Source organism: Sceloporus occidentalis, unplaced genomic scaffold (genome assembly GCF_023333645.1).
Source record: "Sceloporus occidentalis isolate IW3139 unplaced genomic scaffold, rSceOcc1.0.p SCAF_51, whole genome shotgun sequence".
Lineage (NCBI taxonomy): Eukaryota > Metazoa > Chordata > Lepidosauria > Squamata > Phrynosomatidae > Sceloporus > Sceloporus occidentalis.
In genome coordinates this window covers 5,585,464-5,657,552 of record NW_028317031.1, presented here as the reverse complement: position 1 = coordinate 5,657,552, position 72,089 = coordinate 5,585,464, and the positions used below count along the sequence as shown (strand labels likewise).

General features: G+C 39.6%; 4 protein-coding genes across 4 annotated transcripts; 2 read left to right on the top strand and 2 right to left on the bottom strand.

Moving 5' to 3' along the window:
* Positions 1–12,778: 12,778 nt before the first annotated feature.
* On the bottom strand, positions 12,779–16,706 carry LOC149288512 (T-cell acute lymphocytic leukemia protein 1-like). Its single transcript, XM_089491806.1, has 3 exons — positions 16,120–16,706; positions 13,806–13,900; positions 12,779–13,197 (listed from the first exon to the last, which is right to left on the bottom strand). The coding sequence occupies exons 1-3, from the start codon at positions 16,704–16,706 to the stop codon at positions 12,779–12,781; spliced, it is 1,101 nt and encodes a 366-aa protein (XP_089347932.1).
* Positions 16,707–26,960: 10,254 nt separating this feature from the next.
* Positions 26,961–38,028, bottom strand: LOC149288511 (SCL-interrupting locus protein homolog). The gene is made up of 15 exons (XM_089491673.1): positions 37,925–38,028; positions 37,228–37,340; positions 36,383–36,567; positions 35,271–35,518; positions 34,630–34,713; positions 33,436–33,522; positions 32,841–32,988; positions 32,629–32,738; positions 32,311–32,425; positions 30,449–31,414; positions 30,215–30,365; positions 29,083–29,302; positions 28,369–28,537; positions 28,014–28,255; positions 26,961–27,771 (listed from the first exon to the last, which is right to left on the bottom strand). The coding sequence occupies exons 1-15, from the start codon at positions 38,026–38,028 to the stop codon at positions 26,961–26,963; spliced, it is 3,753 nt and encodes a 1,250-aa protein (XP_089347799.1).
* A 1,143-nt stretch (positions 38,029–39,171) lies between these two features.
* LOC149288510 (UMP-CMP kinase-like) lies at positions 39,172–49,559 on the top strand. Its single transcript, XM_089491724.1, is given in 8 exon segments — positions 39,172–39,184; positions 43,640–43,716; positions 45,716–45,740; positions 45,743–45,861; positions 47,385–47,537; positions 48,267–48,343; positions 48,785–48,881; positions 49,518–49,559. Coding segments are annotated over 7 exon segments (588 nt in total). The 5' UTR covers positions 39,172–39,184; positions 43,640–43,641.
* Positions 49,560–70,484: 20,925 nt separating this feature from the next.
* Positions 70,485–71,711, top strand: LOC149288509 (forkhead box protein E4-like). Its single transcript, XM_089491818.1, has one exon. The coding sequence runs from the start codon at positions 70,485–70,487 to the stop codon at positions 71,709–71,711; it is 1,227 nt and encodes a 408-aa protein (XP_089347944.1).
* The last annotated feature ends 378 nt before the right edge of the window (positions 71,712–72,089 follow it).

The window sequence follows — 72,089 nt, the reverse complement described above, 5'->3', positions numbered from 1 at the left end:
GATGGTTTGTTGTTTAGATCGTAAGCTTGTTTGAGCAGGGTCCACCTTTCCTTTAGTTTCTGTACGTTCAGATGCACTACTTATTAATGCTATTATTGTTTCTTGTTTTATATAGCGCCATCATATTCCACAGCCCTGTACATTGGGTAAACAGGACATAACAAGTAATACTGGTATATAATATGACAGTTTGATTACAGAAGCAACAGGCGCTGAGGACCCTGCTCAAATGAGCTTACAATCTAGGGTGTATTACACAAGAGGTAAAAGTGCCGCTAGGGATGGACCAGCTACACTAGTATTGCAGGAGAGGGACTAGGGAAGGTGAGCTAAAGGAATATGTTTCCATATTGTACTGAGCTGCAGAATATGGTGGCACTATTTAATAATAATACTATTATTATTATTATTATTTTATTATAATTTGTATTATTATTATTATTAATTATAATAAAAATAACAATAATAATAATACATAAAATGATAATACTTGTGCAACTATTATTTTCTTGGAAAGAACATCTGCAAAATTATTCTTAAAACAAAATTAAAGGAAAAAAGTGTAATGTTTCCCTGTTATTGTATTTTTCCTTTAGGTTTTTTCGTAGTCAGATTTATGTATTCCAGCTCTGGCCACCATTAAAGGCATAGCTGGGGTATTTTATACAAATGTATTTTCATTTCCGTAAAGATTGCATTTTAGTTCTACTGTCAGCCCGTGTGGGACCCAAAGTGTTTTTTACCGAATCGGCAGCAGAATAATAGATGTTATTATTAGAACATCTAATGTATCTGTGTTAAAGTGAAAAGGGTAAAGACCTTCATTAACATTTTACTGATGTAAGTGCTAGGATCGGGAACATGCCTAGTGGAATGTTTAACTTTGACGCTACCCTAGGCCTTACCTAGGGCAGCACCGCCAGCCTCCACACCACGTTTCTTACTGCTGAGTGCATACTCATACCCATACGCATACACATACCCACGCTTACACTTACATATTAACTACAATGGCATTTATTGAGTTTCACTTAGAAAATGAAAGTTGAAATTCCTAGATTGAAAGGTTTGAACAATACTGCACGGCTAATGCATTAGTAGAAAATAAACATACATATGCGTATTCCTAACTTTTTGATATTTAAGATAAATGCTATACAAACTCCTAGTAATAAAAAAATGAATCCTATACAAATAATCCCCAACCCACTAACAGACAGCAAACAGAAGTGTGTTACAGTGGCAGGGTTAAAGGGTTAGTGCTTTGGTTTTATCATACAGTATCTATATGTGTTTGGATTGTTTATAGACAGCATGGCCGTCTTCTGCTGACATGTATCGTGTAAAGAAACAGGGGCCTTTTTCTTTCCGCTCACGGTATATTTAGAACTTTCTGTTTCCGATCTGTCATTTTGAAGGGACCTTGTTCTTTGTATAAATGTATGATGTGTTTATCGATACATGAAACTCAATAAAAAGAGAATTTACAAATATATGAAATTGCATAAATACACAATAATTTGAAATTATTCTAGCCTTGGTGCCCGAATAATTATAATTTTAATAAAGACAGGAGGCGAGTATTTTGCATATCTTCCTTTACTCTCACCAACAGCAGCAAAGAAAGAGTTAATAACACAAGTGAAAACAACCAATAGAAACAGTACACAGGTGGTATATAAACCCCTTAACTATCTTCCTCTTTCGTCCGCTGTGAACCGGAACTGAAGAACGCAGCAAACCGTCTAGCAATGTAAAACCGAACCCAACACCCGAACTGGAACCAAAGTCAAGAGCAAGGCGACAATGCACTCCAACTGGGAAACAGAACCGCTGACACGGAGATGGTATGAAGCTGAAACAAAGAGAGAGACATAACAGAACCAAATTCGTCACAAACATGGTAACACACAGTAGAACGAGTCATCACAAATTAGCAAACGCAACGGAGCAGACAAAACCCCCCAAAAAACAAATTCAAACCTGGCCTACTTACCCAGAGTGTACACCTAACCATCGGGAGGGCAGGGAGGGAAAATACTCGCCTCCTGTCTTTATTAAAATTATAATTATTCGGGCACCAAGGCTAGAATAATTTCAAATTTTAAGGCAAGACAGGAGGCTTCCTATTTTGCATTTTTAACGCCGGAAACCAACGCCATTGCCCCTGAAGAAACCGGGCGAAATAAAATGCCCGAAAGGTGGAGGCACGGGACCAATCTGCTGCTCGCAGAATATCCACTAAAGCTCCACCAGCCCGAAGGGCACAGGAGGCCGCAGCTCCCCTGACGGAAAGAGCACCGATGCTCTTGTAGGAGAAGAAAACAGCCTTGAAAGGTTTCACAAAGGAGAGGAGTTGAGATGTCAAGACCGGACGGATCGACGTCGTGCGTGACAGATAAGTCCTGACACACCTGGCGACACATATTTGGGTCGCCTAGAAAAAACGGCTAGGATACAGATGAGAACAAATCAGGGAAGAATAGAGAGACAGCATGAGCATCCAAAGCGCTAACATCCAAAACCCTGCAAAATGATGAGACAACAGAAGGGTAAGTTTCGCCGACAACTGTCGGAGGGAGAGCGAATCGTTGTCTGGCCATCCCGAAGGAAATCTAGCACGACAGTTACTTCCTACAGAGAACCGTAGCGTGGCGCTGGAGGACGGGATAAACGAATACCACGCAAAAGGTGGCAGACTAAGGGAGCCAAGGGGATCCATGTGCCGTCCCAAACTCCAAGGAGCCCAGCCTCGCCAAGCTGTCCGGTATGACATACTGGTACCTGGAGCCTAAGATTTGCAGAGCAAGGACTGAGCCGCCTCCAATAGGCCCAAGACTGTTCGGGGTCCCCTGAAATCGTCCATACCACCAGGAGGAGATGTCTTTCCAGGATGTGCGGATGAACCTGGACCTCCGGGCCCATCAGGGGATAGTACAGAGATGGGATCTCCAGAGGATCCTGGGCAGATACCCGCAGCAGGGCTGGAAACCACGGCTGAGCATGCCACCGGGGGGGGGGGCAGGTCACCAGAACCAAAGACCCCCCGTCCCAACACAGGTGATGGATGACCCTCGAAATGACCGTCAGGCGATTCGTCCTGGATGCAAATAGGTCCAGGTGCAAGACCTGACTGAGAAGTCTCCAGTCGCTCGCATCCCGCCAGTGTCTGGAGAACCTGTCCGCCAAGAGAACCTCGGCACCCGGGAGGTATCCTGCCTGCAGAGTATGCTGCACGCAAGGCAAAAGTCGAAAAACGTCCTTTGTTACCTCTGAGGTACTTGGACCGAGAACCCCTAAGCGGTTGATATACCGAACCGCCGACATGTTGTCTAAGAAGCCTAAGAAGAGAAAGCGGCTTGGGACCAGGTCAGATTTGAGAGAATTGACTAGAAACCCTAGTTGGTGAAGGATCTGCACCACGAAAGCGGTCTGGACGAGCAGGGTCTCCCGGCAGCTAGAGAAGAGCAGAATGCCTAGATAGACTATACACCTGATACCCCTGGACCTGAAGAGAGCCATAACCGGCTTCAGGAGCTTTGTAAGGCACCAAGGGGCTGAACTTAGGCCGAAGGGAAGGGCCTTGAACTGCCATACCTGCCTGCCCCAGCGAAACCGAAGAAATCGCCCGGAATCTGGGTGAATCGGGACGGAGAGAAAGCGTCCGAGAGGTCTAACCGTGTAAACCAATCGCCTTCCAACATAAGGTCTCAGAAGAGACGGATCCCTTCCATTTTGAAGTGGCGATAAACGAAAGCATTGAGAGCCCGTAGATTGATCACTGGGCAGAAGTCCCCGGTGCATTAGCGTACTAGGAAAAAGGAGCTGAGGAAACCGATTGATCCTTTTGCCCACTGGATAGCCCCCTTGTCGAGTAAGGTGCGGAGTTCTGCTTCCATTAAGGCCTGATCTGTAATGCCCTCCGAGATGTGGGCGGTCAGCGTACCTGAAAGGGGGGAGAGCTGAAAAACTATCTGGAAAACCTGTACCGTTAAGGGGATCCAAGGGTCCGACGAAATCCACACCCAGTCGTGGAAAAAGATGATATATGGCCCGTAACCCAGGGAAGGGAAAGAAGGACAAGAAACATTCGGGCTCACCGAAAACGGAGCGTCCCCTGGGAAATCCGGAAGTGCCTCTACTGTCTCCGCGTGGGTTGAAGGCCCTCTGTTGGAACGGAGTCCTGTAGGACATCTAGTTCTGAGGGAAGTACCGGGAGCCTTAGGATGAACGGCTGGTGGCCCGGCGGTCGACCAGCCCTCCCAGAAAAACGAGGGCCAGTCTGAAAGACCTTCCTCATTGACAGTTTGGCCTTATTCCATGATGTCATCTAGGATACGTGGCGGTTTGATTCCTTGACAAACGTGTCTCCAAACAGTAAGCGGCTGCACCTAGGTCTTTAGGGCCCCATTCCGCCAACCTGGGATCCATGAGGAGTAGCCTTTGCGACGTACAGAAGAGATTGAAACTGTTGCATTTCCCAACAGGCATACCACACAAAGTGCCCAATCTCAGATAGTCTTGGGATAAAGGGGTGTCTCCTATAGAACTGCTCTGTCTGCCAGGGATAGGATTTGGGTGACTGCTCCCAAGTTCTGCTGGGGATCGTCTAGGTGGGGCTCATCCACCAAATACTCACGGACGAAGCGCGAGTCGAAATCTCTGGGCGAGACCAGATTTGCTGAAGCCTCTGATTCACTAGATGAATCCGCGTGCCATACGCCCACTATAGATAATGGGTCATGCAAAGGAGTGTCAGAGGGTTTTGGGCGTTTGGCAGGTACCTTTGCCGACTGAAACACTACTGCCCTTCCAAGGCCGTTTGGAGCCGGACGCCTCTCCTTCAGATTTCTCGGATTCTGACTCCGACGGTATTGCCTCTGGTCTGGAGGGAGCAGGAGGCTGCCCTTGGGGCAAATTGGCAGACGTTTTAGAGAAAAAGGATTCCACTGAGTTAGAAAACTTTGCCCCTAACCAGGCCATAAAGGCATCCTGGGATGGCACAGTATCCTGAGAGATGATGTCTGTATAAGGTAGGTGATGAGAACAGAGGCGCAGCCCGTATATTGTGCACGGCCACAGGGACGCAGCCCTTATATTGTGCACGGCCACAGCGACGCAGCCCTTATATTGTGCACGGCCACAGGGACGCAGCCCTTATATTGTGCACGGCCACAGGGACGCAGCCCTTATATTGTGCACGGCCACAGGGACGCAGCCCTTATATTGTGCACGGCCACAGCGACGCAGCCCTTATATTGTGCACGGCCACAGGGACGCAGCCCTTATATTGTGCACGGCCACAGGGACGCAGCCCTTATATTGTGCACGGCCACAGGGACTCAGCCCTCATATTGTGCACGGCCACAGGGACTCAGCCCTCATATTGTGCACGGCCACAGGGACTCAGCCCTCATATTGTGCACGGCCACAGGGACTCAGCCCTCATATTGTGCAAGGCCACAGGGACTCAGCCCTCATATTGTGCAAGGCCACAGGGACTCAGCCTGTATATAAATGTGCAAAACCACATGGACTCAGCCTGTATATAAATGTGCAAAACCACATGGACTCAGCCTGTATATAAATGTGCAAAACCACATGGACTCAGCCTGTATATAATGTGCAAAACCAGAAAATTCCCAACAAATATTGAAAATAATGCAGGGCTCACCCTGTAACCACTCCAGTGAGGCACAGAGAACTCATAGAAAAAAGGGGTCCCAGATAGGGAAGAGAGACGGGGAAAAAATCCCCCCAAAATGCACAGATGCAAAGAAATAATGAATATAAATAATGAAAGACAAGTAAAAAATCTACATATACACACATATATATATATATATATATATATATCAAAAATCTATACTGTATATAAATGTGCATACCCACCTAATTATCTAGAATTAGGTGAAAAAAGCAATATGTAATGAATAATAAACGGATATTATTCAATAAATCAGCAATAACTGTAGATAGGAAGAGGACTGACCTGCAACTTTGGCGAGCAGCAAAGAAAGAGGAAGAGGAAGATAGTTAAGGGGTTTATATACCACCTGTGTACTGTTTCTATTGGTTGTTTTCACTTGTGTTATTAACTCTTTCTTTGCTGCTGTTGGTGAGAGTAAAGGAAGATATGCAAAATAGGAAGCCTCCTGTCTTGCCTTAAAATTATGTAAAAATACATTCTAATATAACATGGGGGGGGGGGGGGGTACTGGAGAGACTAAGGGAGACAATTTGTCTAAGACAAGGAAAAGAAGGAGCTCCAGATCTGGCTTGAGGACCTCCCAGGTATATTATAGTATAAATTCCAAACTGGTATTTATATCAATTTACCATTTTTTAAGAAACCTATAGAAATGGATCTTGATATAGGTGCTGCCTTGTCACAATGTTTAAGTATTGGGCTTCTATATAAACCACAACCAACTTGAGTCAACCTCAGATGTAATCAGCAATATTAAAACCATTAGTATACATTGTGGCTGTAACATATAAAGACAAAATGTTGCCATTATATGTTCAGGACAAAAAGGTCCCTTTTTGTTAGAGCAAGAATGAATACCCTGACAGCACTCTTTACTGCCCACCAGAAACAAAACCATCCTAATGAGAAGCAAGTCTTGGGTCTTCTCACCCAATCCCTGGAAAAAATATATAAAAAGTGAATACGGAAAGACATTGTTTGCTGGAGTTCTTTGCTCTGTCTCTGTTAATTTGCATTTATGATGATATGCAAATGATGGAACAATAGGAAATGTCACCAAGTATACAATTCTTACTGGATAGGGAAAGACAATAGTTTAGTGGTTGATAATGTCACTGTGCCAACAGAATGCTGGTTCCTGTCCAGAGGAGCTATTCCCTTGTAGACGGTCTAGAAGAAGAGGACTAATCCCAATCTCCTCCTAGCCCACCTGTCTCTTCAACACCCACATTTACCCCAAATTGCCCCAAGCCCACCCTTATTATAACACCACCACTACCACCATTTCCCCAGGTCTGTTTCAATGTCTTGACGTATATGGGCCATGTCTGAAAATGCCATTGCACTCTGCCCCATTCCTACTACCATATGTAAATATTTTTGATCATGAAATAACATGTTACAGCAGAGAAAGGTTGGTTGTTTGTGATGGTTTTGCTTACATTGGATTATTATTGAGCAAAATTATTTACAGGTAAAATATCATTTAAATGAGAGCAATGCACATTCATAAATAAAGATAGAATAAATATCTCAAAGAAAACCCAGCGAATAAGGGTTAATTTTGCCAGCACCTAAGGAGTGTCCAACCCATAACTAAGCAAGTTAGATCTCTAGTAACTCTGGAGTCTAACGCCAGTAATCCTTCACCAGTCTTGTACACTGGCAAAAAAAAATAAAAATAAAAAATAATAATAATAATAATAATAATAATAATAATAATAATAAATAATAATATATAGATATATATATTATATGTATAATGGTATTACTATGTTTCATGAATAAATTTTTACATTTTATTAAACTTTCAAAATCATTTTGTAAGAAAACGCATCTAAAAAAAATAATGCATATTTATATAGTTAAAAAAATAATAATAAAAAAAGGACTGTTGGTGAATTACAACCTGCTGCAATGTACCTGTTGTTAGACTAAAATCCCCATCAGTAGCTGGTTAAATGCGAAGGGAACTCTAGCCTAATCCACAGGCTTCTCACCATTAATCTTTGATGTGAGGAAGTGCTTGTCTCTGGGGTACAGTCACGGCCCCTCGAATCTCTTTCTGATTTCTGAAGAAGAAAAAAAAAATAAGCTTCATGAATAAACTGTCTTTATCTCACATTTCCAGTTCTTCCATTATCAGCGCATGTGAAAAAGCAATGGGTTCTACTCACTGGGCTCATATGCATAGCGATGTTTATAGGGTCTTCTCGGAGCCCAGCATGCAATCAGCAGGGCATTTCCCCAGAGCCCTGTTAGCTTCTCCACCCATTGTTCACAATGGAGAATATATGGAGGCTTTAGAGATAACTAGCCGGTCTTCCTTGTACTCATGGGAGGACAAACATATTGATTACAGTCAGGCAGATATAAACAGCATTTTCCCACTAGCTTCCATGTATATTAATGAAGTTTCAAGGGTGGTATTCCCACCATTAGTAAAAAGGCTGGGAATGTACATAGTCCCTGCATTTCACAATTTTCCTGCCATTAGATCCTGAAATCAATCAATCATACAATAAATCAAACTGTGCTAAAGATTTTTTTTTTTTGGGGGGGGTGTAATTCTGCCTTCTTCAAGAATAGAATACTTGATTTAGATGACAAAAAAGATAGAAATAAATATTTTTCTGACAAATGTAGAAAATTAGCTGTAAGTATGCTGTAATTTAAAAAAAATTATGTTTTCTTTCAAAATTCATATTTGAATGGCATGTATGGCAAACAACACACTCATGAATAAAATCTGTTAATATTAATAATATTGGTAAGTGGGAGTGGCTTGTGTTATAATGGGTGTGGTTTCAACTGGGGTTGAGCTCCATATTCTATTATGAATATGGAGATCAATATATGGAGTATATATATGGCGAATATGGAGACTATTATTTCATGAGGTTTTTTTTTATATATATATTTAAATTTTGAAAAAAGTGAAAAATATACTTCGGAATCTATTAAAAAAATCATGGCTCCTAACTGGGGTTTTGGATTCTTTCAAACACACAAAAAAAGGGTAAATTGAAATATCTCTGCAGTCAGGGAGTTCTTTACTTTTTTTGCAAAATCTTCCCCAGGAATATGCACTCTCTGAAATGATATCACATCCCACAGGCCTGGACTGGCAATCTGGCACACCGGACAAATGCCCGGTGGGCCGTTGGCCGATGGTTATCCATGCTCATCGATCTGTCACTCCAGCAAACATGCAGGTTGTAATTGGTCATGGAATTTCTGGATTGAGACATATTTCCTATAAATATGGGCTGATGCTTCTGCCCATCTAACCTGCCTGCAGGAGAAGCATAATCCTAGGATTGGGCCAGAAAATATGTAGAAGCTTGGAAAATCATTGGGAAATTGCCTTTGGTGCCCTGTGGCCTTTTCCGACTAGGCTGAACATAGCCCCTGTCAATTATTAAAGCATATAAAAAAATGTATGAATAACCTAGACATAATACAGAATAATATTATACCACATATTTTCCAGATAATGATGCTTTAATCATAAACATAAACCCATTTTAATTGAAGCTTGAGGTGCCAGTGTTTTTTTAACCATGTAAAGGAGGCTACCAAAAATGTGCTCCCACACATGACCCACAATGGAAACCGAGCCCTGAAATCTGAGACAGCAGCCCCCCATAGGGATATGCTACCCCCTCCTTCCTTCAAACCTGCAAGGGGGGGGGCAGATCTTCTTGGTCCACCTCAAGAGTGCTATGAGGGAGACCACTGAAGACTTCAAGTAGAGATGGGGCCCAAAGGACACCACCATCTCCCCCACCAAAAATCTGAATCTTCTAGGATTCGGCTTCACTGTGCCATTTCCAGTAACCATATCAATTATCTTAATCTATAGTGCCAGTGTTACTATGTTGTAAACTAAAATTCAAAAATTCATACAAAACAGCCCAAACTGTGAGCGGAGTGCCATTATATATATAAAAAATCCTGAATAAACAAGGGGGGGTAAAAAAATAAAATGCAGTGGATGGTTCAACGTGCGCTTGTGTACTCGCCTACGGCCCACACAATGCTGTGCCAGAGTGCACCTGGAACACACTGTGGAGGGCGCCCAGGCTTGGACGTTCCATAAGCACCATGGGCTTTATATTGACGTGGCCCCTCACAGATACTAACTTGACCCCAGCCAAGATGGAGTGCAACTGAATATCCTAAAATTTAACACCAAAGCTGGATACATTTAAATGTGAGACATACACAACCACCTAGGTTGCCTTGTTGTGAATCCCCCTTTGAATAAAAGCAAACCTCTTGTTTCTTCAAGTCACGATGAATGGATCCCAGGTGGTCCCCACTTTGTGACTGACGGTGACTGGAGTGTAAATATTTTACCATGTTGATAAACGGAGCTCATGCTTTCTGTAGAATCATCATAGAGAAAATTGGTTTTATAAAAACAAATAAACTAAACTAAAAAAAAAACTTACTAACCAGCTTAAACTCAAGGACTCAGCCTTATTGCCTTTAAATTAAGAGACACAGACAGAAAAGTAGCATTTCGTAGAAGTTTTATTTATGAATGTCTTCAATATAACATTATATAACAAACCAAAATGTGTTTGCTAAATCGCACATTGACTGTATCGCCTAAAAAGGCTTTACAATGTTACCGCTTCCTCTGCTAGAATGAGGAGAGGAAAGGGTTAAATGGGTACCAGGCCTGGTTACTTACTTCCTGCAGAAAATGCAGAAAACAGACTCAAGACTTAACTCTATAACATTACAACATTTATGGAAAGTGCCGTCATTTACACCAAAACATAGCGCAAGCAAAAAAATAATAATTATAATAATAAAAAAAAAAAGAGGGTTAATCAAAAATATATGTACCTTTCCAATCACAAGTGACAACAGTCAGACATACCGCAGATGATTTGCAAATACAAGGCAACGATTATTACAGAAAATGCATAAAGGTCGATGTAATGTACCTTTTATGGCAGAATCAAGCACTATATGTGAGATATTTTGGACCCTACTGCGTAAGAAATAAACAAGGCTGATAGATCCGCTATATTGTCTGCTCCAGTGTGATTAATCAAAGAAATAGAAATAGAAAACAAAAAGAACAATCAGTAGCAGCACCTTAAGAAAATTTGGTGAATCCCAATGGTGGGTATATATATATATATATATATATATATATATATATATAAACATACACCATTTATAAATCTGGTTGATTTTTACATATTAGGTTTAGACAAAGGGGTGATATGTTTCCCAAAACTAGTTTGGGTCTATATAATTTTGCCAATTTTTACCTTAAATAATTTCGAATTTCTGAAAAATGATACATTTGCCAGAAAGTCAAAAAGCCACAAAGCAAAGCCACAAGTCACAGAAAAGGCTACATTCACAAAGCACACGTATAATGTTTCGAGCATATCTTTTGCTTCTATTTTTTGTTCGCTTTGACTATTTAAGGGCGTAGGGAAACTGTTAGAATAAAAAAACTAGTTACACCTTACAAGTGTAAATGTGGTGCCGGTTTCTCTTAGACGTCTATGACAACAGGTACAGAGGTTTCGGGGGTTTCTTGTGGTGCATTTCCTTCCCTACAGTTCTAAGGAACTTTAAACCACATAAATCAGTGTTTTTCTTTAACTCTACTCTGATTCAAAACTCTAGACAGATGTCCATCCAAGCAGGTGCATATTTGTAAAAAAAAAAAATTACAAATGTATATTATATTACCAAAAAATACAGAAAGGCACCTGGGTTTTGATTAAAGGGTTTGGTAGGCACTGATATGTGGTGTAGTTGGCAGGGAGCTTTTAACGTCAGAACATATATGCACCAGCTCCTTCTTCATGTTGGGCCTTGGGCTTGGCTCATCTCCGTATATTAGCTGTCCAGCCATCGTGAAACCCTGCCTTTGGCTTGGATTTGGATCTGCCCATGCCTCGGCCGATCTGCTTGTACTTGGGCAATCTGGTAGTGTGGTGACGCCACCAAATGCTTCGGGCCCTGCTGCTAGGATTGTATCGTTTAAACTACAACATAGTGTTGTGGGTTTCAATTGGACCTCTTTGGGCAGATCCTCAGGAGCTGCAGAGTCCTTGGTAGATTTACCCAGTGGTAAAAATGTTGCAAAAGAAGAATCCAGTGCCAATTTTCTTGCCTATTGTGGCCCCAGAAAATGGCCTAAGTAATGGACCTTCCATTGTAACGTCTGACCGCTTGTCAAATATACCCCACATTCTATCTCCTTGGCAAGTAATACAGGACAATATCACTGTCTACATCACATCCTACCTGCAGGACCATTACTGTGTGCTTATTCTTTTCAGGTCAGCATACCGATAGTATCCATTTGTTAATGGTTGAAGCCTTTGATGCCAACATTGGCACATCCACAAAGATCTGACAGTTATAAACGTCACATAAGATATGTGGATTTTCTGTAAAGCAAAAGAAAAATAATGCATACCTTTCTGCCCTAGACAAAGTATTTGTATTCTATATCAAAAACACAAAGACAGCCTTTGTTACCATAAAGCCTTGAATTATAAAAACCAATACATTAAAAATCAGGGATTGGATGCACTGTTCTTGTTGCAAATGGTTGATTGCATGGCAAACGTTCACTCTTATAAATAATACTGACATCAACAAATCTGATACAAATGTATGTATACTGTACCTTTTTAATATTAGGTACCACGTAAAAATAAATCCATATTAAATTCTCACGGGTTCTGAAATCCCACCTGAGGCTTTGTTACCAAAGCTGTATATCCATACATATACTTAATATACCATGGCAGTCATGATGGCGTTGGTCCCGAGACGCCTATAGCTTACAAATTGCTACAAGAAATCTCAAAATTGGGATACGAGTGGGATGGAATATATCTATGAAACAGATAAAAACAAACTCTTATACAGTCTGTTGCAATAGAGGATTTGTATCACTGGATTTGTCTTTGTTCAAATAGAGTACCAACAGGATACATCTCCTCTAAAATCCCACAGTTGTGCAACCAACGAGGGTTATAGTCAGTAGCCAAGCAGAGAAGCCGAACCAATGAGTTGTCATCGTTGCCCATTGCTTTCTACAGATAGCATGGACTGATGAAGATTTCGGTTATGCTTGGAGTCCAGTGTATCATGGTCTTCTGAGAAACTGTCAGGGCTGGGTGCCCCATCCATAGAACTTCCACAGCTGGAGTTTGGAGACAGCATGTCCTGAAGAAGGTCTTGTTGGACCATTCCGTTATCTTTATTCACCTTGCTCCGTTGGTTACCTTCTTCTTCTTGGTCATCAAGAAGTTTGGCTAGGAAGTTGATGTATTTCATGGCCAGGCGGAGAATTTCATTCTTGCTGAGTTTTTTATCTGGTGGGTGAGTTGGAATAAGCTTGCGCAGCTCAGCAAAAGCCCCATTAACATTTTGTTGTCTCCATCTCTCCCGGCTGTTTGTGAAAATGCGGCGGACGACCTTTGTATGAGGACCTCCTGTGGAGAACAAGCAGTTGACATTTACACAATAATTTCTGGATATGGAATGCATTAAGAAGCATATTTGTACTGTAGTAACAAAGCCTACCAATATATCATATGGTCCACTTGGCATTGTAAAAAAGCAAACAGCCCGCTGATTTGTGGCCACCTCTGTTATTTGGTATAGTTTCTATGTATTGATTAGACACAGGCAAAACCTAACCTAAGCCTTATAGACTTTGATTTTGGTAAATGACACATAATTGTACTGCTCTGAAATAGACAATAGCAATTAATGAAACACAAAAATAACATAAAAATAATTTTACTGTGAGTGTCTCTGTAGCGTTGTATTGAGATTGCTTTAATTTGCTTTAATTAGTTCATTGCTTATCAAGATTTTCCCTGTAAACAATAAAAGGCCATATGCTTTGCACTCATGTACAGTCAATCTGCGAAACTCCAGCTGCTGTGGAATACAACTCCTATGATGCTCAGTCAAGGTTATTTATTTCAACATTAAACATGGCTCGTGACCCCAATAGTTGCCCCATTTTTCCAACCAAATCTTCCCTAATCAAGACATTTAAATAAGCCTCACATTGTGGTTTAGTATTTACCTTCTGTCACTTCAACTTCATATGGACCTGTGCGTCTTTTTACTCTGGAATTATTGTTGAACATTGGAAATGTTTCTGGATCACCGAAGTAGCCACTGTAAGATAATAATAAATAATTATAATAAACCAATTTGATGCAGCTATGACATTTGAACATTAAATTCTAAATAATAATAATAATAATAATAATAATAAATCATGTTGAGAATTGTGGATTTTCTTTTAAATTCCATAAACTCTATAACCCTTGTATAAAATATATGTACACCTTTTGTGCTAGAATTATGCAATGCAAAGTAAGGTACATTTAAAATATCAAATTAAGTGTCAGCCATATTTACCATATAATTAACACATTGGGGGAAATTTGCATAAATATATTTCAGGCTACTGTATTCACAAAATCACATTCTATAGTGAACATAAAGAAAGACTGTGATGCAAATACAGATGCAAAAGGGTGAAAAAAGATCGAGTTCAAATAGGATGAGTAACACATTGCAAAGCACTGAAAGGGTTAAGAGAATACGCACACCTAACAGGCAGGCAGGGGAATAACTATAACTAACGGATAAAGAAAGGCGATTTAATACACATTTGAAACATTTTTCTTGGCTTCTTGTTAGATTATAGCATGTAGATCCCAGTTAACCCTTTACTAGAGTCTTTCGTTGAAGTTTATACTTTTTATTTGGCCAATATAAAACCTAATATATAACAACCTTTCATGACCTCGGAGGTCTCTTCTTCAGATGAAAGAATCCAAATTCAGATCAAATATCTTTTCTATAAACTGTGCATTGATCTATGGTCCTTATTTTCTAATTTTAGAATTGTGTCTGGAACTGCATTTTTTACGGTCCCCATTATTTGTTGAATGTGATATGTTTTATTAATAATATTTGTATCTGTTCTGCAACATTTCTGCAGTAATTAAATTGGACCAGAACAAACAAAACAAATCCAACGAAAAAGGGACGGGAAAAAAATATAATTTTGAAGAGAATTACCGGTAATACTAAAATTAAAATGATATCACAGATGAATGGCATTGTGGCTGCTTGTATTGGTAAATGATGGGATGATTAATGAGTTAAAAGGAAGAAACAGTTACCCCCAGTGTGGCATAAAACAGAAAAAATAGTAGCCTGATTATATTAAACATTAGCCGGTCCATTAGGCATATGTGATAATAAAGCAGGTCTGTATAGGGGAGTCAGGCTGGCATTGTAAATCTATATGTTATGACTATAAGGGGTCTCTGGTGTTGTATAGGGACCCGGTGATGGCATGTATATATTCTCTGGATATAGTGAAAGAGGATGATGTCTCCAAGGAAGCAATAAGAGGATGCATTAAAGGAAAGCAAGGAAAGGGAAGCACAGGTCAGGAAATGGGCAACAGACACAGAGGAAGCAGGAGACAAAATCCACATGGCAGTGAATAAAATGCAGTGTAATATAATGAGGATATAGAGAAAAGGTGACAAATGGTTCATTTACATTCTGCTTAAAATTGCCAACATTTAGAAAAAAAATAAGTATTTTGCTCTGCAAATGTATTCAAAAATAGTAATATTACAAAACTGTATACTAATTTTAATAAATATTTGTCTTTCAATCCATCAGGAGATCCCAGCTCCTAAAACACGCAATCAACAAAATAATCGATATAATTTATAGGTGATCAATAGGTCTACAAATATAAAAACATATCTATGTGAGAAGGAGCTGAATTGTTCCGCAAGGTGGATGCTAACAATGTGCTGCAGAGTGACGTCATATGAAAGTGATGCCCAGGGTTGTTCTGTGAAATGGGTGACGTTATCTGCACTGTATGATAGGTTGCTAAGGGGGTATTGTCATGGACTGACTTGAAATTATTAGCAAAAGGTGCATTATTTGGGATGAAATGATTTAAAATAGATGAGAAATTTGGTGACCTGGGCTGAGATGCTTTGAAATCCTAGAAGCGTCAGTGGCAATGGTCTACACCTTTGTTCAAGTAAAGCATACCTGTGATAGGGGTATAGAGAAATATTCTACATAAAATTGTTTCAGCTCAGTATATAAAATCCACAAAAAGGAGAGAGAGCATCAGGAGGGGCAAGATTCTACATGATGATGTGATTGCTCTGGGATAGAATGAGATCATTCTGCATGATGATAAAGTATGGGTGGGATATGATGAAATGTTCTGCATGGTGATGAGGTTTCGGTGACAGGTGCACGGTGGGTTTGTATAGGTGGGTTTGTACTGCAATGTTGTGGGGAGGTTGGACCTGATGAGATGGTTCTGGGAAGTTGGTACCCACCTGTTGCCCGGTGTCAGGGGTTGGCTCAGCCCATAGAGCATGGTTCTACCAGCCGCCTGCAGGGGGAGGGTTGCCGGGGGGCTCAGTTGCACCATCCGGACTTCGGCAGCTTGTTCTACAAGTGGTCCGGTCACTGGAAGAGGGATCGGGGGTCTGCACAGCTCGGTGGTGGCAGTGAGGGGTGGTCCGGACACTGACAGGGGGGCTCTGCAGAGTTCGGTGGCTGGAGTCAGGGGGGCTCTGCAGAGTTCGCTGGCTGGAGTCAGGGGGGCTCTGCACAGCTCGGTGGCTGGAGTCAGGGGGGCTCTGCACACTTCGGGGGCTGGAGTCAGGGGTGCTCTGCACAGCTCGGTGGTCCTCACGCTTTGCAGTAGCAGCTCTTGCTCTCTGGCCTTTATATTCCCCGATCCCTCCCCCATCCTGAGCAGCTCAATCACCGGCACATCCCGAGGGGGGGAGCAGGGGGCCGCCCCCTCATTGCCCCCACTCAGCTCCACACCAGGCGTCTTCACAGCCTCTTCTGTGTTTTGGGGGGGAGATGCGACGTTTTCGCTGTCACCCATCTCTGTCCCCAACCTTTCCATCATCTTCAGGGACAGTGGAGGACAATGTTCATAGCAGATCTGTCACCTCCCACAATATCCCAACCTGGGGGCAGGAAGAAAGACTGTGTTTAGAACACCCAGAGCCACAAACCACCATTAGCCTCGTCACCCACCCGTGGACCCCAGGAACGGTAACTGCTTATCAGTGATCCCCAAATGTATTTCATCCGCGAACCCCTTGACTTTGGCCAGTCCAGAGAAATGCCTGCAGCCCATACACGTTTTTACACAATAATGTGTAACCAGTAGCACCACTGTCCCACAATCAATTACCCCCTACTCCCACTCCTACTAATGCCAAGCAAACATAACTGCAATCGATTCATACACATACACCATCAGATCCAGTCACTGGAGCCCAATCCATACCCACCTATTCCATACACCTATTCCATTACAATCCTGCACGTATCCCCAAAAACCTCATACAACTCAGTCCTCCCCATTATACACTACAATCCTCCATAACTTTCACATATAGTTATTAGAGAAAGCAAATACCACATATCACCCGCCTATATAATTAATTACTAGCAATATCAAACACATCATCAGTGACCCTCAGCCAAATATATATATATATATATATATATATATATATATATATATATATATATATATCGCTAATAGGGCACATTTAACTCTATAAATGGACCATTTACTGTCACCAAAAATATTATTCTATATTCTATAATACTGTTCTACATTCTTTTCACCATAATTGGGAAGGAAAAAATGTATATAGAGAACCGTATTTGGTAAATATCCTGAGATCTCAATAATATTCGACTGTGGATCACGAATGTCGTAATATTCGTAGCTTTTCGTCGGCTGAGCATGATGAGAGCTTAAAACCACAATTGGAGCAGTAATGTTTGCATATGCCTGTGTATACGGCTGATGTTAAATTCACACCCTTTACTCTTTTAACTAATCTTGGTTAAAACATAAAAAAACTGGTAACTGGTTAATTGTGTGTGGTTGGGGGGGCAATGCGTTGCATCTACCGCAGTCTGACAAAGGCATAATACGCCCCCGTTACTGATCATGTCGACTAAATGGTTAATCTCAGGCATTAGCTGTTGTAAATAACTCTCATCATCCCCAGTCAGCATGTGATCTAATCTTCAAGAGGTGGTGTCCAGACATTGTATGGTGTACAGGAGAAGCCAAATATGATATTTATTGTCCAGATCGCCCTGCTAATATTATACATATTCTTTTTAATAATAGAAATATTTATAATGTACATATTTCATTTTGCTTTGTATAAAAATCTGACATTAGAGATAATAAGCAGGTAAACGAAATAAATTATTTTAGACTTGGCGATTTCCTTACAAAGTGAAGAATAAAATAAACGATATCCATAATTACTACAAATATAGAAATAGTGCAATTTATTTTTTATAAATCAGAAAAATACTCGTTTAGTGATGTTTGCGTCTATTTGTACAAACACATAAGGCATAATATATACATATTAATATATATGGGGTTAAATAAAAGACGTACCAATGTTATGTATGTATGGTTTTTTGGCCTTTACCTAAAGAAAAAATGATATGTATATATATATATATATATATATAAATTATATATAAAAATCATACTAAAATATATTTCTAAATATAGTGTTTGTAAACTGCGCTTTTAATATAATTCCATCTATGATTTTTAATACAACTGCGCATTGATAAACTAAACAAGAAAAAATATTATGAGCTAAAGGAGAACGAATTTAAGGCATCTCGTGTAATTTGAAAGTAACTAGGGCTGTGATAATGGTCATTTTTACATTACTAGAATTACACAAAAATTACACAAAAAATACACACAAAAAAAAGATTCGAGTTATCGATCTGATCAGATTGTATCTGTGTCTGTTACAGTGTATCGCGCAGATAGACAGACAGACAGACAGACAGACAGACTGAAGCCGCTGGGTATCTGGATAACCTCCCAGTCCACCCCAATAAAAAACCCATCTCCCAGTTCCCTAAACCACATAAAAAGAAAGAGACCTGCAAATACCCAAATAGCATGCATATAGAATCTATATCATACAAACGAGACAATGAAAAACAACATCTACATCTAACACAGTACTATCAATGTCTAAATATCTATCTATCTATCTATCTATCTATCTATCTATCTATCTATCTATCTACACACATATATATATATATATATATATACATATATATATATATATATACATATATACACACATACACTGTACACATTTTATTTAAAATGTAATAGCAATGTTTAATATTATATAGTGTATATATAGGCAACAAGATCGAAAACCATGTAACCGACGTGAATAAATACATATTTTTTATTTATATATATTCGCTACTCATCTTTCAAAGATATAACTAAGATATAACTATACAAACACGCGCAGTTATTGCTATATTATGTATTGTTATTATTATTATATTTTATATAATATACATATATATATATATATATATATATATATATATATATATATTCTCACTGGGTGTGTAATGTTCGGAAGAAATATATATATATATATATATATATCCCCTGTATCGCTATCGGTGTCTCTTTAAAAAAAAAATAATAATTCCAAATATTATGGCCAAAAGCAATACTTACATAAATTAAAAAAAAAACGGAAAAGAAACAAAAAAATAATTTAAATGTTTTAGAAAAATCCGAAATATCTTTACCCCCTGAATATAATCCCTCCGATCTATAGGTAAAGAGTTTATTACAGAGAAGCCGTCGGGAAATTCAAAATGTCGGCACATTTGTATTCCGTATCAAACTATTATATAGACACCAAATCGGTGATTACCGTGACACGGAATCCGGTGTGAAAAAGAACGGAGGGCGACAAAGAAAACGGGTTCTTTCACGAAATGGGGTGTTAACCGGCTTAATATGATACAGAAAATGAGGAGTTAAACTTATTGTGTACCTGTCAGGGTGGATATAATGGGTATTGCAGCGAATAAATTATGTATATATATTATTTTCTATATATAATTATATAATAGGGCGTTTTATGATTTTTATATACATTTCTCTTCCATTCTCTTTCTCTGCCCGAAGCCCCTATTTATTCCTCCCCAATACATTTCCTAAAACGAAAATAATCCACCAGATCCTCTTTTGTTTTTCCTGCTGGGTTTTAATCATTGGGGACCCCCGAGCAAACCGACACCCCAATCCCCCCCCCCTTCCCGAGCACCCCGCGATCCCCCCGGTCCCCTCCGCCTCCCACCGGGTACTCACCGCTCGCCCTCCATCTTGTGGCCTGCTCATGGCTGCAGCGGGGGCTTTAGGGAGTAGTTGGGTGGCGGTAATCCCCCGCCTGCCTCCCCGGCTTCCTATTTAGTATGGAGAGAGGAACACTTCAGCAATGTGTCCGGGAGAGATAAGGAGGCGGCGGGGCCCGGCCTGCCCTGATAAGCCCCGAAGCCATTACTTATGAAATGATTCATTATTATTTGGCAATTTTATCGACGGGGAGAGGGGGAAATATGGCGGGGAGACATCTGCATAGGAATAAGACGCCTCGGGGGGCTTCTCCTCAAACTCGGCTTTGGCCGAGGGGTTTCTATGTGTTCTCGGAAGAATGGCGCTAATATCAGGCGCTAATTATCAGGCGCTAATTTTGGACTTTTATTTCGCATTGGAGGCCATTATCCGACCCGTTTTATGAAATATGACGTCATTGTCCCCAGCCCTATGCTGAATGCAATGTGTGACAGTAAACAGCCTGGGGGTGATGTGGGTTGGCATATAGGGTTTATTTATATAGGGCATTTAACCATTTGAGTGCCCCAGAGGTATGCAGTGCTCATGTCACAGCAAAGCATAGCGAACCCCTGACATCACCCGACTCCCATGACACTCAACCAAAGGGCTTTGCTTGCCCTTGTGGGAACTAAGGGGTTAAAGGCCATATTTTGGGACCTTATCCCCTCCATATAGAGATTGGGGTGACTGCATGGAGCTTATTTTGGGTTAGAAAAATTGAATTGAAAATTGAATGGGGTGTTTAGGATTAACCTTTAAGGCGCCAAAATATACAACACGCATATAGAGCTTCTGCTGTCCCCAAACTCCCACGATGCTCAACCAGCTGAAATACCAACGGTTGCCTAACCTTAAATTTGGCAATCAAAGGGTTAAATGGCATAGTTTACATTTTTTGGGGACCTTATCTTCTCCATGCACAGGGTGGGGTGACCTCAAGGAACAGCCACCACCCCACCCTCACGGACCACCCCACCCGTGTTTCTTCTTTACTACCAAAAAGCCGCTAATATAATGGGGTGTGAAAGATTAACCTTTAACGTGCCAAATGGCTGGACGGACACCTTCATTTCAGTTTTGTTCCCCGTGCATTACTTGTAGCATTTACAGCTATGAATGTGACGTCATTGATTCATGTTAGTGTTTATGTTTTTGATGTCACTCACACGGGGTTTGGTAGAATAATCACCTTATCCTGGGCAGACTAGAATAGCCAGCTGGTTGTTTTTGCTTGCCTGGAATACATTGTTTCTGGAGATTCTAGATACTGGTCTGTATGAGGTTGTTTATCGCAGGCTGAGGAGGAGAATGTGCATTGTTTGTCCATGAACCTGGAATTAGAAATTGGATCAAGCAGACTGTAGGGTGGGGTATGCATTCCAGCAAATGATGGGTTAAAGTCCTAGTCCCAGCCAGCACCTGATCCATCATGTATTGGATTTAAAGGGACATCATCATTAAATGTAACTTGCTGATGGACCTAAAGATATTATCAATCTGAAATTGTCTTTGTTTAATAATTTCCCTGCCCCCTATTGTAACGGCGCTATGGAATCTGTTGGCGCTATATGAATACATGTAATGTAAAATGAATGTAGATCGTTGTGGGGCTTTTTTTTGTAAATAAAGCTTAAAGAAAAGTCAATAATGTGGGAAGAAATAGAAGGGTTAACAAATTCACAAAGAAGGGATATATTTTCCTGAGTTTTTGTGTTAAAAGCATCAGTGCAAACAAAGCTCATCTAATATTGGCTGATATCGTTATGAATTGGGCGTTTCTCTTGTTGTGTACCAAAGGTAAATAGAGAGAACACACGGCCTACAGGCATATTTATATTACAGGTGCCCCTAGGTAGAGAATTCTTCTTATTCTTCTTATTGTTATTGATTTATATAGCGCCATCATATTCTGAAGCGCTGTACAACGGGTGAACGGTACATATAACAATCAGTACATCACATAGACATTTGGACCCTGATCGTTCTATGAGCTCCTGTCCCAATAGAGTTATCACTCGCCTGATGTATATTTATTTTACATTATAGTGACTATAAACGATGACTAAGGTTTTTCCGATTTGATCACCGAAAGTAAGGTCTGATCCACGACGAGGATCGTATGCAACGCTGTCGATTGGTCCATAGAGAAACATTGTTATTGTGTTTACAGCTGAGTTCAGGTATCAACCACTCACGTTTGGTTCACCACCAAAACAGAAGGTGTGGTTCAACCACAGAAGCCACTAAGCCCTTGAACCTTCTCTTCCGACCTCTTACATAGACAATTTGTATTGTCTCTGTGTTGTGCGGTCTACGTACGGCTCTGGGTAGAATGTTGTATTTATTGGCGTCATTTAATCACACTCTCCAACAAACTGTCCTTTGACGGTAACTTGGAGGTTCTGATCTGCACCCAAGTGATAAGGCAAATCTAAAAGGTAATATGTTTACATTTTAATGACATCTCCTCACCCACCACCTCAATTCTTTGGACAAGTCTTGAGGTGGAAAGGTTGAACATTAGAAGGTAATGCATTTCCTGCCATCATATTGGAGAGCAGATCACCGATTCTTCATCAAAAGTCACTTCCTGCTTCCTGTTACTTTGAGGGAAAGTCCTAAAAACTTTGACTACTTGGGACCAGGATGCATTTTTGTAACATCCTGGGTATCGTATTTCTCTTGATACACAACGATCAACAATATTTGTATGAACTACGTGAATGGGTCTGTGGCTTGGGACATATCGACTAAACCTTGAGTGTTAGCTAACAGCTATGTCATCAAAATTTTGAGCTACCTGGAGTGTTGAGCCAACTGATACAACCCAAATAGCTCCCTTTGACCAACACAGGCTTTGAGCATTTAGATGCATTCCATTTCATGTCATGAGAATTATGGTAGAGTAGATGAGTCAGATGGTCCTCAGTTTCCATCATCAAGTTGAGGTCTAACTGGAGAGCCACCCATTAAAAGATGTGCCCAGCTTCTATGAAGTGATGCATGTCTGGAACAATCAACTAAAATGTATCACCATTTATGTTTTAAAAATAAATATATTTACTATTTATTAACTCTTCTCTTCTTTCATTGAACACACATTCCTCTTGATGAATTGGATCTATCTAAATTATATATATATACATACATATATATATACATATATATATATATATATATATATATATATGGAGTTATACATTTGGAATTTGTAAGGTGCCATTTTTAACACTTAGGTGTATGAAGCACACTATCCTAAATAGATTCTATAATAGGTGTTCTGAGCAATTTTCCATGTTCTTATATGGTTTTTTTCAACAAATTTCTCTAGTATCAAGAGATAAAACCTGCTATTTTAAGCTGGGGCCCAGGTGACTTTCAAATCTCTTTCATTCCTTGCATGGGCAGCAGAGGCAAAATTAGACATGAAGGAACATCTACTGACTTGGCACACCTAATACCGAATGCTAATGAATAATAATGAAGGGTAACACTCAATTACTTATCACCTTAAATATTAAGAAACCGTATGTATTAGTTCTTAATTATCCGGATGCTTTCCATACAAGTGGATTTTAATAAACATTAAGGAAGACCAGGGATGGCGCTTGCGGTGCAAGCCGTTATTCGGTAATGTTGAGAAAAAATCAAGATGTTGTATTAAACCAAAGAATATAGAAGGTGCCAATAAAACCCAGAATCAGACCAAACCATTTCTAATAGGATCATTCTTGGATAAATAACATTCACCTTAAAGATATGAAAGTCCATGGTGGCACGAGGCTGTGGCCACTTGGACCATTTGGGTTCAATGCAAAATCCACTGTGAGCTTCTCCATAGGTTCATCTTGTTGACCCAACAGGAACTAAACTCAGTAGTGGGTTGACCAACAGGTCAGAGAATTAATATGCTAATTAAAGGCCCTGAGTCACATTCATACTTGCATCCTTGGGTGAGTCCATTAAAGGTCTCCCATAACCCAGCCATCATATACGCATTAACGCAAATGGGTACTTTTGCTTCAAGCAGCCAATGACCAGAACAATGAAAGAAGAGGTCTGCTGCTGGAGCAGGGCTGCCACTTCTGTCAGGTAACCGCTTTATTTTTTTGCTTTGGAAGAACGCATGTTAAAGCGTCGACAGATTTCTTCAATGTGCATATTACTGTAATGGGGGTGTCTGACATTTATTTATTGAAAAATAGGTTAATAGGCAGGGCATCGAAGGTAAAATGAATGGTGGGTCCACAGCAAACTTCTATGTCTGTAGCTACTAAATGTAGATTTGTTCCCACTTTGCCTCGTCTGCCACGTAAAACGTTATATTTACAATTTCTTCAGCTAAACGGTAGCCTCACTCACACTGGCATTAGGCACTGGTAAACATCACAGCACCCAACACAAGTAACTGGACCCGCCAAACTACATCCAGAGATCCGCAAAGAGGACCTTTATGCAAAGAAGCAGCACCTGACATCACTCCAGAGATCTGGAAAGGTAGACTTAGACTTTTATAGTCCAGTGTTAAAGCATAAGCCGATTCTCAGAGTCGCACAGTCTGGAGCTGACTTCATCAGGCACTCATTAATCCGCGTCTGGATTTTTTGCGCAATGCCATGGCTGAAGCAGCAGCAATTGACAGCTGGTGGCCACTCTGCAGCCAGACAACATGGACATTTGGTCTCCTGTGTAGACCCACATCAGCATGAGGCTCGCTCTACTGTGATATCCAAGCCAGCCTGTCCCCGTGTGTAATCTGTATGTTGAAACAAAGGAGACCCATCTCTCAGACACCATTATCTGTCTACATCATTAAAGGACTGAGACAAGCAGCCAACGCGACCATGCCGAAACCGCAAGGCAGGAAGGGATATTTACAGTTTGAAAGCCTAGCCACAGCTCCCCTTCTGCTGTTTAGGTTATATCCAGGAAACACTAGCGATCCAGCCCACTTCCTCCGGCCAACAGGAAATGCTAGAGAGGGAACAGACTTGGCAAAGGGACTGTTATTTTTAGATTATAAAGTCTTTACAAGCAGAGAATTTAATGGGAGTTTTTCCATAATCCCTCAATTAAACACCATGCAGCCTCACGTTATATTAGTCTTAAAGAACATGCGCCTGTCACAAATGTATTTTTAGAATTTAGGGTTTCTACGAGTTAGGATCCAGCTCAAGTCCGTCACTGTAAATACTATTACAATGGATTGGGTTTGTTTCACAAGCATAAAGATAATACAGGTCGCTCCCCGCAGGGAATCTCAAACTTCTTTTGGATTTTTTTTTTGGGCAGACAAACGCGACAATCCGTTTGAGTATTTCCTTGGTTCTTCAACAAATATTTACAGAAACTTCATCTGAAACAAAAAGGATTCTTTCTTGATAGTTTTCTCCGATTGATTCCCATAAACAGGGCAAATTACTAAAGGGAAATTAGGATTATTCTGTCCAGATCTTTAAATGTACTTGGAGACCACAGTTCAGTACGGGTATTAGCTTTTAAACTAAAAGAACTTTGCCATTATGGCTTCTAGCCCAAATGCATTTATTAAAACTAATACCCAAGATGAGTGGAAAGCAAGTGATAGAGGCTAATACAGAGAGGGAATTTAATCATGCATAGGACAGGCACATGGACAGCCTGAACCTAAGACGAGAACAAGTCGAACTAGACGGGCTGAAAGAATCTCACTGCAGATACGAAGCAATTAGTCACCAGCATCAATGTTTTTGAGAGAAAAATGGCTAAAGGGTGTGTCGGGTGTCAATATTTCTGTCTTTGTAAAGACTAGTTGTAATTTACAATGCTGTACAGATACATAAGCATTGCTACAGAACCACAATTTTGTGAAATAGTAAGAAATTAGTTACATTAACCCTCTAAGCATCACATGCTCTCCTGAACGACACAACAATTTCTGTAGTTCTGCTATGGTTCAGGTGACAATCTTATACGTAAGAGTAAGCCACGCATCCCATCTGTCTAGATATATCTACACACACACATATTATAATATATATATATATATATATATATATATTCTGCACCAAGTATTAAAAGTTACACAGTAGACTTTCATAATCAACATTTCCCGGCTGCTCTCAATTTCTTATTCGCGCATCCAAATTTTAAGAGGCAGCAAATATGAACCAGCTTGTAAATATTAAGTCGCAGACATACGACATATATCGCTGCACAAAATCACAATATTATATTAAAAAAAACATGTAACACAACCTACTGAATTTGACAAAAATAGTAATTCGGTTTTTATTAAAAATATAAAAATATTTAATAGTTGTATACAAGAATAAAGAGAAAAAAGGATTAAGATCGAATGATTCATAGATGTGCAAACAAAAATATATATAAAAACACAGAAACCTACATAGAGTGGAGTGGGTGACTCCATCATACACAAAATATAATATGACTTCACAAGTGCAAGATTTATGCCGTCATTGGACATGGTAAAGTAAATGTGGCATTATTAAATAGTAAAGTACAAAAAACACCAGGGTGCTGTAATTTCTTGGCTCAGTTGCATTACCTATTGGCTAAAATCCACATGAAGATCCATATTCTCTAGAGAGAAACTGGTTTACCTATAAAGAAGATATATGCAATAACTTAGGTTTGGCATAATTAATGATGGAAGCCAAAGCATTCATAAAGCTGTAGTGTTTGGACATTAACTCCTTTCAATTGGATTCAAAGTAAAGACATAAAAAAATACAATTTGTTGTAGAAAGGACCAAACCACAGCAGGTTTAATGACAACTGAACTCATTGGCGGTCTTCGTGAGCAAGAAGACATCTAATCTTGTAACGAAATTGTTTTGACAAATGACAAAGAATTGAATAGTGTTTGCCAGTACTTCCATAGGAAGGAAAACATGCAAGCAGTTATAGGAAACAGAACACGGCAAGCCCTTAGAATAGCTTTGGAAGCTGGCGAAGGCGGTTGACATCTAATATATCTCCGAGGGATCCTGGACAGTCAGGAATCTGTTTCAGAGAGGAGTCCTTTTCAGTAAAGACAAGTTGATTGCCAGCGTTTTCCTTCTCCGGGTGCCTAGTAAACTGTGCCTTTCCAGACATTAACTTCTTTCTGGTCTTCAAATCTTTCAGGAACGGCAAAGACACCTCCTCTGTTCGCTGTGGTGCAGTTCCACACTTAGATGGGACCTCATTAGTTATGTTTCTCAGTTTATTTGTCTCTGGATGATTTGCAAATCCATAGTCTACTGCTTTGCTTGAATTTTTTCTACCGTGTTTAGCTCCATCACCAGTTACGTCAAAGTTTTCAGAGACACTGGAATTATCAGGACAAGTCCATTTACCTTCACCGGTTGTTTGACTCAGAGAAGAGCTATTTTGTGAAGTTGGGTCAGCTTCATCATCACTGCTGTCGGAGCCATCTATCAGGGCATACCGCTTCATGTATTTCTTTGTTGCAAAGGACATATTGCTTGGGGAAATCAAACTAAGGCCAACCATGCTTTTATCAGTATTTCCCGGGAAGAGACGGGCAATAGATGTAGAGTCCAGGGCTTTGCTCTTGTTTGTATGGCTTAAAGAGAGCTGCGTCAGCTGAGATTCACTCAGGTACTTCAGGGCTATTGCATTCGCTTCCATGCTCAAGTCAACTCCACTGGACCCAAAGCCACTCATACCGACGTTCATAAAGGACACGTAATTTAATCTCGGGATGACCGCGTCTGGGTTAATGCAGGCAAGTACACTAAAGAAAGAAAAATAGAGTTATTTTGCACAACATTTTTGATTACAGAATAACCTTTATGTTAAAGAAAATCCTAATAAACCTAAGATTTTTTTTTTTTAATTTCAGGTTCTAAAAATCTGCTAGCTATAGAGAGCTATGCTCAGAGATTAATCAAAACATTTTTGGGGGGATTCTTACAGACAACCATAACTTGACATACGGAAAACCAACCAAAAAAAAAAAAAAAAAATTATAATTACCACGCGTTATCTGCCGTTTCCAACTTTTTGGGCTTTACGTCTGAGTTATCCATATTCACGCCTAGATTTTTCAGCTGCTTAAGGGTTGCCTTCAGCACGTCGTCATGTTGACTTGGAGCAGATGACCGAGGCTTTTTTTTTTCCACTGCAGGATGGTATTCTCGGGATGGAGGACTAGTAACACTTTCACAATATTCCTCATCTGCCGCTGCTGAAGTCTTTAATAAATGGTTTACTTGACACTAAGAAAGAAGAGGAAGATATATAAAGCTACACGAACAGAAACAGTCCTGAATGCTTAGGCTTCCCATCGAATGTATATTGACATCAGGAGTCACACTTTAGCAATTCTTACCATTAAATCTTTGTAAAAATTTTCTTGGGGGACAGAATGGATGTTCTCTCCTGCCTCTGCCGTCCTCGAGCTTCCAAGGAGTTCTGCTGGAGGTGCCTGTATGTTGACACTATCAGGAGATGGAACATCACGGTGCAACAGGGGAAATCTGGGCATGGCCACTACAGAACTAACAAGAAGAAAGCAAATTTAGTTACAACAGGTTTTATGCTCGTAAGTATTTTCTTATAATCTAAATGCTTTCTTTTTTCTTTTTCAATAGCATTTGCTCTTGCCAAACGCGAGCTTACAGTTTGCAAGCCACCCTAGTTGAGATTGAAATTTCTTTAGACAAATCATACATATATTGAGTCCCTGCATAGCAATTGGTAATTAATAAAGCTCACCAAAAATGAGTGCACATCAAGACAAAGGCAATATGCGTGGATAAGAATTGCCTTTAAAGATGGTGATGTGAGGGTGTGAGGACATACACCCTATACGGTTTTTTTTGTGGCAGATAAGGATTCTAACTGAAAAGATTAAAAAAGTCACAAGACAAAAAAAAAACAAAAAACCATACATATATATATATATATATATATATATATATATATATATATATATATATATATATATATATATATAAAATAGGGCGGCAACCACCATTTTAGAAATGAATATTTAGAGACGCGTATAATAAACAAAAAATAGGTATGGATAGATGCTACTTACTGGAGCGGAGCAGAAGAGTTGTTGCATTTGTCTGTCAGCTGACTGCTTTCTGCAAAACTGCAAATGTCCACAGCTTTTAAGGAGGAAGCAATGCTGGTACGGCTTGTGTCTCGCTCATTGTTCACAGTGGTGCTTAGCTCCGTACAGAGAGCGGAATCATCCTGCTGGTCTGCAGAAACCTCTTCCTCAGGATACGGGGAGTTCCAAAACAAACTAGCACCTTGAAGAGAAGAAAACAGGGCACTGATGATTTCTGGATTTAAATAGAGGATAAACTGAGCAATACAGAATGTTTTCTTGTGCACCAACAAAACATGGAGATCTCTGGCAAAGAGGGGATAGGGATATGGGATCTAAGATGAGACCAAAAACTAATTAAGATCCGAGCCTTTACATCAGGAAAAACAAAGTGACAAGAGGGGCCCTGAATGGTTGTTTCAAGCTGTCAAAGTCTATTTTCTCAAGAGCAACACTTGCTTTTGTTTACAGCTGTCATAAGCCAGTTCCCCGTTAGGTGCTACAACATTTAGCTAAGGTAATTCCCAATTAAAAAATACTATACTATTAGAAAATACTGTACTACTATAGGGTCATGTGATCTCCTGCCACATGACCCCACTAAACTACCGCCCCCTGGCTGCACATAAAAAAAAGCCAGCTGGTTGCCGACTAATGAATTTGCTCTATAAACAGTGCAAATGAGCAAATACATTACGTAAAATGTAGTTCAAGATGAGGGGGGGGGGATTTAGACGTGCCAAATATCTAATGGCTGGCTACTTTGGCCATTTTCATACATATTCATAGAACAGATGTACTCAATTTAACGCCATAGCGCCACCTGCTGGCTATTAAGACAGCCAGGATTTGTAACAAGAACATTATATAACTTTTAGGTTGCAGACTTAAGTTTTGTTTTTTTTTTGTTTTTTTTTTTTAGATGCTATTGTTCTAGAATTACAAACAAAGTTGCAATTGAAAATCTTTATATAAAACAAAAAAAAAAAAAAAACCTTAATGGTATGAATGAAAAAATAGGGCTGAAGCCAGTAAAATTGTATTTATACACACATTTCTCAATGTAATTTTGTAAAAGAAAAGTCAAAAGCACCCTAAATATTTCCAGTAGTACCTGTACTGACAGCGATGCTCACACTTGTTTTCGTTGGAAGGTCTAACGTTTCGGTGGAGACAGACTCTACTTGCTTCTGTGAAGATCCATTGTTGGGGGAAGCCTTACTGTAATCAGAGCCTGGTGTCTGTGCTTCAAGCAAACGCTGGATCTACAAAGAAGACATAACCAACTGAGAAAACCCAAGTATCATAAAACCGAAAATATACGTTTACAACAGGAATCCTGACCAACCTGGGCTTGGAGCATTTTCAGCTGCTTGTCCTGTTCTGCCAGCAGCTTGTAAGCTTCGGCTGACAGTCCTAACATGCCATTATCTGGAGGTGGCGTGTGTTGACACGAGTGAGGGCTATAAGCATTTACCGGTAAAGAGTCCCTTCGTCCAGGTGACATTAAGTTGTCCACAGGAGAAGGTCCACTATTAACAGAACTTTTTTGGCAGCTGCTAACACAGACTGGACTACAGCATAAACTTGGGCAAGCAACATTGGGGTGAGCAGGAGCACCAACGCCTTGAGCTTCCAGTTCATTTTCTATTGTATGATGGCTTACGTGGCCCATGCAAGGCCATGAACTTGGTGAATGGCACTGCACAGGGCCGACATTGTGACAGCAGTTGCATGTTCTGTTTTGATAGAAGGGTTGAAGACTAGCCGATTGTTTTGTGTGTTCCACAGATTGCCTGGATGGCAGCGGAAAGGTAACGTTATAACCAGGAGACTGCGGTGCAGACATTTGCCTACAATGAGCAGATCTCTTCATTGGAGGCTGTCCATGGTGTTGTCCTCTTACATTCGGTTCAGGCCTATTCTGAAGAGCAGAAGTGTCTGGAGAAGATCCATATTGAGGGGTAGAGTGTGCAGAAGATGACGATGATGTGGAGTTCCGCCTCGTTTGGTCGCTTGATTTTGCTGGTTGTGTATCGGATGGACCGAGTTTTCCTTTGGAATGTTTCTTTGTTGGTGCTTTCGAATTGACAGGACCCAGGGAAGGTCTTAAAAATGAATCTTGGTTTTCACGGGTCTGGATCTCACTGAGGGGGCATCCCTTACCAGCCAACTTATTGACATTATCGGGAGTCGAAGTAAAAGGCTGAATTAAGTTTCCACCGTTTTCTGGATTCTGTGAGGCAGATTTTGATTCTATGAGGCTGCTGAAGACCAATGAAAGTTCAGGAACAGATGGATGAATTCTCATTATCTGTGTGAAGAAAAGGTTTTAAAAGAATTACACAAAAAAAGAAAATATAGCGTAGAAAAGTTTTATAAATGACTACAATCAACAAATGAGAGGTGGAACTACCCAGTTCTTAATAAGGCGGCATGCAAATATCTAATGCGTATATACTTAAACTATTATTTCATCAGCAAGTTTTATTCAGTTATTTGGGAACCCTTGCAGACGTAAAGCAATAACTGACCGCACTACTTGAGGAATTAGTTTTGGGAAACTATCCAATTTTAAATTAAATATCAGCAAATCTCAAGCGATGTTTTTAGCTCTATCTAAAGGAGGATCAAAAAGGGATTTAGTGCTTTTCAGCAGACAACCAAGGAGCTTACATTTAGGTTTAGTAATGCCACCTCTTTATAGAAGGAAGCTGAAATTGTTAAACAGAAAGCTTTGTTGATTTCTTGGTCGGAAGATTATAAGACAGATTTGTTCACCAATCATCTTTTTAAAATGTTAGACAGGAAGCCTAGGATTTCTAAGTCCTTGCTATAGAAAGATAGATCTAAGTTCTAAACTGTTTATAGATGGCAGCTTTTATCCTCAAGTCAAGAGGATCGGTTTAGGTTGGAAACAATAACTTTGCAAAATAAATGACTTATTTTGGGTCAAATCTATGTTACTGTTAGAAAGAAAAAACATTAATGGGGCATATAAAAGGAAATGCTGAAGCTATTTATCACATCAGACTTTAGTTTTTTTATACAGGCAGTGTCCCATTTTGTGGGATTTGTACAGTAGGGTAATCGACAAATTTGTGCTTATCACCGTATCAAATAAGGCAAGCAGCACCGCGTGTGTTGTCTCCAAATACTCCATATGGATTACCAATCAATTACAAAAAAAAAAAAAAATACGTTATTTACCTGCTGGACTGATGGGTGCGGACGTGGTGATGGTCTTGGAGAAAAATCTTCATCTTCCACTCCAGAGTCATGATCACTTATTGATAATCTGTTTGGAGACCTGCTCTGATTAATGCTAGACGATAAAAAGATACAAATAATAAATACCAAATCAGACATTTATTGTGCATGAAAATGTATCTTTCCTCCAAAAGGAACTAAACTTTCCCTTACAGTGTGCAATTAAGACACACGCTGCCTCTCAAATATGCATTATAAACTATAAAAAAATACAAAATACATAAATCCAGCATTGTTTAACATTGCAAGAAAACTTACACTGTAGCAGAAATGCTCTTGGAAGCTTCATTGAAGAGGAACGTTTCGGGATTGTGATTTTCCGTGGAAAATTCAAACCGTAGGTGTGTTTTTCTTGTAACATCGACATTCTGAAATCATAAACAATTGAATATTTTAATTGTAGCCTTCAGTGACAAACTGATGAGACCCGTTGGTAAAATTAGACCACTAAAAAAAAAAACAAATCCTACCTTAAAAAGATGTAATGCATCTTCGTTGGTTAACAGCTGAAAGCCAAGAGAATCGTGTCCGGAGCACAAAACGCATTCGTAGAACTCTGGCTCCTTGTGCGTGCGCGAATAAAGCACTATAAGAAAACTCCCGTGTTCCGAAAAGACCCTACGGATAAACAAACACCGCAATGGATTAATGTTTGCTTGAATAGGCTTTATGCGCAAATAGATTATATTTTTACTGAAGGCGTTACCACTTCAGAAATGATAACAGTACATGGATTAGGAAGGTGACCATCTCCTACGTGCAGCAGATTACATCACGTTCCAAACTCAAGGGTTACTAATGTTTGCAAATATACTAGAAATCTTTATGATCTACTGAACGATCTTTCCCATCAAACCTAGTATAGGCATTTAATTTTGTTAATCCCCATTCAAGGGGCTCTTTTACTGCCGATCGTCTCACAAAATTATTTAAACTTGTGCATAGCTGGTCACTTGGTTACTGATTCTGAAGATATGAAGTTTAAAATGGGATTACTTCACCTTTTATGCGGCAAACAAGGGTATGCTTTTTTTTTTTTTTACAAAAGGGCTTTGCAAAGTTTACCTTTCTTTAACTGAAGAACTGAACATGTACCGCAGACAGCTGGACCACACCACTGGATTATGAATATGTGTAACTCCACTCAGCCAGCTATAAGAAGCAAATAAAAAAAATCATTTTAAGAGGCAAATGCACGACTTTCTTCTGCTCCAGCATGAGAATGAACATCATATCCAAAACTGTTATTTGGTGTTGAGGTCCAATGCCGATTGCACACGTCACCATAGACTGGATAGGCAGTAGCCGGTGAGTGCAATGCTACTGAGGAACTTCACCAGCTGAGTAGGATGTAATGAAAGGTAGTTTTAATTTACTGAGAGGGTGGTAGGTAGAAGTGGTAAAGGCCAAGACAGCGAGGGAATTTTTTTTTTTTTTTTTTTAAACATGCATAGGATAGGGATATGGCACCTGAATCTAAGACGAGACCATTATATTACATTTATATAGCACCAGCGGATTCCATACCACTATACAGAGGCAGCGGAATAAAAGGAGAAGGCGGCCCTGCTCTTGGGACCTTACAGTCTGGTCGGTTGAAACCGACTGCTTGGATGAGGATGAGTTGGTCGAGTCAGGACGAGCTTTTTGCTAAGACGGGATGCTGGCTGAGAGTTATGGGAAAAGGTTGTATGCTTCTCAAAAGATGGGTTTTCAGAGAGCTTTTGAAGTTTGCATATGGGAGGAAGAAAATCTGAGAGAACCGGGAAGGGAGTTCCAGAAAAGGGGTACGGCATGGATAAAATCCTGGACGCAGGAGCGGAAAGAGGTAAAAGGACTAAGAGTCCAAGTATTCACATCATAAAAAAGGGCAGACTAGATGAGCCGAAGGACTCTTAAGTGCTGCCAAATTCTATGATTCAGTAACTGCAGGAGTATGACTCCCGCAGAAGGAAGGAGAGACCAAGTACAGTGCATTAAAAATAATCTTCGTATTGCGATGGGGTTATTTAAAGCATAGCAAAGCTTCATGAGATGGTTGTCTGCATCAATTTGTAACAGTAGCCTTAAGCATCGGCTTCAGAGATGCGATACTGGCACATCTATTTCCTTGCTCAAGACATAACTATCATTTTAAAGCAAATAAAGAGGATCAGTGAAATGTTACATTTCAGGCTGTTTTCCACTGGTTGCATTAACAATGTTCTAGATATTTAACAGTTCGGAGCAACATTTAATAGAACGTAAAGTTAGACTTACATTCCAACAAGGGGCAGAGTGTAAACTTTTGGATCAGATTCTAATACAAGTAGGAGTTTTCTTGTTTGGTCCATTGTTAGATACCTATAAAGAAAAGATAATTTGTTTTATATAACCATGTTTGGGTGCTATGCAAGAGAGCCACTCATGACTATAATGATGTAGAGGTATAACGATGTCAAAACTGGAACAATCTGCCGTATACAGCTTTTCAAATGTATCTCAGAATACAGATTGAAAACATAAGGGCTTCACTGCAACACCAGCCAAATTTGTGCATTCATCCCGTTATATTTATCGTTTGTTTTTTTTTAAAAAAAAAAACCCTCAAACCAGCATACATGTTAATGACGGCAGAGGGAAATATTTTGAGTAGTCTTCTACATCTGATTGCAATGACATTTAAAAAGCCTCAACAGTACAGGCAAGTTATTACTTAAAAATCACTGGAAACAAACGTCCCAACATATTACATCAATGGTCAAAGATAGTGGGGGGGGGGGGGGGGAGAAGACACGGAAACAAACAAGTGCTTTAGAAAGCAATCTGCATCGAGGCCAAAAAGACATGTATTTTAAAGTTGAAACAAACTAGTATTATTTAGATGTATTAAAGAACACTCAGAATAAAAAGGAGCTTACCCGCATTTGTGTGTTCCTTGAAGCTGTGCAATATTATTGTGACTGCTAAGGTTCCTGGCTAGGGCTGTGGGTATAATTGGGACAGGCTTTACGGGAACACTTTCAAATGTATTCGCCATCGTGATAGCCGCCCAGTGAAGATCAAAGTGAAGATTGTCCATGTCCTCTGTGTAAGTGATATGAGCTCTAACTGTCAGCAATTTGGAGAGATCCAAGGCTTCTTTGCTGTGAAGATGGTTTTGCAGACCCTTAAAACAAAAATAAAGGCATTTCTTTTTCATCTGCAAACAATACAATTACTCTGCAGCAACGGCAATTTTCGACTCCTTCTTCCTACTTGACATGCAGAAGCGACTACATTAGCTTTCTACCCGAAATGCATGACGCGAGTAGAAAAGCAAAGAAAAAAAGTAACGAATCATATGCAAGACAATTGATTATTAATAAACTGAAAAACACGCAGGTCACATTAGAAAGCATCATTAGAGTTATTAAAATTAAAAAAACACGAAGGATAATAAAACGTAATGTGGAGCAATTACTTTAGGCACTTTAAGCATCTAATTTAGCTAAGCGAACTTATAGCAAATTATAGCAGTAGCTTTCTAATGATAATGGTGTAACTGTAAGGAGTAAAGGGAAAAAAACAAAACAAAAAAAACACTTTCATGTGGTAATATTTGCTTATATTCTCCAAATTAAGGTCTTGTTTAAAATGAACAGGACACAATCCGTATCATTAAGATGTCTCATTTCTACACGCTTGTCAAAGCAGCACATGCACTATGACAGCATATATCAGAGTATTCAAGGCTCCTCTTACCATGCAGTAAGCTACAGTATAAGGTAGGACTCAAACTCAATTAGGGCTATTGTCCTGTCGCTGACTGCTATGCCATTGCGCTGGATTTTTTTTTTGATTTTTTTTTTACAATCTAGGACTATCTGTACAGTGCTGCAGAATAGGATGGCACTATAAATCAACAAAACACAGAGAAATTCTCTACAAGGTTTGCAGCTGCAATCCCCTTAGAACTAAAATCAGCTCGGCTAGTAAAGCTTCCTGACATATTATGGAAAATTTAAGGCTTCAATAGGTCTTCGGCACTTACCTGAAGTGATAACTTGAAATCTTCAGGAGTATGCGCAGGAGAAGGCCCTGAAGACTCTCTGGTGACGATCGAGCAAGGAACAAGAAAGTCTCCAGGAAGGAGAGCACTGGGGGCTTTGCCACCGCCAGCCCCCTTCTCCCGACCGGGGTCAAACCGATCAATAGTTAAAGTTATACCTTCCTCATCTGAAATAAACACCCAAGCAGATAAACAGAAGTTATAGTTTGCAATAAAGGTGGCACTTCCAATATGGTTCTTGCCATTTGGTGAACGATTTGAATGCTTATCGAATACAGCAGGAAACAAAATAAAATCATTTTAACAATTCGCTCTAGACGTTATGGTTATAACATAACATTTTTTTCCCCCCTAATAGTTTTGCCTTACCAACCATAGTTATTGCTGGTATTGTCTACATATTTTTTCTTATTACTAACAAATCCTATGTTAAAAAATCCAGTGAGCATTTGTTGCAGGAAGAGCTTGTCTGGCCCTGTACACAGCATTATTAAATTAGGTGATTTATTCAAACCCCCCCTCCCCATTGAATCAAACATTATACAGGTCTTCACCCTGGAGTAACTTGCTAGTATTGGCCTTTCATAAAGAATAGCGAAGTGAGAGAGTTAAAACCAAAAACTGTCCTGCAAACTCGCCCGTTAGTAGATAATGCCTTTATTATGTGCCTTATGATCCACTTCTGCAGAACACGGTTTTAATGGGCATAAAAGCTTGCAGTGAGATGTCCATGTAATGTAAAGATTGCAGGCCCGGCAAATATGAAAATGAGAAGTCGTGAAGACCGCGTATTCTTACTAACGGCGCGAGACGTATGACAGAAGTACCTTCATCCACGGAGAACGAGCCGAGTAAGAAGCAGGAAAAAGGCCTTCTCTCGGATTTCGCGTGGCGATAGGAAAGCCGCAAAGCTTTCTCAGACAGCAAAAGCCTGGGATTTCTGACAGGGAATAGAAATGGACCAGAATAGTTATCGGTAATGATCAAAGCCACCGCCAAAATAACGGAAGATTACGCATTATCCCACAACACCTCGTCACGTTAAAATATCAGTCAATCCAGCCCAGTCTTTGCACCTAACCGAGCCCAGCTTCTAGAGAGAACTTTTTATATTCCGGTTTATAATGTGGTTTTTCAGATTAGGCTATTTGCGGAAATTTCCTTTAAGTAAATTAGGTAAAATTTGTAAGTGGAGTGTTCATAAACATTATAAAGCTTTTAAGTTTGGTGGTGGCAGCATGGCTGTGGGCATCCATGAAAGGCATTTGTAGGTTAATATATTGGGCTTAAGTAATTAGCATTAACATCCCTTTGTCGAAGACTGGCCTACTAATGATCATTATATAAACTAGTCCAGCTACCTGTGACAGATAAAACAAAAAAAAAAAAGAAAAGAATAATATAAATTTCTGCCGGTAAGTATTAGAGCTACAGTCGCTCTAATACAGAGTATGGAACGGGGGAGGGGGACACGTTACACGTCAGGTTGTGCGTGCTTAATTGGAAATATGATAACTTAAATACCTGTAATAGCTGGCATGCAATCCAATAGGATTCCCCACGGGTGTTGAATCCCAAAGTGCAATTTTTGATGGAGGGAAACTAAGAGGCAGCAACCGATTGGACATATTCCTAAAAAGAAAACGAGAAGAGAAAATCGTAAGTACATTTAAAAATGAAAATACGTAGAGTGTCTGAAAAGCAGCCCACGTCGTATCAAACCAGTTCATATAGGGTGCTTCAAACTGTTGCTGAATAATTAGGGACCCTAGTAGATGAAGCAGATGAAGGGGAGTGTCAGGCACATAAAAGGTCCCCTCGCCATCTGCTTGTGAGGATCCACAGAATAGAAGGAGCGATGTACTAAGATGCATATTAACTGCAAGCATTACAGCAGCTGTCACAATAAGCATTTCTGGTAGAAATATTTAACAAAGTACAGGAGGGAGAAATGCTAGAACAAGATAATCTGTTCAGTTTTATGTCACTGAGAGGGTGGTAGATAGGTGCAACAGCCTCCCAGCAGAAGTGGTATGGGCCGACACAGCGAGGGAATTAAAATCTGCAAAGAATAGACATAAAAGCTACCTTGAATCTAAGACATGGCCAAGGACTGGTTACGGTCCGAGAGGTTACGGTACTGTCTGCGCTTCTCACCCTAATAAAGTTGGCAACAAATATATAAACATTGTTTTTTGTATACATTGTACAGCCAACACACTGTATTTGCAGCATGCTCACACTGTTTGGTAGGCCTCATATTATACATTTGTATTATTTGAGCCTGAGACTAGCTTAGCGCACCGACATTTTTTCTTTTCCCTGTTTGCACATATTTGAGGTTGTTGGCTCCTCATTAGTCTGGTTGCAGCTTGCTGTCCAGGGGTTAAATGGGAGGAGGTTTAATTGCACCTCCCCCAACACATTAATAAGGTTTTGGTAGCCGTATAAACTGCTTTGTCTGCCCACTATGTAGGAGGTGAGAGTAGGTTCTCACCCTATTGAGAGTGTGCCTTGACGTGGCGGGTGAGCTTAATTATGCTTTGGCCAATTCATATAACCAAAACCTCTCATTCATATTATGTTTATATATTTGTTGCCAACTTTATTAGGGTGAGAAGCGCAGACAGTATTTTGTTTTTTGTATACTTTAATGAAAGGTTACAGCACTTTTAACCATGCAAAGTGCTGCCCTGCTGCATGTGTGATGTATAACACCACAGACAGGAATCAGTTACTCCATGGCAACGCTTTAAATGTGCAGATCACCAAGACGTAAAATCTGCTTAAGTCCAGTATAAAGGAGTCTTTAGTTAAAACATTTTATTGGACTGGCCTATAAAAGTTATAGCAATCCAAAGAGAAGACCTCTGTGGTCACCCGAAATATAACTCCCTGAATAAGAATTACCTCAGCCAGGCTTACGGGAACTGAAACACAAACGCTTAGGCATTATATTCCTAGCCATCGAAAAGCATGGGTAATGAGGATATTGCTCATACACACTCAGCCATCATATTAACAGTTGGAGCTTCCCTTTAACACATCTATGTTCAAGCAGCAGTAACGTTCCAGCACTGTCCGTAAAAGAACAGACTAAACATTAAGTACATACAACCCTACGGCAGAACGTACTCAGGAATCAAGCAGCTGTCATCGAGCGTTACCTTAGGTTTATCTGATTCTCCGCAGAAAGGCCACCGGCTTCCTTGTGGGACTGGAAGTTCTTAAAGCTCATCTTAGCAGTCATTTCCTTAAAACACATGAAAGCAGACATTTTAAAGCAAATTCAACAAAAATGTTATATACACAAACCGCCCCCATCCTCTAAATGCAATGCATGTTCTTCAATGTATTTCCCAGAGATAACAACATGGCAAGGAGGATCCCTGGTGCCAAGTAACTTCTTCACCAAAACGCTATCCCCTTATTCTTACCATTTTCTCCTAGTGCTCTAGAACACATTTGACGGGTCTGTAGGAAACATTTCTGGATTCCGCTCCATCTTCATGTCATTTTATATAGAAAAATAGAATTTGACGCCAGATCAGACCCTGCCATTGGTCTCATCTTAGGCTGAGGATGCACGTATACTCGGTTAGCATCCCAGCAGATGTGGTAGAGGCTGCTCCACTTACCTACTACCCCCTCCCATCTTACACATGTACAATATGTATGGTTACACACAAACATATAACCCCATATAACATACATTATTGGCCACAATTTGGGATACAATATATAGGGATAAAGAAACACTCAGTGAGGAGACATTGGCTTTTGGGTGCTAAAGAGGAACAGAAACACATAAAGCTGGAGACCCACTGAGATTACAAACACCTCAGTCTATTGGGAATTACCTGGAGCCGAGCATGGGTCCTGCTGTCTCTCCGTTCGCCACACCACAGTTACGGAACAGTAAATCCACCAAGTAAACGCGGTAGGAAGGGCGGCAGGGCCCAGAGGAGGAGTCTCGGAGACGAACAATGACAGTTACCGGTTTCCCTAACACTAACAATATACAGCGGAAACAGCAAACATGGCGCCACCACATCCACAAGGCCCGCGCCCCAAACCACGCCTCTAACTCGGTTACGCTCGACGCGCCGTAGCCAATCATGAACCAGATATGGCCAGCCATTAGCCTATCGCAGGCCTCGGTTTCAAACTGTTAACGGTACACGAGAGGCTCGGCTGTACGCATGCGCAATAGATAGCAAGCGTCGGAAGGTTGACAGGAGACACAGGTTACTTAGCAACAAACAGACGCTTGGTCTTTTAAACGTTTAGGGAGTGATGTATGATGTAAATCCATAAACTTAGAATGATTTCAAAAGAATGATGTCATCTAGAGATGCCACTAGAAACAATTAATAAACACATAAAGGCAGTGCTGCGCTACCTAATGCTTTTTTATAATCATGATCAGTAAAATAAAAACCTGATATCTCTTAAGACCAGTTCGCTTAACGTGTTTGAGTCCTTTATTGTAACAGCGCCACGGAATCTGCTGGCGCCATATCAAATGCACAGTGGTCAAAGTGTAACATCACAATGTTGCCCGTGTGCCATTGACCAGGACCTAATGTTGACACTCAGTATACAGTCACATTCTAAAGTGAATCTGGTAATCACATGAACCATTTTGTTTCTCGGACCTATATATACTTTATATAGTGGGGACCTGCATATGTAAAATGTTTCCTACACAGTATGTGGGATGTATAAATGAGTGACAGTTACTCACTTATACATCCTACATACCACAGGGTAAGGTTTCTGTAGTCTGCTACATGCTGTCAGCTGGCAGGTGATCAAGGGAGTTTAATAATTATTAATATTATTATTATAGATTCACAGGACACCGTCTGTTTCTCGGTTATACATCCTGCAAGATAACACTTTATGGTCAGCAATATGTGAAATGTATATCTTGGAGAAAATGATTGTATGTGATGATCACCCTACTACAAAGGAGTGCACGATAAAGGAGTGCATTATATGCGAACAGATTCCTAGACAGACTTTTTCAACCAAAACTTTTGGCTAAACATCAAGCGAGTACCCATGGCGGAAGGGGAAAGCTCGGTCCTCTGGCCTTAAGTTGAAGACGACTGGCACCAATTTTCCATGTGTACATTTAAATTTTAAATCACCAAAAATGACCACGGTGAAACCAGATCTCTTTTTTTGTGAGGGTGGTGTGGTATCCTTAAGGCTACCCCCTCTCTGAGACATTGACTTTAGGGGTCGTTCCCCTTTGCAGACGACAAGGGAAGGAAGGGGTCAAATATTCTTTTGGGGAGTACATCCCTCAATAAAAAGAAGAAAAAGCCCCACAAAACTTCCATGATCTGCCACTAGGCTGTGCTCTGCCAAAATTGATTATTAAGTAGTAGTACTAATAAAAATATCTTTTATTTACATGGGGCCAACGATAATGCAGCGCTAGTTACAATACATATATATATTCAAGGGGTATGACAAAACTAGAACTGACAGACTAAGACAAACTGATACATTTGGTTAGGAGGGACTGGCTCACAAGCTTACACTCTAGTTACCCGATACTCCGTGATCAAACTCACACAGTGGGGTAAATCAGGAATATAGATGAGGACTTTCAGATTTTCATAGTTGCTGTGATTCGACCAGACAAGTCTCAACAGGATCACCTACCTGCTTCGTCAGCCTTCCAGACCAATATACATAATGAGCGTGTGCTAATTAGGATTTGACATCTGGCGTGTCGCCATTGAAGAATCAGACTGTTCAGGGAGATTAAGTTCTAAACCAGGTCCTTACAAGAGAATTCTCCCAGCGACAGGTTTAATTAGACTATAAACTATAGCTTGTGTTGTGTGGTTTATCATTTTTAAGTTATAGACGCTGGGATGGGTGGCAGCCTGTGGCAGGACCAGCATCATCTTATCAGTTTCATGCACTGAATCTATCCGTCTTCTAATTACCTTCAAATTATCTTAAAAAAACAAAACAAAACATAAAAACAGGTGAGAACTGTGCAGATCTCATGAACCGGACGTAACATTTTCTCCCCCGTGGTATATACATTACAGGGCTTTTTTAATATTCCTTACGTTAATCTCAAGGATTTTGTTGTTTTTATTAAAGGTTATTTAATATACAGAAATGTAAAACGTGGGGTCTGGGAAAAGAAGGAGATCCCCTTTAAAAACCCATAAAAAATACTGCTTTTAATGCCAATGTAATAATAATAAAATGAATGTAATATACATCGGGGGTCGACAAATTTGATTTGGATCTAGGAGCCAGCCCAAAAAAAATTAGGAGCCAGATTTTTTCTTCTCCAATCATGTTTTTATATTCATATATTACCACCTGGTATGCAGTTGAAGGGAGTTTATTGGGGTAAAAGACATAAAACACACCTTTCTTTGGTGCGGCACCACTTTGTACAGAACCGCAGTTAACCCCTTCATGACTCAAGCTTGCATGTTTAACCATTTTTACTCCTTTAGTGTACCTGTCAAAGATTAAATGATTTCAAGGTTTCATATTAAACCGTATTCATGCTCGTAAATATCATTTATTTGCACCAAACAGTGAAGTAGGTTTGGCACGCCTCCTCCATTTTTCGGTTTTAACAGTTTTTAAAATTTCGGCTTTCGCGTCTTTTTAGAGTCTTCTGGACAGTGTCAGTTCTTTTGTGTAAGCAAAACATAAATATATATTTTTAAAAAAATAATATATATGTACTGAATGGGGGAATCTGACCAAGACCAAGAAGGACCCCCATATCCCAGGTTCCCTCCATTCTCTCTTGATGTGCCTTGGTTTGTATACACACTATTTTGATTTGTAGGACTGCACATTGTGATACACTCCTGCCCAGCGGACATTCTGAGCTCTCTAAAAAGAGACATCATTCAGGGCGGAAAGAAAGAAAACACTGGGGCCAGAAGAACGTCAGTTCCTAAAACAGAAATTCATGCTATTCTAAATTCTATAGGAAAGGGGCAATGCCCTTACCCATCATGGTCGCCTCTATTTGCGCAAGGCTAAGTGGCGGCACCATGCCAGCCAATCAGGATCTTGATCGAGAAGGAGGCGGTGCTCCATTCCCGGACGTTCCGTGTCACTTCCGGCCTGTGACACCTCAGCAGCCAGCCGGCTTTCTCCTCCTCTGTATGCTGTACCGCCTGTTCGGCTCCCTTCCCCGTTTCCACCCAGCAGCGTCTTTCCGCTTTGTGTACACAGCCATGAAGCCGCTGGTAGTGTTTGTCTTGGGGGGTCCCGGGGCCGGAAAGGGGACCCAGTGCGAGAGGATTGTGCAGGTGAGCGGGGGGGTCTCATGGGTGCCAAGAACACGCTCCTTGTCTAATGTCGCTCGTTAAGGGCTATTGGTGTAGAGCTTACATGAACCCCAGTGTGTCATGGCTGTAAAGCAAAACACCCCAGGTGTGGCAGCTCGTTCTAAATGTGACCCCAGGGGGTGAAAAACACAACCCTGTTATAGGGCATCAATGGTCTTTTTCGTTCTGGTTGCACTCAGGGGTCATCTCCAGTGTATCAGGCCTACGGTATATACCTAGTTGGGTTACTTAATGGGAGTGTTAAGGGGAAGACATGGCCCTAACTTGCACTCTAAGAGGGTGGTGGGTGCAACAGAAACTGCCCTACAGCAAAGCTATGAAGGATATATATATATATATATATATATATATATATATATATATATACACATACACACACCAAGGGGCAAATCCAGATAGCCAGTCATAGCTCCTAGAACCCTGTAGTACCCTTTGTATAGATCCTAAATTCCACCCAGATGTATCCAGCCCCGATAATGACCCCTCCTGGGCTATAGCCGTTTTGGGTCAACGTGTATAATTCGGAGCAGTTACTGATTATACTGTTGGCGTTTTGCGGAAGACTCGCTTAAGGTTTGCTGTCCTAAGGGTTTAGATGTCACCCCATTCCCTATGAGCTTAGGTGTGGCTAGTACTTAGTGTAGATGTACTCGGCCCTCTCGTTGTCGCGCAGGTCCCTGGGTGTGTCGGCTTTGACATCTGGGCTTTCTTGTGGAGTAACTTTGCGTACCGAGAGATCATTTACACTGATTCTCGCGAATCAATTACTGATCTAATGACCGGGTGGGACACAAACCTTTAACATTGAAAGGCCAAGCACAGTTTTGTTCAGTAACACTTCAGGTTTTAGTGATTTTGGGTCCTCTGCGTACTTGGATTTCATTCAATTAGCATTCTTGCCTTCCACCAACAGAGTAATTAATTAGACCCCTGGTCCCACATCCTTTTGTTCATTAAAACACATAAGAGTTTATTACGCTACAGTCTGATACTTAGATCTCTGATCCTTCACATATTGGGTTATTAGTTTAAATGATTCGACTTGGTCTTTGTATATTTCATACTTTGCGTTGTGGAGAGTCACAATCATAGTTACGCTGTATCAATATGAACTTTGCTTTTGGTAGTTGATGCCGTGTCAGTGTCCTTATTTCTTCTGTTTATTTAAAGGAACAGGCATGTTAAATGCCTTATTAATTTATTGGCACATTGGACCACTTAACCCTAAGCAGTAACATAGATTGGCACGTGGGTTATGCAGCAATGTATAGCTTACTGAATGGTATAACTGTGTTCACTAACTATACATGAGTTGTACAGAGGGCTGGAGAACGCCTGAGGGCTAGGTTGCTATGTATACAAGTATAACACGTGTAATTTAGATCCAGTGCATTAGGTAAATTATAGTAGCTGATCTTTATGCACATATAGCCCAGGGGTTTTTACCTTAGGTAAATTATATAGTATATATCTCCTGATTTGAATTAATTTAAATAACGTCATTACAATTGTTCTGAAAAAGGGAAAATATGTGAGATTTTTTGTTAACCATTTTAACTAAACCTGCACATTTGCACTAAAGAAAACTAACGTGTTATCAGCTTCCACAGTTACGGCCAAAGTGTAATCACTTAGGTTCAAGTTGTGATCAAGAATGACATTTTTCTTGTCTATAAGCTTGTTGGAGCACGATCTTGGTGTTGGGTTCAGTCCTTTCATAATAACAGGTTTTCACATACGCTCATACTCTAAAAACACATGAAAGTATTTCTGAATGCCGCAAACCGCGCAAGCTGGAGAGCCTCGCTATACACAGCAGAAGGTGTAATTAAATGGGTGATGGAGCACCAGGGCTTTCTACGGTCCGATGTCATTGGGTTATGAGCGTGGATAAAATACCTTTGAATCTTGTATTGAATGTTTTCCTCTTGTACTGACGTATCCCTCTTTCATGCGCTAGAAATACGGTTATACTCACCTGTCAGCCGAGATCTGCTAAGGGACGAGAGGAAGAAGCCGGATTCTCAGTACGGGGAGCTCATCGAGTCTTATATAAAGGATGGAAAGATCGTTCCAGTTGAGATCACGATTAGCCTGCTTCAAAGGGTAAATCAATCCTCGCACCCCATTTCCAGAGCTATGTCGGACTGCATGCGCTCTTGTGGATCTGGTCAAACCATTGTTGAATTATATCAATTACTGTTTGGTTAGGGGACCAGGGATCTTCTTGTCTAGCCCGAGGGGCAAATAAAACCCCTTGCCCCCCTCAGTTAGTACCAGCACTCGTATGTAAACACAATGAACGTACACACTCACTCTAACACATACTTACACTAACATACAGATCCCCAACACACGTTGACGTGGCTCGATTGGATGAGAGTCGGATGAGTTCATACTGACTTCATCTTAAGGGCTTTTCTGCAGTGTGGCGAGTCCTAAAATGAAATTCTGGGCAGATCTGGTGAAATTGTCATTTAGTTGTCATGGAACCTGCAGCCTGATAGCTGTTTATTGAACATTTTCATAGCCAAAATGTGAAGTTGAAACAATTACAATGGAAATCAATGTAACACGCTGATTTTCTCCCATTTTCAGAATTGTAGCATAACTGACGCTCTGTGTTCATATTTTTCTGGTATCTTCAGTGTTTTTCTTTATTATTGGGACTTTGAGAGAGCCTTCACTTCTCCAGAACATTCCTGTAAATGAGCAGGACGTTCTGCTCTTACAGATGTATATTTACTCTGCCACGTTTACATATGATCTGAATGAAACACTAACGCCGTAAAGCCACATGTTCCAAGATGGAATCGACACTGTATGTTTGGATTGTTTTCCCATCCCTAAAACCATGAAGAACTTATATATATTTATTTTTTTATCTTTTATTTTCCCCGTGGAGTTTAGATTTTGAAGTAAGCTAAGCAAACGTGGGTAGCACAATGCTTTGCTCACGGCTCTCGCTTTGAAACTTTATTCAAGGTCATTTCTAAGTGACCTCAAACTTTTACATGGTAGTGTACTTTAAATAAAAAATTTTAGTAGTTGTAAGAGGGGATGTCAAGTGATTAAAGTATTAAAACTTTTTTGTTGTTGCGGTAATTCTTTTCCTTTGAAATGTTTCTATTAAGTTAAATGTGTCTAAAAAGTATTTGAATTCTTTACTGATGTTGTTCTGGCAATTCAAAGCAAACATTTCTCGTTGCTACTAACACCTTTGTTACTTTGTTAGTTCTTAGTTCAGACTGATACACAAAAAAGATTGTAGTATTCCATTTTTAAACATTTAACATTCCGTTACTTCTCAATTCATGCCCGTTTAGCACTTTTACGCTCGATCAAGAATGCCAGCTGCTCAAAATGTCAAAGGCAGACTATGTGACGCTTTGAACCTCATCCTACGTCGCTAGTTATTTCTCTTATATTCTGTATCTTATTTTAATGTCAATATATTTGTCCGATCAGCTATCTTGGAGTCTAAGCCCGACGAATAAAGTGGAAAGCATATTTTGCCCTGCCTCTTGAACTGTACATTATAGAGTAATTGTGTGTGTGTTACATGGTAGTACACAGTTTCACAGCAATTTAATCAAGAACATACGTTAATAGCTTTGTCTACATTACAGGCGATGGAGCAGACGATGGCAGGCAATTCCGAAAAGAATAAATTCCTTATTGATGGTTTCCCTAGAAATGAAGACAATCTGCAGGGATGGGACCAGACAATGGACGGCAAAGCAGATGTGTCCTTTGTGCTCTTCTTTGATTGTGATAATGAGGTATCATTAATAGAATACCAGCCAGCCAGTTAGACAGACCCCCCCCCCCCCCCGAGTCACTAGATGTAATGCCGCAACAAACACAAAATATCTTAGCCTTTCATTCAGAAGCAGTTTGCAGTTCAGTAGGATGTGAATGTTAATATTTTGTCTATTGAAATGTTTTATGTTACACCCTTATTTAAAACCTCACCCCAGTTGATGCGGATTTCTGGTAAAAGGAAGTATTCAAGCCATAGCTGACATTTTCAACATCTTGGTCATTGTAGGCTGCATGGAGCTGGTCGAATCTACTTTGGGAAAATAGTGGTTCCTTTCATAAGCAATACAGTATAGTCGTGCTTTATAGCAAATTAAGAGCATCTTTTCTCTAACCAAAACACACCAGTCACCTAGCATAGGCATTGATTATAATTTCTGTGGCTCTTTTAGCCACAAAACGGTAAGCGGGCTGCAGAACAAAGTTGTTGGCCCAAATATCCATGCAGCTTTGGTTTGTACATCCATCTTATAGCCATTGATTTCACATGAAATTGATTTACGGAGCAACGGACATCAGGGCCAGTAGAAAATATATCCGGCACTTGGGTGAAATAAATGTGAAATATGTTTAAACTCCTCTGTTTGCTGGCATATTACACTTTTGCTGTAATGTAGTAGAATGTCACACATGTCAGGCAATTGGTTTTCAGATTCTCACTTTTTTTTTTTAATTATTATTGTTCATAGACCTGCATCGACCGGTGCCTGGAGCGAGGGAAAAGCAGCGGCAGAAGTGACGATAATCGAGAGAGCTTAGAAAAGAGGTACCTTCCAGTCCTTCCCAAATAAGCTGTATACGTCTATTCACTGTGACCGTCACGTTGTGTGTGTTCTTTGCCTTGTCTCCATTTACATTTTTTGCGGGGGAATGCGACGCTAATGGTTATTCAATATAATTTCACTTTTTGGGTAAACCCATTTGTTCCAGTGAATTCACCCCGATGGGAGCCCTACCACCTAAACGGCTATCCTCAAATGATTGTTATAAGCCCTTCGTTTTGCAGAAGAGGATAAAGCGTTTTTAACAACTTTTTTTTATTAAATATATCAAAATAACAATCATGCAGTGAGAAGAAAATTTCAAGTGAATGCCTTCCATGGCTTTAAACTAACCTCAGCATCTTCCAGGCAGGAATGATTGCAGGCTATTACGTGGCTTACTCTTTGACTGCTCGGTGTCATTGTCAATGTGCTGTGTATTGCAGAATTCAGACATACCTCCAGTCTACCCGGCCCATTATCGCTCTGTATGAAAAGAGTGGAAAAGTTCGAAAAGTGGATGCCTCCAAATCTGTAGATGAGGTAATGTTTTTTATTGATTTTTTTTAATTGTTACACGTCTTCCTTCAAATATGTGTTTTATTTTTAAAAATTTCGACCATGTTGATGAGGCTATTAATATATACGAGCCTTAGAATTTGGAGTTAGTTGTAAAAAAAAAAAAAAAAAAAAAAAAGTCATTGCCTTTATTTGGGCTGTTAAATTATTATTAACCAATAATTTCTTTTTAGTATGTAAATTACTGGTCCAATAAGTGTAATCGGCTGTCATTTCTTTGTGTAATCTAAAACATGGACATCATTCAAGCCGTATTGATATGCAGATAATTTGCTGAATACAATTATTTGTATTTCCAAATGTGTTCTAACTAAATATGTCTCAGGTTAGACGTTTTTGGATTCTATGTGAAATGGCGATCTTTGGGGCTTAGTATACACTATAGAGCCAATTCGTTGCCTGTGTTTCTCCTCACTATGGCACACGTTTCTTGTTCGTGGATAGTGATGCATATTTCGGTGTGTAGTATGTAAAAGTAAAATAAATATTGTGAATACTCTTATACTAATTATGTGTGTATATATATATATATATTATATATATATATATATATATTATGAAGTAATACATTTAGATGCTTAATATTTTCTGTCTTTACAGGTTTTTGCAAAAGTCCAAGAAGTTTTTGACAAAGAAGGATAACAAAATCATTGTTGGTTATTTCCAGTCCTGTTTCAATCAAGATTATCCGTTGCTACTTTCCTTTCTTTTTTTGTTTCTTCCTATTTTTAATCTAAAATTGTATGTTTTAAATTTTTAATGTCTTTACACTTTTCCACTGTCATCTGCAGAAAGAGATTTGTATTTTGCCTGTCGATGTCCAAACCCAGCAATGCAACACTTAATATATTACAGGAGTTTGTAAGCAGGAGGGTATAATATAAATTGTTTACTTATGTAGAAAGCAGAACACGTTTGTTTATTTTGTCCCTCCTGAGTGGGGGGGGGGGTAAAAGGAAATGCAGGGACATCGATGCAGTAAATTATTGTGGTATGACCCATGTAACAGCCTGTTTGTTTTTTTGTTTGTTTTAGTCATGTTTGTTGGCTATAATAGGTTTTTAAATTAGGATACATTTTCTTGGTGCTCATCCACAGTGTATGAATGCATTGTGCCTCTTAATCTTTTTGCATTATATATATATATATATATATATATATATATATATATAATCCCATGTCTCAAGTTCATGTTCAGAAATGTATGAAGGACAAAACACAATCATGATCATGTTTAATAAATAGTCTACAGTTCTGTATCATCCTGAAATCCTGCAAGTTTACAGTCCTTGAAGACTGGATTTTGGGAATTATAGACTGTAAAGCAAACGTCAATGATTTGGTTGTGTAATAATCAGGTTACTGTATGTGGGTTTTAGTAGATGGTGTGGTGTCAGAGGCCATACACAAGAGAAGCATATCTCGTATTAAGATGGTCTGGTCCAGCACAGCTCCAATTACCAGCCATTCCTCGAATGTAAGAATCCGGTTGCGCGCATCATCCAAGTACACCGGTGTCAAGCTCCTAGCAAAACTGCCGCTAAGATCTGAGATACTCGGCTTTTGCTTCAGTGTTGGCTTGATTTACGATCTATGTTAATAAAAATAAATTCTCTATCACTATTCTTAAAATAGTTGGGTATCAGTGGCCTAGCCCAGGAATAAAGGGCCAACCTACACTAGACCATACTGAATACCATTAAGCAGCTGTAGTGTTTTTGGAGAAACTCTGTATATCATACATCACAAAAACAAAATAGAACAAGAAAATGTAAATGGGATGATATCAACTTGTTATGAACCAAATCACGACATGTATTTTAATCAAGCGGCTTATAGGATTTTATTCTGTATCTCATGATCTGGTGCTACTCGTTGGTGAAGAATGAGGGGAATCTCATGCAAAACCTAAGCTTGTTCATTGATGAGTTAGGCAACCGTCGCCTTTACAGCGGTCCGAGTGCAACTCCCATGACCCTCAGCCAGCATAAGACATTGAAAATGTGACTCCCCAGGATGTGGATAACAGAGCATTGTGTCAGATTGATGAGTTTATTCTGAAGCAGGGATATACTGTTGAATGGTGTTATTTGGGTCATAGGGTCATAGAATGTAAAACTGTCTACTTTTATTCTTTACAGTAAAATGTGGAAACGTGGTCTTTTGCTTACGTTGTTTCACTGATTGTAATTTATGTATCATGTTTCCTTCTCAAGACAGAATTCCCACCATATTCGTATGCTTTTTCTAATGCCCTGAGGTCGTAAGGGATGTGTGTTTAACATCTGTCTTCTAAATAGTAACATTCATTTCTATTGATCCTCTGTTATTTGAAAAACTAGTTCTCACAGGAAAACACATTTGCTGTAAATTATCAGCATTTTAGAGTTTTACTGTTTGGTTACAAACTTTTTAACTTTTTGGGGGTTTTTTTAATATGTGCATTTAGTATGTATTCTTTTATGGGATTTTTATATATATTCTGTAATTGTCTTACACACAAGCACCAAACCCAGGGGCAAATCTTAAAGGTTTTGGAAACTTGCATAATGCAGGAAAAGTAGACTTGAGGCTAAAAACGTGTTTCTGCATTTGAGCACTGGGTGGCGCTGTAGTAGCATAATGCAATGGTCTGTTCCTGTGATAATGCATTGATCCAGTTATACAGAGGGTAAAATGTAAGAAATTTTTACCTTACCCAGAAGATGGTAGATAAATGAAACAGCCTCTTATCAGAAGTTGCAAAGGTTGACACAATGAGGGAATTAAAGCATATATCATAAAGCTATCCTGAATCTAAGACTTATAAAGGTCAGAGTCTACATCAGAAAAGGCTGTCAGATTCTATGTTTCTAACCCAGTTGTAGGAATTTCTTGATAATCCCTCTCATTACCTTAGAAATTGTAACAGCAGTTACTTGTCAAATGCCATTGTACCGTGCAGTCGGAGTATTTAATACGCCATATTAAAGCTACTCAGATTTATATTTTCTACATTTCCAAGCATGTGCCAGTTTAGGCAGCTGTAACTATTCTAGCAAATACCTTGGGGAGAGGTAATATAATAATAATTACGTAGCGGCAATATGGCAGCTCTCACGCTGAGCTCAAAAGAGACTAACAGCGGTAATTGTATATTAAAGCATAGGAATAATGATCACAATTGGGTATAATCTGGAATATAATACTTCCCCTTTAATATAACATACTTGTACAGACATTGTGCAGGTTATGTGCTTGTTAATTCAGAGATGTTGGTCACTTTCAATGTAAGCATTTAGTTTTTAATGCTTGGTACAGAGCAGTATTTATTGTAACACAGTCCTGTAGTTTGCTTTATCCTGCTCACATCAGAAAATGTGAGCTTCATTCACTAAAGCAAAACAGCCAACATTTTGGGTTTTATTCACTAAAGTGAGTAGTGGCTGAGAAAAATATTTAATCTCATGATAACTATGCTATACCCGACTGGCTCATATTGGGATTGGCACATGGTTAAAATTGTGAGATGAAATGGTTTAAACGAACGCCTTATTTATTCTGCCGCAGAGTAATGCACATCCCTCCGGCACAACAAGAGTTACTTGGTACAAGCAGTAGTATTAATGAGAAAGTGGGCTAATGGAAGGCATGTTAACAATTGTGAAAAAGAAACCCTAGAAAGGGAGGTTTAATGCTAAAATCCTTTTCTCAAACACAGAAGAAGCTGGGTAAACTCTCCTGCTTTTTAGCAAATCCTCAATAAACAGCCAATTCTGCAAACCACCAAAAAAAGCTGAAGATCTAGTTAGTTCACTTTTTTACCCTTACCACTTGTCAATCAAATAGGATAAATACCTGGCTCAATCACATCAATTCTCTCAAAAGAGAAGTCCCATGAAAAAGAAATAATAGTATTAGAATAAATAAATTACTATATAAGTTTAGGTGGTGAACTGAACCTTAGTATTTAGGAGTTTTTCACTGAGATTGCTGTACATACTACGAGCCAACTCTGGCAAAATTCATCTGCAAGAAATGTTCTTCTGTAATCTCCCAGGTTAGTGAATACACTCCAGCAGGGTCCGAATTTAGCACCAACTAGTCCAGGCAGCTAAGGGTGGCACAAGGACCATAGAGGCACTGGGAAGTGGGGTATTCTTCATGGAGAGAAAATTTGAAATAGCAGTTACCCCTGGGCCACCTTATTAGTGGCAGATTGCTGTATTGGGGCATAAATCCCTGTGCCCCTATCTCCTTTGCTGGTGCCTCTCTTCTCTAATCTGATCTTTTTGGAAATTACAATATCATCACCCAGCTTGAATATATTTCACTTTAGGAGACAGGTGAAGGAGAAACCTGTTGAGCTTGGACATAATAAACTTCCATAGTCTCAGTTGATGGGATTAATGTTCTAACTGGACCAAGCAACTATCAGAGTTATGTAGAAAAGACACGTGTAAAGTGCTGTGAGACAATCGACGCAAATATTGCATTGTTATCTATAGGAATGTGTTGCTTTTATTTGTTTTGTTTTATTTATTCATTTACACTCAAGTCCAGAAGTTGTAACACGGAAATAAACTTCCCTCCCAAGTACCTTGAGAGCCAACCACAAGATGCAGGATCTTCTATTCATTTCAACCACCACCTCCACCACTCTATGGTTACCTTCTCCATATGTCCAAGATATTTTCCGTTCGGGTATTTTGAGTTCTGGTTAGTCCTATGTCAAGGTTGGTTGGCATCAGGGCCAGACTAGGTAAAACATGGCGGCTCTGGCACTTTACGGCTAACAGCTGGATGTAACAGGCCGCGCATTGCATTTTTTATGCTCACATAACCTGCAGCCAGGCATATCCAGCTGGTGACCAAATACTGCTGGCAGAGCTGGTGATTAGGAGTTGCTGTCAGCAGGCAACCTGCCGGGGATTTGCCTGGTGTGCCAGATGGCCAGTCTGGGCCTCGCTGACATGCTCCAGTCTTCTGAACAAAAATGACTCGGGCAACAAATTTAGTTTTTTGACTCGGGACTTCATTAGCATTGCCATAAAGAATCAGCTCAGTGTGGTGTTTGAGCATTGAAACTCACCTAATATATCACATGACTGCCTACAATGGCATCCTCCACCTCTACAGATTAAGGTAGTTTGTTGGAGCAAAATGTGATAAAACCAAATTGTCTTTAACGCTAAACTAAATTAAATTTAGAGGATTAATTACGAACGATGGAGGCTTTGTTGATATTGAGGTCCTGATGGAGTACATTATTTGCATCTAAAAAGTGTCCCCTTGGCTTGCAATGCTAGGAGCTGTACACAATACATGGACTATATTCTAGTTCGTATTCATTACAGCAAACTGCCGTATTTGCTCGATTATAAGACGACCCTGATTATAAGACGAGCCCCCAAATCTGAATATTAATTTATGAAAAAAAGGAAAAGCCTGAATATAAGACGACCCTATAGGAAAAAAGTTTTACCAGTAAATGTTAATTCATGTAAACTATTTTTTTAATAAAAGCTATGATTGAGAAAAATATATTGGTTTTATTTCCTTCTATTTTCCAACCTACCCCCCCCCCCCAGTTATGCACATCTGCCCCAGAAATGCCTTATACCCCCTATATGCCACTGTGCCCCATAATATGCCTTTTAACCCTCTAAATGCCACTGTGCCCCATGATATGCCTTTTAACCCTATATGCCACTGTGCCCCATGATATGCCTTTTGACCCCCTATGTGCCACTCTGCCTCCAGAAATGCATTATACCCCTATATGCCACTCTGGCATTTAGAGGGTTAAAAGGCATATTATGGGGTAGAGTGGCATATAGGGAGGTTTAAGACATTTCAGGAGGCAGAGTGGCGTATAGAGGGTTAAAAAGGCATTTCTCGAGGCAGAACGGCATTAAGGGGGTTAAAAGGCATTTCACAGAGCACTCTGCCTACAGAAATGCCTTATGCCCCCATTTAACACTCCCTTCCCCCGCCCCCCCAAACTTACCGGAGCTTCTGAGTCCCCTGTCATGTAGCCGGGGCAGCGTGTAGAGCTCTACGCGATTCGCATAGACAACTTACGCTGCAGCCGGAAGGAGGTGTGGCTAGCAGCGGGAGTTGTCTGCGTCCATCGCGCAGACCTTCCCCGGCTGAGTCTCTTTACCTTTGCTGTTGATCATTATGAATATGGCTCGTTGTGTGTCATGTTGTGTCTATAAATCATGCCCTGCGGATACAAAATATGTTACATGTTTGAAACAGAGTTTCTTCTTCTGCCTTTCAAAGTGTCGTAGTTCCCAGAATCTGCATTTTAGGCGACGTTCCTAATTGCTGATTCGTGTGGCTTTATAGAACAGCGAAACGCTTCAATTTTTTCCCCCTACATACTTCTAGCAAAGTCCCAAAATATTAAAATACATTTCAGAGCGTACAAAAGCCTCTTAAAACCACAGAACACGGTTCTCTTACCTGAAATCCTAAACCATGACTGGCCTAATGCAGCCAGGATACGTTTCTTGATTATAGCAAGCAAATAGTGAACACCACCTTCACTTTATTTTTGATATGTTTAATAATGTAGAAAAGCTTTTTGTTCGTTCCGAAGGCCCTTATATTGTAGTCTGCATCTGACCTTTAAGTGGGTATTGAGGGCCGATTGCCTTGGTAACGGAGTGCATTTATTTGGTTCCAAAATGGTCCACCTCATACCATGCCTTCCTAGACTGGGAGCTGTCAACACTTTCCCCAATTTTATGTCAGGCTGAACGCAGATCGGATTTGCTGTCTGGGGGCAATATTAAAAAAGATCTTTGCGTGAGGTCAGCTGGATATATCAAACGTCTTAACGGGCCTTGTTCACAGCTCCCGCTCCAAAGAGATCTCTGTTGAAACATTATTGGATGAATGACTCTGTTGTTAGTTTGCAATTAGTCGAGAGCTGCCTCTGAGGCCCTGTCAGCGAAGTGCGTAAAACAGTGGAATAATTGAACATTGTCTGGTTTCAGAGGACCTGCGATGGTATTTGGAATGAACAGACTGGTGCATCACTATATTTTATATACCGAGGTGGCGTTTCTCTTCTCTTATTTACTCTAAGTCGTCAGGTGTGTTCAAAGACAACGTCAAAACGTATCCATTATTAGTACTTACACGGCATCATCGTGGCACTTTACCTTCTTAATACATGTAATAGTTATGGAGCCACTAAGTGGCATTTTTTTTTAACAGGGCAAGGCAGTGTGGCCTTCTTCTTTAATTAGCCAAACAATAGAGGGATAAGGACAACCAAAACCAGAATGGAAACCTATTTTTGTCCTACAGCAGAAAGCCCTTGTACAGCCTTCCAGAAGTGGGTTGGCGTCTGGTACACCTTCAACTGTCTCATATACCACTAAGTAGTGTCATGGACCAATGCCACCAACGTTTTACACTTAAACCACACAAAACTTCCTAAGGGGAGGAAGCAGAAGACCCGAAGATCCTCTAGGTAGCCAATTGGAGGCCTCACGGCACTACGGGAGGTATAGGTTCATCACACAAAAGTGCCACCACTTAGGAGATAAGTTGGTATTCGGAGACCAGCTTGCCTGCTACATGTCACCTACGTTGGTGGCACTCTAGTGGTTAAGACTAGGGCACTGTGTTAGGGGGGCGATTGCAGACTTCACAAAGAACACAGCATAATGATTGCCCTCTCATAAAGATATTAATGCAGCTGGTTTAGTTTCTAAACTCTGAAGCACAGGTGGTAAGCTGCTAGTTTCCTACCAGGCCATGTAAGGATGGACACTTATCCTTTATCAGACAAGAAACACAAACTAATGATCCTGTGACATGCTGTGCAACAAACTATCAACAGGGGTATTCCTACTAGAATGTGGGTTAGACCGAGATGTGAATGTACACAAAGACCAGGCGAACGTGGAACAGCAGCTGTCAGACCTCAGGAATCTTGGAGATGCTGTGAGAGGGTCATGTTATTTTAACTCAGACAAAGGCTTTAAGTCTTGAGCGTAAGAGACTTACATACAGAATTGCTTAAAAATAGAGTTACATGTGAGTCTAATCTGCCATGTAAACAAAGTTGATGATAACAGATTTGTGGGATAAGAGAGGAATGTTGTGTTTTTGTGAGTTTTTTGCACACATTGCACCTGTCCGATAGATAGAGGGATAGATAGATAGAGATAGATAGATAGATAGATAGATAGATAGATGGATTGATAGATGATAGATAGATAGATAGATAGATAGATAGAGATCGATAGATAGATAGATAGATAGATAGATAGATAGATAGATAGATGATAGATAGATAGATAGATAGATAGATAGATAGATAGATAGATAGATAATAGATAGATAGATTGATAGATGATAGATAGATAGATAGATAGATTGATAGATGATAGATAGATAGATAGATAGATAGATAGATAGATAGATTGATTGATTGATTGATAGATAGATGATAGATAGATAGATAGATAGATGATAGATAGATAGATAATAGATAGATAGATAGATAGATAGATAAATAGATAGATAGATAGATTGATAGATGATAGATAGATAGATAGATAGATGATCATATTTGTGCATTTGCCTAATGTAGCTCCTAATGCTGTCATTAATAGATAGTGGTTACTTAAGAATTTTAAATTTGTGATCCAGCTCATTGTTTGACATTTCAAGTTTAAGTAAGTTTGATTTTAATTTTAAATATTGTCAAATTTAAAAGAAATTAAAAAAAATATTCAAAGTGGTCATGCAGGTATGATTGACCCAACAGCACGGTCTGCCCTATCATAAGGATGTCTTGTCAACTGAGTTAGTTGGGGGACATGGAGACGTAAAATTTGATGTAAAGTTTCAAACCTCAATCAGTCCTTGGTCTCATCTTAGATTCATCTTAGATTCAGGATAGAAACAGTTCTGGGACACACCAGATTCTCTGCTCTATAACCAAGCAAGTGCATGCTGGCGGGTGGTGCCAGAGACAAAAAAAAACCTGGGGCAGGTTCAACTGGTCCTGCAGTCCAGCTATTACTGAATGACTTGTGTTTAATTCTATTTTATCTTTATTCATGGAGGAACACTAAAAAAACATGGATGGGGAGTTGAGTTCGGTCTGCATGCTCAGCATGGGAACCACACTGAGTAAGCAATCCTTAAACTGTTCACCTCGGCCTGGGAAGGCAGCAGTAGGTGCCGGTTTAGAGCTGTCAAACATTCCACAGAATCAGCCAGATGAACTTGAATTGGATCTTGGGAAACCAGACTTATAGAAAGTGCCTGCAGCTAGACATGAATCAGAGTTACAGTAGCTCATTCTCTTTTGAAGGACCAGAGCTGACCCATCATAACCACTTCACGTACAGCATGGAAAGAGCTTGAAAGCTAATGACAAATATGTTATATAGTGGCTGATACAATGCCGAGGAGGAAAACATGTTTCAGCAGCCATAGCAAGAAAACGGTAACACAATTTGTAGCTCGGAACCAAACAGGAAAGGATCTCCATACTAAATGTTTAGTTTTTTTCTGCCAAAGAAATTGTGGTGGTTCTATCAGTCCAGCAGGTGAGTTTCATAGAAGGGTTCTCCTGCGCAGAAGTGGACATGCACCTATACTTACCATGAACCAGCTCTAGTGCTAGCTCCCGTGAGGTTTCTGGGCGTGGAGGTTAAAGGACCCCCTCCTTTGCGCATTCCATGGAAAGTGATCCCATTGATTTATAATGGGAGTGATTTCCCACCAATGATGGGCTGCTTTAAGCAGCCAAATTTGTCATGAATTGAAGCCGCAGATTTTTTAGCAGATAAGTGGGTATATTAAAGGTAAAAAATGCATGCATCCTTAGCGAGGCTTTTTGGACCAGTAGACTGGCCCTTATGATTCATTTTTTTCTGTTTGATATAGAGCTTCTTAGCAACTGGGCCAGGTTTAGGGGTCTCAAAAAGCAGAACACGATGCCACAATCTAATGAAGTTCAAGAACATTGACATCGACTTCAGTCTGGAAAGGGTAACAAAATTACTAAGGCTCTGGGACCCCAGCAAACCACGGTGGGAGCCATTATCTACAAATAGAGAAATCTTGGAACAGCGGTGAACCTACCAAAATTACTCCAGGAGAGAATCGACAACTCATCCAGGAGGTCACAAAACAACCCAGATGTAAAGAGCTGCAGTCCTCACAGTATTTACTATTCCACAACAAGAAAGAGGCCGTGCAAAAATGGGAGTTCCTAGGGGGAAAGCCACTGTTGACCAAAAAAGAACACAAAGGCTTGTCTGATATTTTCCAAAATGTTATTCTGTGGACTGATGAGTCAAAAATGTAACTTTCGGAAAGACACGGGTCCTGTTACATCTGGCACAAAGCTAACGTAACATTCCACAATAAGAACATCATATAACCACTCAAACACGGTGGCGGTAGCGTGAGGGTCTGGGGCTGCTTCGCTGCTTCAGGATTTGTGCGAGTTACCATAATTGATGGAACCATGAATTCTCCTCTCTACCAGAAAATCCTGAAGGAGAATGTCCAGCCATCAGTTTGAGACCTAAAGCTCAAGCACAGTTAGGTTAGGCAGCAGAACGACGACCACGAAGCACACAAGCAAGTCCATCTCTGAATGGCTCCAAAGAAACAAAATGAAGGTTTTGGAGAGACCTCTGCAAAGTCCTGATATATTGATATTCTGTAGCATGACCATAAAAAAAGCTGTTCATTCCCAAGAACCCTTCAATGTGGCTGACCAAGAATAGTGGCCAACATTCCTCCACAGCAAAGTCAAAGACTCATTGCCAGTTATCGCAAGCTTTTGATTGCCGTTACTGCCGTCAAGGGAGGCACAGCCAGTTATTAGGTTTAGGGGGGCAATAGCTATATAGGGTGATATAGGTTTTGATTAACTCTTTACCTTCAATAACTGAAATGATCATTTAAAAGCTACATTTTGTGTTTTTCTTATATTAAAAATTAGATGTATTATCTGAAACATTTAAATGTGACAAATAAGTAGAACATTAGAAGCAGGCAAATACTTTTTCACAGCGCTGTATTGATGACTCCTAGAGACGCATATCTGTTTTCATTGTCCAAAGCTATTTCTGGGTTTTGGATCGGTGCTTGGAGTGCAGCATTTGCAGCGGTGGAGAGAGAAACCTGACAGCACTTACAGAGGCATGTCAAACATGGGTTTAAGATCTCCCAATGTATAATGACCTCTTAGTATAGACCTCCTGGAGTGACTGACAGCCTTTTAATAGAGCATTAGGGGATTAACTGCCCTTGTTTGCTCTGGGATTCACCTGCCAGACAGAAGTATCAGAGAGGTGCATGTTCAGTCTCAGGGTAAAGATATTTGCTCAATTTCTTTATCATAAAAGATGGATTTTGGACGCATTTAACCCTTTTTAGTCTACAGGATCTATAGTGGAGAAGATTGTTAATAAATTACTGTTTTATCACAGAGCAACTCATTTTTTAAGTCATTAAAGAGACTTACCATAGTTTTCATAAGTAGCTAAAAATTAAATGGGAATACTTTTTAAAAAGCACCGTATGTAATCAGTTCTTCTACATTTTGGTTAAAATAAAAAAATCCTACAAATCCCAATAGACACGTCTACTTTCTGCAGCAGAAGCTCACTGGGGTCAAATTACACTGCAAACTCTCCTGTCAACCCTTCTTTAGTGAATAAACCCATTTTTATTATTATTCTTATACCTTTATATCAAATAGGTGTGTTTTAATGTTCTTTTTTTTATTATTATAACATTAAACCACCTTTTTCAGGAGGTTAGGTTTTTATCAAGTCATACTCAAATCATCCTGGAGTTTAAAGTTGGACTTACCTATTTGTTTAGGCGCATCGTCGTAGTCCTTTGCAGCTGCTCTCGAAACCTAATGAAGAACTACAGATATAGAAATTTGCCTTCGGCTTACTGGTTTCCAAACTGATAAGCAAATTTTATTCCAAATAAATCCATGAAAATTGAAGTAGACACCTCCCAAAAAAATTCTAGGGGCTGCTTGTATATAACTTTCATTGAAATACATTTTTATCAGTATATTATGTTTATTTATTCTTGATACATTTTCCTTGTAATAAAGGAAGGCAGAATTTGATTTGTGTGGTGTCGTGTGCACCACAGGGGCTGACCACACGAATCCTTATCTTGTGTGTAGTGAGATCTAGTAACTCATTGATTCTGAATGTAATTAATGAATCAAACTTAATTAAAAAGGCTGAGTTAGCAATATTTATTCACATCAATATATTGAATTTATTCAAAGGCAGCACTGTTAAGTAATCCTATGGATCGTTGCTGTTATAGATTTCATTCTATCACTCTTAATACAATGCCCCCTATCCTGCTCCACCCTATGCTTCTCCCACTGCCCTGATCTGCTGAAAGGGGTCATCTGTGCCCCAGAGCCCATGAGTGCTCAGTCCCAGTTAGTGGCCATGAGACCTAATAAGGGGGCCTATGAAAAATCAAGAAGATCAGCTCACAAAGGGCCCATACACTGCCACTGGTTCTATCCCCCTGATGGCAGCCCTGTCTGGTGGGGTGCAACGTTATGGTCCTGTACTTCTTCTTCATAGATCAAACCGTGGAGCAGCAGACACATAGATATCTCTCAATGACATCAAATGCTGAGTACTAGGTCGGTAGACAAAGTTTACAAAAGTTTACAAAAAGATTCTAGAACTAAACACAGCACTGTAGTTAATGCTCAAATAAATTGTGTTGCACTTTTTAAAAGCTAATTTATTTTGATTTAGTTTGGTTAATGTTCTCCTTTACGCTGAATGCTTGATTGCTATGCCTTTATGTCTTACCAATACTTTGTTAGATTCATAAACGTATAGTGTAAACTTTACGTATACATTTATTTCATGTATGATGTGTGGTTAAATATTGACTGTCCATTCTGTGCTCCTGTCTCACATCTGATCCTAAAACATTGGCGATATATAAATAAATCAAAAATTGCCAGGTCAGAACTAACAAAGTAGCCAGAGAATACTACAATAACCTTTTCAATAGAAGTCTTTGAAATGGCGAAAACAGAAGGGCTAAATGCCAGAAACAAATGTTTTCCCACTCAAACAAGGTCATCTGTAAAATTTCATGAACAATTGGCTGTTTTTGTAATTGCGTGTCAGACCAAGTGCACCCAGAATGTAAGCAGTTGTTTGATACAAGGAGAGTGAAATGAGATAATCCGTGTTTTCATCATCCGTAGGCCTTTCTTTTCACGGGATGTGGGCCGTACTTTATTAGGCTGAGCAGTTCTGGGCCTGTAAGAAAGACTCAGGCCTTTCTCATCTCTATGAGAATGGCCCAGTGAATGATTCCCAAGTGTTTACTCAGCATTTGTCTCCTGCTCCATCAGAGGAATGGGGAGGGGTGCCGACAGATCTTTTGTTCGGCCAAACAGCCTGATGTGTTATGACAATGTTCCATGAATATGCAGCATGGCAGAAAGGATTAGACCCAGTACATTTCCCCTCAGGCCTCGTTTTTTTGCCTGGGATGTTCAGAGCTTTAAGGATGACCTGCTCGTAGCCAGGGCATCCAACATTAGATTTTCCTGCAGATAGGGGGTTGAAATCCCACACATGTCCAAATGTGTTAACATCTCACTTGAGCACTGGTCGGTCTTACTCACTGTCCTTTGTTTATCTAAAAGTCCCGAGGTGTGTGCAAGAATCTTTGTACTGGAACAATAGCCGATACTTTGTTACAAAGGAAGATGAGAATATGAAGCAGGAACTCACAGAGATTCCTTAGATAATGGGAAAGAAATCCATTTTAGGTATACTTGGCCAAACGTAGCATTATGTCAGCAATATGAAAATGTCTTCTGTAACGTGTTGAGTTCTGATGTTGTATGGTTGAGTGATGAATAGAGAGATGATTTGCTTTGAAGGCCACTCTTGCAACCCAAACTGAAACATCAAGGCTAGACCTTGCTCACAATGGAGGCTACTTGAGAAGAACAAACCTAATGTTTGGCGCTCACCTTGGTATCGTTGATACATAAACGTTCTTGTCAAAACATGACTTGTTCATAAAATATTATTGTCTCAGCAGAAGTCGCAAGGTAAAAACCTTTTAGAAAAGCAATGGTTCAATGATTGACAGAGAGGTGGCTTCATTCCCAGCTACATTCATGGATGCATAAAGCGTCCCCAAAGATTTCATGAATCCATCTTGCACCTATAAAATTTTTACATGAATAATAAGGTTATTTTAGAGTAGAGGTTGTAGCCGTATTAGTCCAGTGGTGTCAATATAAAATAACAGATGGAATGAGTATCTTGTGATAATACCTTTTTTATTGGACTAACAGAATTTTGGAATGACAAGCTTTCGGGAGCTCTTATTTTACAAATTTTAGGCACTTGCCTGTTTAGTTCGAGCGGTCCACCCGCAGACATATACTCTACTTTATTTGGGAGACGCGTTCTCTGTTTCTGCAGACAAGCATCTTTGTGACGTACGTTACTTTTCCATAGTCACGACTTTTACGTATTTCCTGGGTATGATGTTATTAAAAAATCAATTTAGCTAAATTATATATTTTTCTGTCTGTCATCTTGAAACACAAAGTTTGATGGCCCATAAGAACCAATTGGCACTACTTTATTTTTCTTTAAAGAATTCAGGGAATGCCAAAATACATTACAAGTGTTTATTGAGATAATAGGTCGTGTTTGATGGGACTATTTGCTAGACTCTTTCTCAGACTTAGGGCCATCTGGTTCCAATACTAGTTAAACTAGAAAAGAACAGACCAGTAAAGAATCTGAGTTCCTGTGGTTGACATCAATTGAAACTAACTTTATTCAACCAGAATATCTGGGTAGCAAACTTTTTAAATGAAAAGTGGAGTAGGAACCCTACAGTTCTCCGACCAGCCACGGGATCTAAAGTTAATAGATAGTCCCAAGGGATGTTCTAAGTGGTCCTTAATGAACACTAGAGTTGATAAAAGATTGATTTGCATCTGACAATTATCTACTTAGGACGAGCGAGGATAACATTTCTGTTATCAGGTAAGATCTGGATTAAATCTGGTCAATCTGCGAGAACAGACAAACAATCAGCAAAACATTGGAAATGAACATATTTATTGTTGAAAAACTGATGGGGGAATTCTTGGTGTAATTTAGGGGCTTCCATGACACACACAACATTTCTGAGTCACGCAGAACGTGTCTGCCTGATTCGAGCAATTTCTCAGGCCTGTACAGAATACCATGGAATACAAAATGATTATTATTATTTCAGCTGAGGTGAGATACAAAAATAGCCCCATGGTTTAAGGTTCATGAATGTCAAGAGAACAATTTATGTTAGATTATGAATGAAACCCGCCAGTTTTGTCCCTAATTAGGTGTTTTAGGTGGACTTGCGTAAAAAGGGTGACGTACACATATACACATGATGCAGAGATGGGAATGGAAGCTCTCTACAAGTTAAAATGGTTAAAAAAGGGTTCCTGTAGTTGGGATCTCAGCCCTGGTAGGATATGATATACCAAATGACAACGCATTATGTTATTGGGAGTGCTTACGAGTGGATACTATGCTGCATATTCAGTGGAAATGCCCTAAGCTTGGGGGATTTTGGAAAAAAAACATTTCCACCATAATTGTTGAGGTCTTGAGTGTTCCTTTAACCTTAAAATCACAGGTGGCTCTCCTTCACTTTCTTTCCAATGATCTCACACACTTACATCGTAAATGATTACATTCCTATACGGTAATATTAGTGGCAAAACTGACACGGTCGTACTTGGAAGCAAGCAATTTTCCCATCTATAGGGGTGAAGTTTTAAATACTATGGAAAAACTTAGGATCTTAGAACCTACTAATACTTACCAAAACGTTCTCTGTAGCAAATACTATACAAGCATGCTTTTTTTTTTTTTTGTAGGTCCATATATTTGTGATTTATACTCTTAATATTACACTTCCTTTATTTAAAAATAATTGTGTAATTATTTGTTTAATTTAATATATGAAAATTGTGCTTTGAATGTATGTACAATGGGGGGAAAAAACAGACCCAGACTAGCCATTGGGCTGACCATCAAAATGCCAGGTGGACCAGTGCCCCATGGAGCCTTTCATGTAGCTTTATTTCTACTCATTCTATCCTTTAGTGTGGATAAAAATTGCCCCTGGCACTTTAAGGCCAGTGGCCAATAAATGACAAAAGCAGTGGGTTTCCATGGCATATTTAAAAACAAATATTATGCTTTTCTATGACGTTAACATATTGAATGAAGTGGGTCATAGGGTGTATCTTTTGGGGCTAAATAAATAGATAAATAAATTAATGTAAATTATAACCACTAGTGTGCAACCAGGCATGTCCGTAAGTCCGTAATATCAATATAATATGTTTTTTTGTAAACAAAACTGGGTTTCCTTGCACACAGCGTCTGTTTGATCTGTTAGCATTTAGTTGACTTCTTGTTTTTCTAGGTAGAAATGTTAATCAAGCGATCCATGTCTAATATTCTGGGAAACAAAAAGTGGAATATTAACTGGGAGGATATCATTTTCTACTTGTTTTTCATTGTTCCGAAGATGGTTTTATAGCAACAAGATATTCAACGACAGAGTTCTTGCAGTAATTACAAAAGAAGAAATTACTTTTTGGAGAAACATTTGGTGTTCCTGCACTGGGGCAAAATGCAAAAGCATATTCTGCGCGCTACAATGCAGGCCACAACGCATTCTAAGGGAATAGATAGGGAAATAGTTTGCTCTTCTGCGTATATATTAAGCATATTTTAAAACCCCAAACCTTGGCAAAAGTCACCATGGACGCTAATGGCCTCCTGTTGATTACTCTGCAGTTTATATATATTCCACAGTGTAACCCACTGATTTTTTTTTTAACAATATTAGCCTTATTTTTTATTGCCCTTACAGCCAGTGGAACCATAGTTAGCCAGTGACTTATCGGCCCCTCAGGCAGCAAGGGAGCGAATGTTAACTGTCCGGATGTTCATTGTCACAGAGCTGCCTAGAAGGGTTGTGTTAAGGTGTCAGGGAACACGTCTCCTCACAGCTTATTGTTTGTCAAGTCGTTCGGCTAATAGGCAGATTAGTGCCCATCTGATGGAAGGCTATGGAAATGGACAGAGACAGAGGTGTGCTAAGGCCTCAGGCATCCTCTTACAAGTAATTGCTAAGGCGTCTTGTAGGTAATTACTATTAACACACTGGCAGCACATGCGAAACAAGTATAAAAACAAACAATAGACCCAAAACGATCAAAATTGATACAAAGTATCACACAGACACCAACATTGCAATGTTTGGCCAAGAAGATGAAGACGCTGCCTTTGTGGTGGACTGTGTTTCATGGCCAGGTAGAATGTTTCCTCATACAATATCCTGGAACCATGATCAGTTTTAGGATCCGGATAAGTTGATTCCCCTACTCATGGTCTGTTTCTGATTGGTTAAACATTTTGTAGATTTATTTCAATCTTTAAAACTCATATCAGGAGATTGATACTTTATGAATCTGTTTTTAGTTTTTGTGCTGGGATCTAGTTTACCAAAGTACCTTTATGCATTGGGCTAAAACAATTAGGTAGTAACTTTATTATGTATTCCTTATAACATCATAGTAACTTCACAACTATGAAATATCTTCTGTGGTTACTAGTAAGTATTCATGTATTTGCAAATAAAATCTAGTTACCTCTCACTATATATTGATTTTTACATTAGAAATAGGAAAAAATATCCACGATAGGTTAGGTGGTAAGAGTTTATTAGCCTTATGATGGATTTATGTTTCAGCTGTACAACAAAAATGTTTTTTTTGTAGAACACTTTTTTTTCTACAACAGAGACCACCCATTATAGATCAGATCACAAGTCAAGACCCTCATAAAATGACAACACATTTTCTCATATAACATAATAGTTTATATAACTATTCATATAGAATTGTGCCAGTTCTGTTAATAACTTTCAGGAACACTGGGTGATAGATGGAAAAGGTCTCAGGCCAACCTCAGGTCATAATCTGGGAATGAAGTGCCACCAAAATACCAATTTGATCTTCATGTGTCCTGTTTTGGTGCATAAGAAGCTAGATAGGTTGAAGGTTGTCTGTTCAATGAAGCAAAATCTCAGTGACCCAGAATGGAAAAGTCTTCCGGCAGGAAACAATATCTGAATACTTTTTAAAATGTAACATTACTGCCAGAGGGCCGTGTAATTAGTCGCACTCTTCATGTTCTTGTCACTCAAGGCTTAACCTGATTAAAAGGAAAAAAGTTTTACAAAAATGATTCCTTATGTTACCTGTTTTACATAAACATTTGCCATGAAACACTAATATGTACAACACAATTTTTACAATTTCAATACCATGTGTCCATTATCAAATATATGATTCAAGTAGTAGAACCTTGCCCAACTCCAACGAACCTACCTTGAAAACAGTGCATTGGTATGAAGGAAAGGGGCAGTTACACCAATGTGAGGGACCCAGGGCCCTTCCAGAAGCTGGGCCCCATACAGCTGTACTGGCTGTGGAAAGAAGGATCAGAACAAAGGTAAATTGTCCAGAATTGGTGGTGGAAGGAATGCCAAGATGGCAATTGTTCATCATTCAGGGCAGAAAGACCTCTTATCATCTTTCGATCCCCTAACAAAAATTATGGGCCACTTACAAAAACAAACTGACCCAGCCCCTATACAGTTTTTCTTGTTTGGTTTTGATTCTGTTTCTTAGGTCAGTTCATTGCAGAACGTAACAAAAAGCCATTAGAAGGGCTAATGAAGAACACAAAATTTAAGAACACGGAATTAAGAGCTTAACACCAAATGCTTGGCATGAGCAAGGAGGTCCTTCTGCCTGTTGTATTTGGCAAGATGGATGGCTTCATAAGTAAGCAGTGAGTAGCCAGTCACAATCCTTCATCATACAGAAGACTAATGGAGGCAACCAGAGAATAAGAACATGCCACCAAGTGGGATACCTGTTGACAGAACCCAGTAATGATATCCCACCATTGTCACATCTAGAAAGTCTAAGCCTCTGATGGGTGGGTTCTGATTTGAGCCCAACTGGTTTCAGGCTATTGTCCTGGGTCCTACCATGCACCCCCATAATGTTTTTAATACACACTGCAGTGGATCCATTTTTTTATTTTGACATGTTATCAAAAAAATTTCAGCGCTGTACATTTGACAATGTATACACTTCTTAATTGTTTCTCAAAATCTGTGAGTGACTCCTTTACATTCTCTTATTAAGTATATTGGACTACAGTGGAATATCCCTACCATATGGTATTATATTACAGAAATTACATATTTACACATCATATTATTTAACCAATTTTAAAACTAGACTTGAAATCTTAATAAGAGAGACAATTGGCTGAAATTATGGACATTAAGTTGTGTTTGTGTGGGGCGATTCTAAATGTGATTATACCCCCCTCTGTTTAATTGACTTCATGATTCAAGAAAAAACTTTAATCCTGATTTATGAAAGTGATCCTAACCAGTCTGAATGAAGTGAAAATCATTTGGCACATGACCTGCCACCAAACAGTGTGAATTTTTCCCACCTGAGCACCTCATTTTCTAGTAATTTTTATTACATGTACTATTTCCTTAAGAGTTCTGGAGTTAAATATTATATACAGCCACTTACAGGCTAGAAGAAAACACTAGAAAAAAAATAAAGGGGTTAACTGCAAAGAAGAAAAGACAATTTTTAGGGCCATTATATTATTTTGCCATTTTTTAGTGAATTATTCGTTTTTTATTATTAGAAAATTATATGTAGTCATTTAGAAACTGCCAAACATTTTAGAGATTGTATGATTTTCTTTACTCATGTATGTATATGCATATATTAATTGAATTTTGTTTAATTTGGATATTAAAAAAAACCTGGCAGAAAAGCTCTAAATACCAGATGAGTATTATTGGAATTCAATTACAAAAGTCATCTTTGAAAGAGCCAAGCACATCAATTCTGTGAACTACAGCTCTCATCATGCATAGCCAGCCTTTAGCAAACTGAGTGTGATATAATCTTCCATTACTTGTAGGCAAAAAGCTGTTTATCTGTTTTTGAAACACAACAGAGATACATCTATATAAAATGTGATTTGGGTTTGGATTTAGTTTTTTTCAGGGAAAAAATATTTAGCCCTAAATTTAGCAGAAAAATAATAATTTCCTTGCAGCTGAAAAGTATTGAAAATGATTACGAGTACTCTGTGAACAGTATAAATGGCGTTAACAAGAATTCATTTAAACCCCCTTAATTAGCGTTATTTTCACGCTTCTAAAACCAGAATCTGTAATCCAGCAATCAGAATCTATTACTCACACTAATCTACTTGATCCCAGTGACAGATAAGAAAACACAATTTACGGTAATATTTAGCGCTAAACGAACATGCTGAAACATTTTTTATATTTATCACAATGTTTATCGAATAATGAATATTTTTTTAATTATTAATTTCATACATTATTATATCACAAGAAATTTTCAATGGTTAATGTGTACCAATAATAATTATGAATTCTCCAAAACAATTGTTTCTATAATGAAAAAATATCTTTGCATTTCTTAAACATTAATATTGAGAAAATATTTAACTTTATATATATATATATATATATATATATATATATATATATATAGTATATTTCTATAGATCAGCACAATATAAAAAAAGTTATTTAAAATACATAAAAAATGATTCTTTGACAAATGTCCTCATATAGTTTCTATGTTCCGTATATTTAGGACTCTCGGCACAACCTGAACATTTGGGTATTACTCTAGATACATACACACCAGTTAGTAGGTATCTAGTACAGAAAGGGTTACAATTCAGTAAAAAGTAAGATGGGTGAATTAAAAAATACCAATGATTATCATTAGGAGAAATAATACGTTGACTATTTAACAGAAAGTAAAAAAACAGCTATAGAGTTCCTGAAATAATTAAACTGTCTCTTAAAAATCTAGTTTTTGCCAAAATGAGAAGAAATCCTTATTCAGGTGGTGTTGGAGACTCTGAGTCTCTGTCATAAAAACTAAAGGCCCAACGAACTGGCTCTTCGTCTTCATCTTGGTCATATTTTAAGTAGAAAAATGATACTAGTCCCAACCATGCCACCCTATCTATGAGACGTAAGTTTCCCAACTTTCCATTCCTCAAACAGCTTGGCCACAAAGGTCCATGTCAACTGCTCCCCAGAACCCCAAGACCCCTATTGCGCTGCAGAACTCTCACCAGGGTGGGTGTGATGAAAAAATGTAGGTTTCTGTGGCTGGGTCTTATCTGTGCAGAGTTAAGAGCCAGGCTATTGAGAGACTAATACCATGGGTGGGAATTGTAATTAAGGGCTTTGACACTGGAATGGGAAACTGGGAGGCGCCAGGCTATTACCTCTCTGCTATATAAGACAGGTTGGACTGCAGCACCTGGTCTGTCTGGATAGATCCCAAATGACATTTTCTAAGGGGAATCTGAGAGCTTTTTGTTTATGAATCTGGCAAATTTCTCCTATTATTCAGGCATGTGCACCATGACTGCAGATTCACAGCAATCCCCCTCTGAAGCATCAAGTCCAATGGGGACATCCCCCAACATGTCTATGGAGTCCCCAGGGTCCATCAGAGTGAAGGAAGGGGTCTCCATCAAGTCTGAGCCAAAAGCGATCTGTAGCCCAGAGGAAGAGGTTAGTACGGGACAGCTAGAGGAGCATACCCACACTCCAGGTGGGAGAAGAAGAAAGCGTCCAGTCCAACGTGGGAAGCCCCCGTACAGTTACATAGCTCTCATTGCTATGGCCATAGCCAATTCTCCAGAGAGGAAGCTGACACTTGGTGGCATCTATAAGTTCATAATGGAAAGGTTTCCTTTCTACAGAGAGAACTCAAAAAAATGGCAAAACTCCATCAGGCACAACCTCACCCTCAATGACTGCTTTGTCAAAATCCCCAGGGAACCAGGACACCCTGGTAAGGGTAACTACTGGACATTGGACCCAGCAGCAGAGGACATGTTTGACAATGGCAGCTTCCTAAGGAGGAGAAAGCGATTCAAGAGGACAGATATAACCACTTACCCGGGATACATGCAGAACAGCAGCGCCTTTACCCCTACCCCAGCTGGCAGACCAACTTACCCCAACAGCATTTACTCCAACGTCGGGTCTGGATACAACCATCAGATACATACACAGTCCCACCACCCAAGCATGGTTCACCACTACCAGGTCCCTGGGGGATCTGGCCAAGGTCAGCACAGGATGTTCAGTATAGACAGTCTAATAAGCCAGCAGTCTGTAATGCAACCATCCCCTGGATCAGAACTGAATCATCACTCACTGGGCTTAAATGGGGACATTGGGACCATGACCAGCAGCTGTTCTGTAGCAGACCTTTCTTGCTTTCAAGCTCAATCTATCAGCCCAAATGGAGCAGGAGCCCTAATAAACAGACCTTCTAATGCCATTTCTTCTAACCTGGTTTACAACTATACATCATCCCCTCCTCACCTGTCAGTGCCCCAGGCCAGCTACTCCCCCAATAACTCCCAGATATATGGTGCCTCCAACAGACTGTCTATAAGATCTGGACCCTGCATAGATCATACAGACCAGCTCTTGAACTTGCCAGGCTCTCAGGTGAATGGGGTATGCCAGTATAATAACAACTCCTATATGAGACAGGGCAGTTTTGCCTCTGGACTTGAAAGATACATGTAGATAAAACATGTAGAATTAGAGACTTTTGATTCAAAAATGTGTCATTCCATTAAATCTTCCATACATTCCAGGTCTGTGTATAAGAAATTGTTTTTGTTATTATTATTATGATGTAATTTAATGCACTGGATATCTGAATACACACTCAGTATGAGACATTAATATGACCTTCGCTGGGCAGAGGAGTGACTCAGGCATCCTGGAAACTCGTCTGGCAAACAAAGGGTGGATATCTGTTCCCGTTTTCTTGAATTCTTTGCTTCTGACAATTTTATGTTTTTATCATTCAGTATTTTAAACAAGTAGTATCAATGTAACAAGTGTCAGAAGATACAAATAAACTTTATGTCCAGAAAAATACTTTCTATAAGTTTCAGT

What these genes read in the sequence shown, in the direction of transcription:
- LOC149288511 (XM_089491673.1), bottom strand. Translation starts at nt 38,028, where the DNA reads ATGTCCAATCGGTTGCTGCCTCTTAGTTTCCCTCCATCAAAAATTGCA. An exon ending in TTGCATGCCAGCTATTACAG is followed by an intron (nt 37,341 to 37,924) that starts GTATTTAAGTTA and finishes ATTCCCTGTCAG; the next exon opens with AAATCCCAGGCTTTTGCTGT. An exon ending in TGAAAATGCTCCAAGCCCAG is followed by an intron (nt 30,366 to 30,448) that starts GTTGGTCAGGAT and finishes TCTTCTTTGTAG; the next exon opens with ATCCAGCGTTTGCTTGAAGC.
- LOC149288509 (XM_089491818.1), top strand. Translation starts at nt 70,485, where the DNA reads ATGAATCTGGCAAATTTCTCCTATTATTCAGGCATGTGCACCATGACT.
- LOC149288512 (XM_089491806.1), bottom strand. Translation starts at nt 16,706, where the DNA reads ATGATGGAAAGGTTGGGGACAGAGATGGGTGACAGCGAAAACGTCGCA. An exon ending in CCCCTGACACCGGGCAACAG is followed by an intron (nt 13,901 to 16,119) that starts GTGGGTACCAAC and finishes ATTATCTTACAG; the next exon opens with TGGCTACTTCGGTGATCCAG. An exon ending in TGAAGTTGAAGTGACAGAAG is followed by an intron (nt 13,198 to 13,805) that starts GTAAATACTAAA and finishes TCTCCACAGGAG; the next exon opens with GTCCTCATACAAAGGTCGTC.